The sequence below is a fragment of the Trachurus japonicus genome, unplaced genomic scaffold, assembly GCF_045865225.1.
Source record: "Trachurus japonicus isolate A0001 unplaced genomic scaffold, Traja_1.0 AP030075.1".
Lineage (NCBI taxonomy): Eukaryota > Metazoa > Chordata > Actinopteri > Carangiformes > Carangidae > Trachurus > Trachurus japonicus.
In genome coordinates this window covers 1-59,959 of record NW_028220208.1, presented here as the reverse complement: position 1 = coordinate 59,959, position 59,959 = coordinate 1, and the positions used below count along the sequence as shown (strand labels likewise).

Genomic DNA, 59,959 nt, shown 5'->3' with positions numbered 1-59,959 from the left:
GACCTCCGCAAAGGTACAAATAGACCTCCACAAAGGTACGGACACTCCGCAAAAGGCACTAGACCTCCACAAAGACCTCCGCAAAGGTACTAGACCTCCACAAAGACCTCCGCAAAGGTACTAGACCTCCACAAAGGTACTAGACCTCCGCAAAGGTACTAGACCTCCACAAAGACCTCCGCAAAGGCACTAGACCTCCACAAAGACCTCCGCAAAGGTACGACACCTCCACAAAGGCACTAGACCTCCACAAAGACCTCCGCAAAGGTACTAGACCTCCGCAAAGGTACGACACCTCCACAAAGACCTCCACAAAGGTACTAGACCTCCACAAAGGTACTAGACCTCCACAAAGACCTCCGCAAAGGTACTAGACCTCCACAAAGGTAATAGACCTCCACAAAGGTACTAGACCTCCACAAAGGTACTAGACCTCCACAAAGACCTCCGCAAAGGTACTAGACCTCCACAAAGGTACTGGACCTCCACAAAGGTACGAATAGACCTCCACAAAGGTACTAGACCTCCACAAAGACCTCCACAAAGGTACGACACCTCCACAAAGGTACTAGACCTCCGCAAAGGTACTAGACCTCCACAAAGGTACGACACCTCCACAAAGGTACTAGACCTCCACAAAGACCTCCACAAAGGTACTAGACCTCCACAAAGGTACTAGACCTCCACAAAGACCTCCGCAAAGGTAATAGACCTCCACAAAGGTACTAGACCTCCACAAAGGTACTAGACCTCCACAAAGGTACTAGACCTCCGCAAAGGTACTAGACCTCCGCAAAGGTACTAGACCTCCACAAAGGTAATAGACCTCCACAAAGGTACTAGACCTCCGCAAAGGTAATAGACCTCCACAAAGGTACTAGACCTCCACAAAGGTACTAGACCTCCACAAAGGTACTAGACCTCCACAAAGGTACTAGACCTCCACAAAGGTACTAGACCTCCGCAAAGGTACAAATAGACCTCCACAAAGGTACTAGACCTCCACAAAGGTACTAGACCTCCACAAAGGTACTAGACCTCCACAAAGGTACTAGACCTCCACAAAGGTACTAGACCTCCACAAAGGTACTAGACCTCCACAAAGGTACTAGACCTCCGCAAAGGTAATAGACCTCCACAAAGGTACTAGACCTCCACAAAGGTACTAGACCTCCACAAAGACCTCCGCAAAGGTACTAGACCTCCACAAAGGTACTGGACCTCCACAAAGGTACGAATAGACCTCCACAAAGGTACTAGACCTCCACAAAGGTAATAGACCTCCACAAAGGTACTAGACCTCCACAAAGACCTCCGCAAAGGTAATAGACCTCCACAAAGGTACTAGACCTCCACAAAGGTACTAGACCTCCACAAAGACCTCCGCAAAGGTACTAGACCTCCACAAAGGTACGACACCTCCACAAAGGTACGACACCTCCACAAAGGTACTAGACCTCCACAAAGGTACTAGACCTCCACAAAGGTACTAGACCTCCGCAAAGGTACAAATAGACCTCCACAAAGGTACGACACCTCCACAAAGGTACTAGACCTCCACAAAGACCTCCGCAAAGGTACTAGACCTCCACAAAGGTACTAGACCTCCACAAAGGTACGACACCTCCACAAAGGTACTAGACCTCCACAAAGGTAATAGACCTCCACAAAGGTACTAGACCTCCACAAAGGTACTAGACCTCCACAAAGGTACGACACCTCCACAAAGGTACTAGACCTCCACAAAGGTAATAGACCTCCACAAAGGTACTAGACCTCCACAAAGGTACTAGACCTCCACAAAGGTACGACACCTCCACAAAGGTACTAGACCTCCACAAAGGTAATAGACCTCCACAAAGGTACTAGACCTCCACAAAGACCTCCGCAAAGGTACTAGACCTCCACAAAGGTACTAGACCTCCACAAAGGTACGACACCTCCACAAAGGTACTAGACCTCCACAAAGGTACGACCGTAAGACAGGAAATAACTGCAGCACTGTGGACACGGCTGTGGAGGAACTCAGAGTTGATACATTAGAATGTGTAAATCTTCCACAGATGAACCGATATACAGCTGACAGAGGTTGATTCACACTAACTGTTGGGATGGCAGCGTGGCTGGCTGACCCGTGTTCAGACTAAAACACTGAGTTTGGGTTCAAATCAAATGATCAAAATCTTGATCTACACACAATTTGCACATTCAGCTTGAAGACACATCTGCCACACTAAGACAATAGTCATTACTACACTCATCACATCACAGGTCGACTGTGCAGAGCCGATACCAGTTAGACTTTATTCTTTGACGAGACAAACGGGGGAATGTCTGCAGTTTGCTGTGAAGTTACTGTTTGTCTAGTGAGTTACACACCAGAGTGTCAGTCAGAGCAGGAAGTGAAGACAGAGACTCACACAGAGACACAGAGACACAGAGACACGGAGACACAGAGACAGACAAATTTCTATGGCTAACAAATAAACATAGAAAAAAAGGGGATAAAGTGCATACATAATCAATGTTATATGAGCAAAATGAACAGAAATGAGAAAAAGATAAAGAGATAAAGTGCAAAGTGATTCAGTAACAAATAAAGACAATAGAGATAAGGTACAAAAAATTCATTAATTAAACTCATAAAGAGACAAAGTAAGGATGTGGGATATGGAGAGAGCGAAAGAGAGAGAGGAAAGAGCGGGAAATTCAAGAGAAGTTGAGATGTATTTTTAACTGCTTTTTAAAAAGTGAATAAGAAGAAATGGATCTTAGTGAAGGAGGTAGTCCATTCCAAAACATAGGACCTCTGTAAGTCATATCAAACTGATGGTGTGATGTGCGGGTGAAGGGTAAATATAGAGTAAGATTATTACTGTGTCTAGTGCGGTGACAATGTACATTATAAGTGAAGGTAAAGAAATGTTGAAATGTTGGTTTGTCTTCCTGACAGGAGAACCGGAACATCGAGGAGGCGGCTCGCTGCCTGGTGGAACACATCCTCAACAACGAGGAGAGTCCGGTTCTGGAGCGAGAGCCCGGATCGCTGGTCCTGTCCGGATTCACTCAGTCCGCCAAGGATCAGCTCCACTGCTCCTCATGCGCCAAGTGGTGACGGTCGACGGTCGACCCGGAGTTCACAGCTGCAGAGACGAGTTCGGCTCAGGGACAGTTTGTTACAACAACAGCACTGCAGCGCAACGGGACACCTGCACTGCAAAAACTCCAAATCTTACCAAGAATATTTGTCTTATTTCTTGTCAAAACAAATCTAATTAACTTAACTTAACTACTTAAAATAAGACTCATCACATTAAAAAGCAGCTTGTTTTTAGACACTTTTTACTACTTTCAAGCAGATTTTCACTAAGTAGAAAAATCTGATAGCGGAGTTTTTCTTTCTTATTACAAACACAAAAAACTTGCTTTGACTGGCAGATTTTTCTACTTAACACAATTGAAATTTTGTTTGAAACAAGTGAAAATGATCTAAAAACAAGTTAATTTTTAGGCGATGAGTCTAATTTTAAGTGGAAAGAGCTTAGTTTTGACTAGAAATGAGACATTTTGACGAGAAATAAGACAAATATTCTTGGAAAGATTTAGAGTTTTTGCAGTGTGGCTTCACATGACGCTTCAAAAAGCCTTATATTTTGTTTGTTTTTTATTTAAATTAAAGCAACAACAAAGAACTTTGAACTGGATGTGCTGGATGTAACTGGTTTCTGCTGATGTCTCTGTTTGACCTACAACAGCAAACGAGGCCGTCGGTGGAAGACAAGGGGAGCGTGCCTATGTTCCCACTGGACTCTCTCTACCTATGTGGACTCTAATCTATCTGGCCTGTCTGGCCTCTACCTGGTCTTTTTACCTTTCTTCATTGCCTAAACCCAACCAATGGAGGTACCAAAGGGCTGTGGGAACATAGGGCCTAATTTTCAGTGACAACAAAAGTTAGAAATGTGGGAACATAGGAATGACCCCAAGACAAGCTGTTTCTAAATAGTCTAAGTCTTTAAGTTTGTACGTTACGTCACTCGGCCCAGAGGAGACGACTCCACCGGACCGGACCGGACCGGACTGTAAACCAGCACTGAGCCTTCTTCAGTAACAACAGGCTCAGTTTTATGGTTTTATCTCCGTCGTCGTGGCCGATGCTGAGACAGGATCAGCAGAGAGAAACTCCTGCTTCTGTCCACGGGGGGGCGCCAACACCAACACCACAGAATTAAAGTTCTCTGTCGTTGCTTTAAGTCTGAAACATGTGTCAACTTCTTAGTTTTCTTTTACCTCCACATTACAATTAATATTTCACAGCTATGGAAAAACAAAGGTTTGTTTGTTTGATCCATTGAACTTGTACAGACTTACATTTTCTTTTAAAGGTATTAAACATGCAAGGTAAAACAGCTCACACTCCCAGGACTTAATGTGTAGCGTCTCTGCACGACTCTCTTGTTTGCTCTGAACGTGTCCAACATCAAGACCTTGACATTTGAACTGACAGCTCTCACTGGTCACATGGGTTTTTCCAACTCTTCCATAACGTGTGGGAAAAGTCCAGATTTTCTCTGCAGTGTGGACACAGACGTGAACGGCGTCTCTCCTCAGCCACCTCCACGTCACTACTAAGGCCTTAGAGAAATCTGTACAGAAAATGAACACAGATGAAACAGCAGTTTGGAAAATGTCTCTTGACTTTGACCGTAGCTCCGGAGTGTTTCTTATTATTTCAATCCAAACTGAATCTTTGCATCTTAGGGACAACTTTCAGACAGAGCAGCAGTCACCTGCTTGTGGAGAGTTCACAGAGAAGCTTCACGGTTCATATGTTCATGCTGGAGCTGTGAGAAGCTGAACCATGTCATTTCATATCAGACGAGTCCGTGTCCACACAGATTCCCACGTTTTGAACGTGACCGTCACAGATTTCACAAATTACCTCGACAGAATCAGTTCACTGGCTCAATGTGCAGGATTTCACTGTGATTAGTCCACATTTATCTGCTCATTCTTGACATTTGAAACACTTTGACTTTTTATTTTTAATGCACCAATGAGATATGAAGTATCGATAACTCTAACGCTAACCTGAAGTGTAGCAGAACAACTGAGCAAACTCTACAGGGTGGAAACTATGTTCATGTAATTGAGATCTCGTGAAAACAGGCTAGAAAGCAGACAGTGTCCCGTCCCCCCCATTCACTTTACATTTTAAACTAAATGAATATATTTTTATTTCCATCTTTTCCATGTTCAAACTGACAGAAAAGGAAACGCCCCCCCCCCCCCTGCATAGTTAGTAGCTAGTACCCCCCTTTGTAAACTATCCCAGTGTGTAAATAGTAAATATCTTGTCTGATTCCTTGGTCAAAGTTCTCTGAGAGCTCAAGTCTCCTGGGTTTCCCATTCTGTTGCTGCTGCTGCGTTGTTTCCCTTTTTCACTCTGAAACTGTAGAAAACTACAATAATACACTGATATTAATTAAAATATTGAAGAAGAGTGTTTCATGTTTAACTTTATGTCTTTTGGAGATCATTTCATCTTCCACTGGATGAACTGTTTAACACATTAACACAGGTTTTAAACCGGAGGGTGCCACTTTATTCCAACCTGTTCCCTCGGAGCAGATTTCATCTTAAACTGATAACATAACATTTTTATGGCTGTGAAGTGACTGACTTTCTAACAAGGAATGCTGCCAACAAGAGACATCAACAACTCAGTTTGACTGCAAAGAGACAGAGTGTCTCCAAAGAATAACAACAGACTCACAAAGACACAAGAACCAGGTTTCAAATTCAAGTCAGACACATTTTTATTAAATAAACACAAATGTTTCAGAGATAACGGAGGAGAGTAATTTAGCAGATATGTCCATTAAATGGACTGAGTTGGTTGATACATCCTAAAGGTTATTAGTGAATGTAGAATTCCCTCTAGTGGTGAAGTGTAAACTGCTTTATGAAGCCTGAGCTTCTTCCATTCAGCTCATGTAGCACCATGTAGCACCATGTAGCACCATGTAGCACCATGTAGCATCATGTAGCACCATGTAGCACCATATAGCATCATGTAGCATCATGTAGCACCATGTAGCATCATGTAGCATCATGTAGCATCATGTAGCACCATGAAGCATCATGTAGCATCATGTAGCATCATGTGTCTGTCTGGTTACTCTGCTCCTCAAAAGGTGAATATTTCAGTGCAGATATGAATATTGATTTACTGTCAAACTGCTGGCTCCATGTTGTTGGTACAGCATGTTCTTTAAAAACCCTAAAATCAAAAGTGTGAATGCTGAAAGCATACTATTACTACTTTTACTTATTTTAAGCTAAACACTCCATTTAACTTGTAAAATGTTCACAAGACTTTCAGCTAGTATGCAAACAGCTTTGATTTATGGCGGTATAGAACTCATGTGATTCTATTCTCTCAGAGTAAAGGCTTACTGATCATGAGCTCATGGGTTCGATTCGATTTCTGACAAATTTCACACTTTTCAATGAGTGTGTATGGCGTTTAGTCAGAGTGGAGTGGTGACATCATCATCAGAGTGCAGGAGATCCAAAAAAGCGACTGGAACTTTTCTTCTTAAACTGCCAGCAAAGCTACAAATGACACTCTACACACAAGAATTGGCCACAGTTTGTAGCCACACTTGTCTTCTGGCTAAAAATCTGGTCAAAAACGCAAAGAGACTTAGAGAATAATTTTATTATTAATAGTTTTTTAAATGCAGTCTGGGTCTCTGCCATTCACCCCAGTACAATTTTTTAACAGCAGAGCAGAAGGAGTTCAACTTTGTTATTCGCTGGAAAGGGCATTATACTTTGTTTGTATTCACCAAAAAATAGTCACATGTCACAAGAAAGTCCTCTACTTCCTTGGTTTGTTTAATCTACTCTGTGGTTGAGAGGTTAGTTTGCCAGGTTGCCGATCATTCCATCATGCCATTCCTGTCATTTCTACTGCTAATTTAGCATTGCTTCAGCAATGGCTTTCAGCATTCACACGCATTTTCCGTTAGGAAATGCTCTTTCTAGTTTGATATTTCATGTTTTCAAATGGGGATTATATTGGACCACGCTGCCTCTTTTCTCTGTTTTATATCACTTTAGACTGAAAATCCTTTTGTTCTGGACTCTTGGTCAGACTAAACAAGACTTGGTGCTGTGAGGAACGTTGACTGGCAGTGACTCTAACCAGCAGCTCGACCATCAGTCCCTGTGGAGACTTTTAGCCGTTAGAGTTATCGTTCCAGTTTAGGAGAATATTTTCAAGTAGGAAATGTCCCTTTTAATGTAAATGTAATGAATCCAACAGCACCAGATCAGATTATTGAACATCCCTTTAACAGTATAACACTGTGAAGTTTCAGGTTCACCTTTAGATGCTTAGAAGCAGGAACCATCAATTAACCGTGTCCTGTCATGTAGACACATGGGCTTATTGGGTGTTACAGTCACTGTGAAGTAGGAATGTTGTAATATAATAATAAACTAGAAAATTTCCTCTGGGAAATTTTGAATGGGCCACGGCTACGGCCGGTTTTGCCATCTCTGTCAACATGGGAATCAAACCCACGATCTTAAGGTCAAGACAGAGCTGATCAGACACATGATCATCTTTCGATAAGCACTGATATGGAGGAGCTGTAACCACATTAGGTTGTTTGTGTTTTGATGAATTATGAAGAATGATTATGAAGTTTACAAGCTCTGGCCTGAGAATCACAGAGGTTACCACGGCGATAGGGGCCCCCCAGGCTGAGACAGACAGAAACGTTGAGAAAAAGAGTGATTTTCTGCCTCTGCACTGGTCTGGCAAAAGGGTTACGGTGACAAAACGGTAACTCCTATCAGAACAAAACACAGATCAACGGTGCTCTAAGGACTTCCTGAAAAATGTGGTACGATTTGGTGTTTCTACAGTAAATATTTTGGAGACACTGGCAATTTTAAAACATCAGGCCGTTCTGCTTCTCTCAGAAAATCTTTGTATTGGAGTCAATGAGGAGCAGAGACAGACGTGGCCGCACTCAGAGGCTGATTCTGTAAGTTCTGTAAGTCTCTCTGATATTTTGAGCACATGGTGAGAGACAGAACAAGTTTGTCTACAATTTTCTGAAAAAAATTATGTGTGTAGAGTGTAAATTGTGGCCGTTTGGAGTGTGGAAAGAGAAAAAATCTGGAGTTTTTCTGGCCTCTCTCCCACTCTAACCGATGATGTCACCCACTCTGACACGAACATTCCGTGCAATACACAACCATTATGTAAGGGATAATGTATAGTTCGGAGGTTGTTATGGAGAAATAAACCCCGACAGGTTGTATGGAACCCCGACGCGAAGCGTCCCGCTTATTACACGGTTTACGAGTGAAATAATTAATTTGAAACATAATTCTGATCAAAATACGACTTTCATCGATTTAAAATTGCATTTAGCGAATCTGCAAGACCGGTCACTTCCGCTGTTTTGCTGAGCCTCCTCCCGTTCGTGCATGTGAAGCCTTTGATAATCAATCAGTGGATCGATGGATTACCATACACGTGTTACGATGTGTGTATTGTGTGTAGTCGTATCTGTCATAAACAAGAGATTAACTTTACTGTTTACGGGGTGCGTTTGTGTCGCGGAGTCGCGGTCCGACCGAGACGAGAGGAGAGCTGACACTGGGTCAGAGGCTCTGATCAGCAGGTTTGGTTTCCAGCAGCGATGTGGAAGGAGCCTCCACTCTACTTGTAACAAGTTACAAATCATTTATCTAACATCACTATTAGTCCGACGCTGTTTAATGACGGTAAAAATGAAACACAAGGTAAATATCCTGCAGTTTCTCTTTTCTGTACTGCGCTGATCAGAGCGCTGTCCCTAGCAACGGTCTGTTATACTTGACGACGGTCCGTTATACAGAAATAACAGACCGCAGAACGCAGCGCTGGACCAATCAGAGAGCAGCATTCAATAGAGCCGTGTAATAAAATCTCATAAATGATCATGGTCATTGATCAGGGATTGATCAAAAACTATATGACCTATCAAAACGTGGAGTAATACGCCAATACACAAGACTTGTGTCTACTGTTTAAAGTTTAAATGGAGTCTCTAGGTGAAAGTATGCCTGAGCAGTAGACGTTTGTTAAACTCCAATAATTGGTCTTTTTCTCTCTTTTTTTTCGCCCGTCCCATTGACTTACATGCTTTTTCATAGCTGCAGGGGCCAGTGCCCGGGTGTGACGGCCCGTGGCCCTAATAACACAACGTTCCTCCTGTAACACAGAGGTGACAGTGAAGGCAGCACAAGACCAACATGTTGTGTTGTGTCATCTCAGGGTTTTCCTCTCTATGTGTCTCCATCTCATTGGACAGCAGGTGTTCACAGTTCTACACACACACACACACACACACACACACACACACACACACCGAGGTGGTGAACCAGCTGATGCCTTCTGCTTTAAGACGCCCTCCCCGGACTGAGCAGTCACCTGATCCTCGTGCTGCCATTTTACATTTTACTACAACTTTGACTGACGGGAGGAAGAAGAGGAGACTGAGCTCAGAAACACAGAAACACAGAAACAGAATCCGCCTCTGTGAGCGGATCGCTGAAGGCAGCTGAAGCCAGGCTGTGGAGCAGCAGCGCGGGGGGGGAGAGCAGCATCCGGGTGTCGGAGCTCAGACCCAGAGGAGAGAGAGAGAGAGAGAGAGGCTGAGGAAGAAGAAGGAGGAGAAGAAGGAGAAAGGACGATGCTGTTTTCTACCGTCTCCATCCCGGTCTGATGACACGGAGCTGCTTCTGGTCTGGTCTGGTTCTGATGCAGGCCGCTCCTCCTGCACTGAGGGATTTATTCATTTATTTATTTATTTATTTATTGATGTATTAACGGGTTGATGCATCCGAGCGGTGATAAAGCAGCAGGTCGAGGGGAAGAAGGACGGATGTGATGGATGTGACCGTCTGATGCACGAATTCTCCCACCGGATCCTGGTCTGTGAACGCCGCTGTCCTCTTCCTCCTCTTCTCCTCTTCCTCTTCTCCTCTTCTCCTCTTCTCCTCCTCCTCTCCTCCTCCTCCTCCTCCTCCTCCTCCCCCCGCTCAGACGGATTCTCGCAGAGGGCGCTCCCCTCCTCTCCGCCGATAGAGACATTTTGATCCTCCGCGTTTCCCCCATCGCTCCGCCGGCCTGCTGCTCCTCTTCCTCTTCTTCCTCCTCCTCCTCCTCCTCCTCCTCCTCCTCCTCCTCCTCCACCTCCTCTTCCTCCCCCTCCTCCTCCTCTGGACCATGTCGGGCCAGTCTCTGACGGACCGGATCGCCGCGGCGCAGCACAGCATGACCGGGTCCGCGATCAGCAAAGCGGTCTGCAAGGCCACGACGCACGAAGTCAGCGGCCCCAAGAAGAAACACCTTGACTGTAGGTTATAACATCTAACATCCCATAGTCTCACTGTACTGTACATGTGTCGGCTGCATGCATGCATCACGCTACATGTAGCGTCGTTCCTCACAAAGGAAAGGAGGAGAGGAGAGGAGGAGAGGAGGAGAGGAGAGGAAAAGCTTTTACACACAGCAGCCGCTTTAACAGGCTGCGCTACATTCCCTTAGACCGGGATGGACCGGGTTTGGACCGGGTTTACGCAGTAATACAGTCCAGATACTGAGACTGTAGAGCAGCAGTGGATGTGGATGTGTGTGTGTGTGTGGGGGGGGGGGGGGGCTGTGTGTGTGTGTGTGCATGTCATCCAGGGGAAATAGGCCACTCACTCCGGTTCAGGCTAATCACATTGCAAGCAGCTCCAGTGTTCAGGCCTCTTCATTATTAACGCCACTAGCAGCAGCAGCAGCAGCAGCAGCTTCAACAGCAGCAGCAGCAGCAGCAGCAGCAGCTTCAACAGCAGCAGCAGCAGCAGCAGCATCGTCGCTGCAGCTTCACTAACATTTCCTCTGGTTCATGTTCACAGAGATGTGATGCTGCATTAGCATCATTAATGATATAATAATGTGTTGCTGCTGTTGGTTTTACCTCCACATTCTGTTCCTCACATGCAGATTTCTACTAATGATTATTAGGTTCGGTGGCTTTTCTGGCTCAATATAATTACTACTGTGGTCAAAAAGCTCAGCTAATCAATGCTGCTGTCAGTCAGACAGACAGACAGACAGACAGACAGACAGACAGACAGACAGACAGACAGACAGACAGACAGGTAGACAGACAGACAGACAGACAGACAGACAGACAGACAGACAGACAGACAGATAGACAGACAGACAGACAGACAGACAGACAGACAGGTAGACAGACAGACAGACAGACAGACAGACAGACAGATAGACAGACAGACAGACAGACAGACAGACAGACAGGTAGACAGACAGACAGACAGACAGACAGGCAGACAGACAGATAGACAGACAGACAGACAGACAGACAGACAGGTAGACAGACAGACAGACAGACAGACAGACAGGTAGACAGACAGACAGACAGGCAGACAGACAGACAGACAGACAGGTAGACAGACAGACAGACAGACAGACAGACAGACAGACAGACAGACAGACAGACAGACAGACAGACAGACAGACAGACAGACAGACAGACAGACAGACAGACAGACAGACAGACAGACAGGTAGACAGACAGACAGACAGACAGGCAGACAGCAGTAGCATGAGAGCTAATCAACACCAAACCTGGATAAATCAGTGGAAGAGAGAAACATAAAGGTAAAACTGGCTCATTACTGAGCTGCTTTGATTTCTCCTGATCTGAATGGTGGCCACCAACTAAAGGCTCATTCTGTAGGTTTTCACTAGTGTTTGTTTTGGCTCCATCTTCTTCAGCAACAGAGAAGAAAACCACATGAAGCTGCTACAGCTCCGGGTGCTAAAGACAGATAATAATAATAATAATAATAATAATAATAATAATAATAATAATAATAATAATAATCATAATCATGTTCATAGCATCAAGATATTGGCGCCACCACTGGTCCGTCACCGTGCTGCAGATTATTTGACCATATTACTGCTGCAGTTATTAGATGGTAGAAGGTCTGAACCTGGTTCAAGCAGCTGTGAGTCAACGTCACTCAGCTCAACGGCCAGACACAGATTTCTGAACATCTCTGAACACTTACATGAGAAATGTAAATGTGTCCAACTGGTGACATGATGTTATTTACCTCTGCTCTCAAGGACGGTGACGTTTCACTCCTTTATTCTGGCCCAAGTGGTTACACGAGGCTTCTGTTGTTCTTATTCTGGTGGTTTAGTGGAATAAGAAGCAGAAACTGCAGCTCGGCTCAGAACAACAACACACTCTCTACTTCCTCTCCATCCAGCTGCACCTCAGGTTGGGGAAGTTAGTTTGTTATCGGGACAGAGGCTCTAACTGACTGTGGGTCAGTGTCAGGTCTGAGTCCAGATGTGTGTGACCACTGTCGGTGTTTGGCTCTTTTCCTATTCAACGTTAACTAGGCTCATAAAGTAGGAGGGGTGTAAAAGGTGATGGACACTTGGTCTGGGTTTTGAAGGAAAGAAAGAGGAACTGAGCCAGAGAAGAATCCGCATCAGAGGAAAGTGAATCCAAACCCTCTGTGTTGGTTTTATTTCATTTCTGAAAAGAAAAAAACAGGAATATGCTTCATTGTTTCAGAGTTACAGAGGATGGTGGGACATCAGTCAGATAAAACTACAACTCCCATGAAGCTTTGCTGCCAGTTGAAACATTTCTGACTGAAGCATCAGAACCAACAGCTCAGGAAAAACTGAAGAGACCACTTCAAAATGATTCTCTGGTTTTATTATTTATAGGTGTGTGTTGGAGTAAAATGAACATGACAACATTTATTCCAAAATTGAAATGAAAATATTGTCATTTAGAGCATTTATTGGCAGAAAATGACAACTGCTCATAATAACAACAAATACAAGTCTTTTCAGACCTTGAATAATAATAATGCAAAGAAAACATATGACAAATATTTCAACTTAGGAAGAGTTTGTAGGATAATGTCAGTGTTTAATATATAATAACCTCCCTATAAACCCAGATGTGGTTCAGGTGATGACCTCATCATTAAGCAGAAGGAGTTTAAAATGAGAGTCCTACATGTACAGAAGCTTTTTTTTTTTTTTAAGTATATTTTTTGGCTTTTTGCCCTTTTTATTTGATAGCACAGTAGAGATAGACAGGGAAGGGGGAGGCAGAGAGAGGGGGGATGACATGCAGGTCTGCCCGACGCGGGACTCGAACCGGGGACGCCTGTGTTGAGGACTGTAGCCTCTACATGGGACATGCGCCACGCACCGCCCCGTAGAGAAGCTCTTTTAGAAACATTTGTGAAAGTGGTCTCTTCATATGAAGCTGAAGCAACGTGGCCGACTGTTGAGGAAAGAAGAGATGAGCAGTGTGAGGAACAGGAAGAGGTTTGAGGTGATGAATCTGACGCTCTGCTTCTCCCTGACTGCTGTCATGACCTTGACAGACGGTCGGGGACATGAGGGTTAGGGTTGGTGTTGGGGACTTAAAGGGACAACCAGGAGTTTCTCCAGCGGCAGAACGAAAAATTCCGCGACAATAAAAAAGTCTGATATTAATGTGGATGAATCTCCGTTACCACTTGTTAATGGTCCATTTTAGATAAATCTATGGTTTTGTCTCTATGGTTATTTTGTTATTATTAGTGGTGGTGGAAATGCTGGGCGAGCCGACCAGCGTTTCTTTACTTTCGGTTTCGTGGCGAGTCATGAGAATAACGCCGCCGTATGAATCTCCGTTTATGGTGGGAACTACGACGGTATGTGATCGTCTTCCAACCTCTGACTTTAATTCTTGATGAATGAAAACATGAGTCTGTCTTGCACCGGTCAAAGAATTTCACGGTGCGGAGGCTCATAAATGTAGTGTGGAAACACTTCACTTTAACAAAACTCCTGGTTGTCCCTTTAAGGGTTAGGTGAAGTGTTGGGGACTTAAAGGCCAGTGCTGATTATTTACTATCTCCAGTAAATGATGATCATGACACACGGATCACTGGCATCAGACTGTCAGCTCATCTTCTGCTTCTATAGTAACGGTGATCGTGGTCTTAGGAAGGAATCAGATAGAGAACAGTCGTCATGGCCACAGACGACCTTCTGCCCTGTCAGTGCAGTGTTGTGTTGTTCAGCATGTGGTTGCTTCAGTTGTGTTGTGGCTATCACAGCTTTGTGCTATAAGTGTTTGCAATACAATGTATTTACAATAATTACAAGTGTTTTGCTCCTCAGTGGCCATGTCTGACCTTTCAGTCTGCTGAAGTGAGAGAAGATGTAGAGAAGAAGTGAAACAACACATGAATAACCTCCAGATTCCCTCCCTCTGTGTCAGTGTCATCACGTAATCTGGAAATAACATTTCAGGTCCTGAAAATGACTCACTTTGCATAAAACCAAGGTCTGGAATAAAACTGTTACTAGATTTTACAGTTGGTCCCTTTATGAGCAGAAATCCCTTCAGTCACACACTCATCTTTTATTTGAACCCTCACCAGCGTTACACACGTCTTACATTTAACCTGATGACACCATGTTGCCGTTTTATTCTACGTATAAATGTTTCCATACTCGTATCCTAAAGATGATTGTAATTGTGTTACTGATGTTGAAGTGCAGTTGATCAATAATCGCAGCCAGCAGTCACACAGTCAATACCTCATTACATCGCTCAGCTGATCCACACGGTGACACGTCACAGAGAAAAGCCTCAGTGATGTCTGAGGCTACCACACAGAGGAGTAGAGGTGAACAACATGGAGGTGCAGCTGTTTGCAGCTGTTTGTCACAGTCAGAAGGTTCTGGTCTGAAGGTCTGAAGGTCTGGAGTCTAGAGACATGGGAGTCATCTAGTCATCTATGGGATGGCTTTGTTGTACGGGACGGTGAAGACAGACAGGACAGCAGGGAGAGAGACTGAGGGACGACGTGCAGTAAAGATCCTATTGGTGGGGAGTTGAACTGGCGATCAGCTGCTGGAGGAGAGACTACAGCCAATCCAGGTTGTTTCCCAACGTCATCTATGGTCAAAACCAGAAGCCTGTTTTGCCGGTTTGGTGGAATTGTACCTTTACGTTTCCATGGTTTTCAGTCGTTGTCATAGTTGCGGTAAACGCATGGATCTATTAACACTGGCTTTTAGTCTGTGTGGTATCTATTGTTAAAAGCTGCTGTGATGATCCATGCCTTTTACAGATTTTCATTGAAAAAACAAAAAAACAAAACCATGCATTTACCGCGACTACCGAAACCATGGAAACGTAAACATAAAATTCCACCAGAAGAGCAAAACCAGCAAAACCAGCAAAACAGACTACGTTTTTTTCAAAGGAGGTTAAATGGAAAGCAATTGGACTTAGTTATTTGTCTAGGAAGACGTTTCACCTTCATCAGTTCATGTAGCATCTGACCAGGCTGGGACTGGTCCAACTATCTGGTGTGGAGACTCACTATTTAACCTCTTGTGTGGGCGTTACCAAGGGTGATGATGTCACTGGTTCCCTTTTGTGCTCCAAGTGCCAACGACAGTCGTTTAAATGACTGTCTTTGATGGAAAGTTGGTTTTGTTAACGACAGTCGTTTAAGTGACTGTCTTTGATGATGGAAAAGTTGGTTTGGACTTCGTTAGTGCCCTATGTTGTTATAACGACAGTCGTTGGAGTCACTTGCCACTTGTGAACAGTGGTTGTTCTTTGAGGCTAGATTGTTGAATCTCCTGGGAAGGGATGAAAGGGCAGCATTGTAAATTGGAGATAGGTGGTGTCTCAGGCCACCTCCCCTGTTGAGGGATGGTTTCTCTACTTTTACAAAAATAGCTTCTTTGACTCCTCTTTCAAACCATCTGTCCTCTCTGTCTAGGATTTGGACATTGCTGTCCTCAAAGGAGTGGGCTTTCTCCTTGAGATGTAAATGGACAGCAGAGTCCAGTCCTGAGGAGTTTGCTCTCCTGTGTTGGGCCATGCGTTTATGCAGTGGTTGTTTTGTTTCTCCAATGTAGAGGTCTTTGCATTCCTCGTTGCATTGGACTGCATACACCAGATTGCTTTTGTGGGTGTGTGGTGTTCTGTCCTTGGGATGTACCAGTCTCTGTCTGAGTGTGTTGCTGGGTTTGAAATACACAGGGATTCGGTGTTTGTTAAAGATCCTCCTGAGTTTTTCTGATACTCCAGACACATATGGAATGACTATGTTGTTTCTCTTGTTTTGTCTTTCTTTCTCAACCACTTTGCTGGTTTTCTTTCTGGAAGCAGCTGCAGTTTTCACAAAGGTCCAGCTAGGGTAACCACAAGTTGTGAGGGCGCCTCTCAGGTGCTTGTGTTCTGCCCCTTGGGCCTGTGAGCTGGTGGGCACGTTATCAGCTCTGTGTTGCAAGGTTCTGATAACACCAAGCTTATGTTCCAGAGGGTGGTGAGAGTCGAAAAGTAGATATTGGTCTGTATGTGTGGGTTTTCTGTATACCCCAATGTGGAGGCTCCTGTCCTTTTTCATATGGACGTCACAATCTAAGAAAGGCAGACTATTGTCCTTGACATCCTCTCTGGTGAACTTGATGTTTTTGCCCACTGAGTTAATGTGTTCGGTAAAAGCTTGCACCTCTTTGGTTTTGATTTTAACCCATGTGTCGGTGTTGTTCCTTCAAAGGAGTTCAAAGCCTTTTTCTCTACCTCCTCCATGTATAGATTTGCCACAATAGGGGATACTGGTGAACCCATGGCACAGCCGTGTTTTTGTCTGTAAAATTTGCCGTTGAACTGGAAGTATGTGGTGTTCAGGCACAAATCCAGAAGCTGGCAAATATGTTCGGGTTTGAGTTTTGTTCGGTTTTGCAGGGAGTTGTCTTGTGTGAGTCGTTCTCTTACTGTGGCCGAAGCCTCCATAGTTGGAATACAGGTAAAAAGAGAAGTCACATCATAGGATACCATAGTGCCATCTGGTTCCATTTTTATGTCCCAGACTTTACCCACAAAGTCCATAGAGTTTTGGATGTGGTGTGGGGTGTTTCCCACCAAAGGAGCCAAGTTGGACCAGTCCCAGCCTGGTCAGATGCTACATGAACTGATGAAGCCTCTTGGATGAAGGTGAAACGTCTTCCTAGACAAATAACTAAGTCCAGTTGCTTTCCATTTAACCTCCTTTGAAATACTATGACCTGGACAAATGAGAATATGCACCGGCTTAGGCTATGTTTTAGACGTTGGGAAAAAGGTGGATACATGGGACATGCAGTTGTTCCTGAGCAGCTGGTCAACATGGTCAGTAGTTGGAGCTCTGCTTTCACTCTCAACATGGACACAACTTTCATCAGTGAGTTGTTGACTTTGTCTGGTTGTGTGCAGGTTGTCTGCAGGTTGTGTGCAGTTGTTGTTGGACAGTCTGCTGAGACTGGTGTTGTTATGAGAGAGTAGAGTGAACCACAGAAACAGAGATAGAGAGATGTTAGGATCATAAATCTCAGTATTTTAACCCTGTCACTTTCATCTGTCACTAACATTGTGTTTTTTAAACATTGTCATTCGATAAATGATCATAGAACTGTGATTACACACATGTTAGCCGTGCTGATGACACTGAGGACTACACAACGTGGTTGTGACATCAGCATATACGTTCAGTATCATCTTAGTTCATTAGTGAGAAGTGAAACAACTAAAACGATCTGTCATTGTTCTTGTTTCTGTCAGTAGCTGCTTTGTTATTTCAACTGACCAAACTTCAAATGTTGCATCAGAAATGTCAGGCATGTCAATCTCATCGCCATGGTAGCGTTCAATAAGCTTAACTAAGGCATCCCATAGTTCTTCATAAAATAAACCCAAACCACTAGAGTGAAGGTTAAAGGATGATTCATCCTCCGTCCACTTGTTCCACTAGTGTGTGTGTGTGTGTGTGTGTGTGTGTGTGTGTGTGTGTGTTTGCTTTGACAGGGAACATTAATTAGTTCGAATCAATATGTTCCATTAATTATGGAGCCGGAGGGAAACAAACACACAAACACACAAACTAAGCATTAACAATGTTAAAGCCTGAAGTGACTGAACCTCGTCACCATTACAACACAATCGTAACATCAGAGCTCTGAGGTTTAATTAGACGAAGGGAAATGTCCTCAGAATAAAGAATAGAGCCGATTCCTCTGTTTATACTGGTGTAAATATACTTTATACTGGTGTAAATATGCTTTATACTGGTGTAAGTATGCTTTATACTGGTGTAAATATACTTTATACTGGTGTAAATATGCTTTATACTGGTGTAAATATGCTTTATACTGGTGTAAATATGCTTTATACTGGTGTAAATATTATACTGGTGTAAATATGTTTTATGCTGGTGTAAGTATGCTTTATACTGGTGTAAATATGTTTTACTGGTGTAAATATGCTTTATACTGGTGTAAATATGTTTTATACTGGTGTAAATATACTTTATACTGGTGTATGCTTTATACTGGTGTAAATATGCTTTATACTGGTGTAAATATGCTTTATACTGGTGTAAATATACTTTATACTGGTGTAAGTATGTTTTATACTGGTGTAAATATGCTTTATACTGGTGTAAATATGTTTTATACTGGTGTAAATATGCTTTATACTGGTGTAAATATACTTTATACTGGTGTAAATATGTTTTATACTGGTGTAAATATGCTTTATACTGGTGTAAATATACTTTATACTGGTGTAAATATACTTTATACTGGTGTAAATGAGCTTTGACTCTACTGGTACATCTGATCAGGTTGTGTTTGGGAAACGTTTCGGTGGCTTTGCACATGGTTTCCTACGTTTCCACTTCCTCAGACCTGAACTGATATTTGGCTGTAAATCAAGGGAGCAGATGTCATGATATTAATGTTGTAGCGTGAAACTCTGACAGTCGACTGCAGTGATAATTCATGGCAATCAAAGCTGCGTGAGTCGATGAAGAGTAGAATCAATATTGTTGCAGTTTTTAGCAGCTGTGTGGTTGGCACCGGCATTTTCACACTCAAAAACAACATGGGAGGAAAGACGAGCAGGATTTGAACGTTTGCTGCAGTGAAACGCCTTAGAGAGTTATTACACATCTATACTCTGACGACCTCTGACCTGTGGAGGAAACGTTTCTCTGCTTTAACGCTTCTATCGGAGTCTCCATCATGTTGCTTTTCTTTTCTATTTGTTGTCAAACTTCTCATCTTGGTTTTTACACGATTCACTTATTTTTTTACATTTCAACTTTGAGGTTTTCTATTTTTTTCCTGATATTTCTTCTCTGTTTGACATGCGGCTGATGACCTATATTATATTACTATATTATTATATACTGGTTGGGTTTAAACAGTTCTTGCCAGTACGACTAAGTACACTGTGTTTTCAGAGCAAAGTAAAGAGATACATGTCAATAATTATCCAAGAAAAGAGCTGGGACTTGTTGTACCTTCAATTTTTCAATTATAAGCAGAATTACATTGAAGGATTTGAGTTTGTACAGTACATAAAACCGGCCACATAAGAAGAAGTATTAAAATCTTTTAATGGAACTCAGTAAATCCTTGAGATTAAACAGATGCTGAACAGACTTCACATGATCTGTAGCTGAAAGCCTGAAGGAATTCAGGGCATTGTTCCCACTACAGTTTTATATTTACTGCTGAATCCTAAATCACATATCATCAGTATTTTACTCAAAACTGGAGACTTGTTTCTCTGACTGATCCTGGTTCAGTCAGACTCATCTCTCAGCTCTTTTCCTTTTGGAACGTGTTCCACATTTAACGGGACGTTTACACCGTCGGTGTGGGACTCAGGTCCATCACCAGATTCATTATTCATATCATCAGTTTATTTGATGCTTTCTTTTAGAACCTGACGGTGAGTCGGTCGGTAACGCTGCTGGGCTGACGGTGAGTCGGTAGCGCTGCTGGGCTGACGGTGAGTCGGTCGGCAATGCTGCTGGGCTGACGGTGAGTCGGTCGGTAGCGCTGCTGGGCTGACGGTGAGTCGGTAGCGCTGCTGGGCTGACGGTGAGTCGGTCGGCAACGCTGCTGGGCTGACGGTGAGTCGGTCGGCAACGCTGCTGGGCTGACGGTGAGTCGGTAGCGCTGCTGGGCTGACGGTGAGTCGGTCGGTAGCGCTGCTGGGCTGACGGTGAGTCGGTCGGTAACGCTGCTGGGCTGACGGTGAGTCGGTCGGCAACGCTGCTGGGCTGACGGTGAGTCGGTAGCGCTGCTGGGCTGACGGTGAGTCGGTAGCGCTGCTGGGCTGACGGTGAGTCGGTAGCGCTGCTGGGCTGACGGTGAGTCGGTCGGTAGCGCTGCTGGGCTGACGGTGAGTCGGTCGGTAACGCTGCTGGGCTGACGGTGAGTCGGTAGCGCTGCTGGGCTGACGGTGAGTCGGTCGGCAACGCTGCTGGGCTGACGGTGAGTCGGCAACGCTGCTGGGCTGACGGTGAGTCGGTAGCGCTGCTGGGCTGACGGTGAGTCGGTCGGTAACGCTGCTGGGCTGACGGTGAGTCGGTAGCGCTGCTGGGCTGACGGTGAGTCGGTCGGTAACGCTGCTGGGCTGACGGTGAGTCGGTCGGTAGCGCTGCTGGGCTGATGGTGAGTCGGTCGGTAACACTGCTGGGTCACAGCCAGGATGGAGTTACTGATGTAGTAGCTCTGGTTCTTCTCATCCGTCTTCTCTTCAGTGATTTATCAGCTGATATTGAGTCAAAATAATGCAGCAGTCAATATGGGTTGGAATTCGTTTATTTGGATAAAACCCCTTGAGATGAACCATCTGGTTTTCGAGGGTCCAAACATAAAGACAAACATGTTCTCAACAATATAGAAAAACAAACAGACAAATAAACAAACAACAAAACACAAAAAAAGGCAAAAACAATAGAAAAAACAAAGACAAACCACAGTTAATGTAACTACATTGGGACAAAACAGAACAACCATAATAAGGCCACAATGGTCGACACTGAGACTAAAATGACAGTATGTAATGATTAGTGTCACTTCAACCAATCAGAATGCATCTTCAGTGAAACAGGAAGAGGTCACCATGAGATGAGAAGACAGAGCTGGAAAATACCAAGAGAGGAAGTGGATGTGATATTAGCAGGAAGGTTGTTCCAATCTGCTGGAATATGAATGAAGTGTTCTCAGGGTATAAAGGTTTTGGCGTGTGGACCGACACGGTGGTGAAACCTGCAGATCTCTAACCATCTGGTCTGGTTGATCTGGTCCCAGTCTTCTCTCCAGTCCAGCTTCATCCCTCTGTTTCTCTCTCCGTCCTCCAGACCTGATCCACTGCACCAACGAGGTGAACGTCAGCGTCCCCCACCTGGCCGACACGCTGCTGGAGCGCACCGCCAGCAACAGCTGGATCGTGGTCTTCAAAGCGCTCATCACCACACACCACCTCATGATGTACGGCAACGAGGTGAGACACGACTGACACACAACAGACTCACTAACTAACGCAGCTTCATGTCTGTGTCTGTTCTAACTCTGTGTTTTCACCAGATAATCCAGATAAAACAGGTTTATTAGTTTATCAGTTCACTATTAAACAGACTGAAAACTAATCCGCCTCATTTCAGATCATTAATCAATCTTTCAAACATTGATTTGAGGGGCGGTGCGTGGCGCAGTGGTTAAGGCGGCCGCTCCATGTAGAGGCTACAGTCCTCAACGCAGGCGTCCCCGGTTCAAGTCCCGCGTCGGGCAGACCTTTCCTGCATGTCATCCCCCCTCTCTCTGCCTGCCCCTTTCCTGTCTATCTCACTATGAGCTATCCAATAAAGGCAAAAAGGCCCAAAAAAAACATTGATTTGAAGCAGCGTCTTAGACTGGAGGATCAGCTGCTTCCTCACATGCTCAACTGATATTTAAACAGTGCAAACTTTAAAATGGGCTCAAGGAGTGGACCAAAAATATACATTTCCTGGACAACCATTTACTGAACGACACACACACCAGAGCTTTACTGAACGACACACACACCAGAGCTTTACTGAACGACACACACACCAGAGCTTTACTGAACGACACACACACCAGAGGCTTCTGCATTTTTAACCCATCAAACTGACCTTGACATGACATTGACCTTTGTTTCCTGATGAGGAAATACAAGTCTGATAAAATAAAGGTTTACTACTACTACTATTTCCTTCTGAAGCGGCGCTGGGATGGGATTAGTAACTAGAGTAACTAGAGTAACTAGAGTAACTAGAAAGACTAACAGGGGCATATTGTAACTTTATTGTGTGTGTGAAGTCCACGTGGTGATAAAGTACTGAGTCTTGAATCCTATTGGTCCGTGCTGCAGAGTGAGATGAGCAGAACCGGGACAGCAGCAGCCGGTGTGTGTGTGTGTGTGTGTGTGTGTGTGGTTCCAGTCAAATGGAGCTGCTGCTTTATCACTACTGGACATTTGGTTTTCTGCAAGCGTCTGGTTGTCATGGAGACGTGATGTGCTGTGTTAGCAGCTATCTGGTTGTCATGGAGACGTGATGTGCTGTGTTAGCAGCTAACTCTGTTTATGCAACCGGCACCAGGCCCAGTTTCCCTTTCAGCCTCCATTTCATTACTTTCTGTCAACGAGGCTCTGACAAACACTAAACACTAAAACACTAAAACACTAAAACACTAAAACACTAAAACACTAACACACTAACTAAAGATGCAAATAAACTCTTCTTCTGTCGTCTTTCCAGAGATTGATGCAGTACCTCGCCTCCAGAAACACGCTCTTCAACCTCAACAACTTCCTGGATAAAGCTGCACTACAAGGTAATCTACCCCTAACACACTACAAGGTAATCTACCCCTAACACACTACAAGGTAATCTACCCCTAACACACTACAAGGTAATCTACCCCTAACACACTACAAGGTAATCTACCCCTAACACACTACAAGGTAATCTACCTCTAACACACTACAAGGTAATCTACCCCTAACACACTACAAGGTAATCTACCCCTAACACACTACAAGGTAATCTACCCCTAACACACTACAAGGTAATCTACCCCTAACACACTACAAGGTAATCTACCTCTAACACACTACAAGGTAGTTTAACTCTAACACACTACAAGGTAGTTTACCCCTAACACACTACAAGGTAATCTACCTCTAACACACTACAAGGTAATCTACCCCTAACACACTACAAGGTAATCTACCCCTAACACACTACAAGGTAATCTACCCCTAACACACTACAAGGTAATCTACCCCTAACACACTACAAGGTAGTTTACCCCTAACACACTACAAGGTAATCTACCCCTAACACACTACAAGGTAATCTACCCCTAACACACTACAAGGTAATCTACCCCTAACACACTACAAGGTAATCTACCTCTAACACACTACAAGGTAATCTACCCCTAACACACTACAAGGTAATCTACCCCTAACACACTACAAGGTAGTTTACCCCTAACACACTACAAGGTAATCTACCTCTAACACACTACAAGGTAATCTACCCCTAACACACTACAAGGTAGTTTACCCCTAACACACTACAAGGTAATCTACCTCTAACACACTACAAGGTAATCTACCTCTAACACACTACAAGGTAATCTACCCCTAACACACTACAAGGTAATCTACCCCTAACACACTACAAGGTAATCTACCCCTAACACACTACAAGGTAATCTACCCCTAACACACTACAAGGTAGTTTAACTCTAACACACTACAAGGTAGTTTACCCCTAACACACTACAAGGTAATCTACCCCCAACACACTACAAGGTAATCTACCCCCAACACACTACAAGGTAGTTTAACTCTAACACACTACAAGGTAGTTTACCCCTAACACACTACAAGGTAATCTACCCCCAACACACTACAAGGTAATCTACCCCCAACACACTACAAGGTAATCTACCCCTAACACACTACAAGGTAATCTACCTCTAACACACTACAAGGTAGTTTACCCCTAACACACTACAAGGTAGTTTACCCCTAACACACTACAAGGTAGTTTAACTCTAACACACTACAAGGTAGTTTAACTCTAACACATTACAAGGTAATCTACCTCTAACACACTACAAGGTAATCTACCCCTAACACACTACAAGGTAATCTACCCCTAACACACTACAAGGTAATCTACCCCTAACACACTACAAGGTAATCTACCCCTAACACACTACAAGGTAGTTTAACTCTAACACACTACAAGGTAGTTTACCCCTAACACACTACAAGGTAATCTACCTCTAACACACTACAAGGTAATCTACCCCTAACACACTACAAGGTAATCTACCTCTAACACACTACAAGGTAGTTTACCCCTAACACACTACAAGGTAATCTACCTCTAACACACTACAAGGTAATCTACCCCTAACACACTACAAGGTAATCTACCCCTAACACACTACAAGGTAATCTACCCCTAACACACTACAAGGTAATCTACCTCTAACACACTACAAGGTAATCTACCCCTAACACACTACAAGGTAATCTACCCCTAACACACTACAAGGTAATCTACCCCTAACACACTACAAGGTAGTTTACCCCTAACACACTACAAGGTAGTTTAACTCTAAAGGGCCTTTCACACCGAACGCGGCAGGCGGCGGAAGGCGGCAGCAAACCCATTCATTGTGTACGTGCTACCGCGGCGCACCGGCGAACGGCTCTGCGCTGAGCTGAGCGGCACGCCCGAATTAAAAAATGTTTAATCCGGGCGCAGCGCGCTGTGACGACATCTCGGCGCGTCCAATAGGAGAGGATGTAGTGGAGTCTGAAAAAAAATCAGCCGCTTGCAGAGAGAAAACAAACGACCAGACGTTCAGTTAAAGTGACGGGATGCATGAAGTGAGTTGTCATCCTCCTGAGGATCAGACCAACTCTCTCTAACAGGCTGTTAAACTGCTCCCTGCTCAGCCTGACGCTAAAGTTCACCTGGAAGCGGTCATTTTGTAGCTCCTGGCGAACATATCTTTGCATATACCCCCCCAAATCCTGTCTTGTTTGTTCGGTTGCTCAGCAACTCGCGCCATATGTGTACGCGCTGCCGCCCTGCTCTGCGCCTGTCTGCGCTGTACCTCGCGGTGGGCGCAGCGCATACCGCGTTCGGTGTGAAAGGCCCTTAACACACTACAAGGTAATCTACCTCTAACACACTACAAGGTAGTTTAACTCTAACACACTACAAGGTAGTTTAACTCTAACACACTACAAGGTAGTTTAACTCTAACACACTACAAGGTAATCTACCCCTAACACACTACAAGGTAATCTACCCCTAACCCACTACAAGGTAGTTTAACTCTAACACACTACAAGGTAGTTTACCCCTAACACACTACAAGGTAATCTACCCCTAACACACTACAAGCTAGTTTAACTCTAATACACTACAAGGTAGTTTAACTCTAACACACTACAAGGTAGTTTAACCATAACACACTACAAGGTAGTTTAACTCTAATACACTACAAGGTAGTTTAACTCTAACACACTACAAGGTAGTTTAACCATAACACACTACAAGGTGGTTTAACTCTAACACATTTAACACCGGTTGTCTGTTTGTGAGCTCAGCTGCTGTACGTAGAACAGAATGACTTCATATAAACTCTGTAACAGCATCAATGAGCCACTTCCAGAGGCCGACACACAAACACTCTCTTTGTTTGTTACAAGCTGCTGAAAACAACTCAGTGACTTTGTAATTAAATGTTTTCAAAGGGGAGAAATGAAAATGAGACATAATAAATCTTAAGGTAGGGCCGTGCCGGGTCGGGGAAGCAGATTGCTGATAAAGACGTTAGTACACTTCATATGAAAAGGATTATGGATTATGAAAATAGGACAAAGTGATCAGTGTCTAACTGCCCCCCCCCCCCGTCCCTCCTGCCCCCCTCAGGGTACAACATGTCCACGTTCATCAGACGCTACAGCCGCTACCTGAATGAAAAAGCCATGTCCTACAGACTAGCAGCAGTGGACTTCACCAAGATGAAGAGAGGGTAACACACACACACACCATGAGCCTGTGTTTATTACAGTGTTTACATGATAATAACATGTGGTTTTGTGTTTTTAGTTACTTTAATGACGTCACATGTTTTATAATTAAACCTTTGAAAAACAAACATCAATGTAAAACAAGTTTTATTTTAAACAAATGAAACGTGTACCCTTGATTTTGTGATTGATTGTGATTATTTATGGACACTCGTGTAATTAAACATTACAAACATGTGTGTGTGTGTGTGTGTGTGTGTGTGTGTGTGTCTCCAGGGCCGACGGTGTGATGCGCACCATGAACATAGAGAAGTTGATCAAGACTCTTCCTGTTATTCAGACGCAGCTGGACGCACTGCTGGACTTCCAGGTAAACACCTTACTGCTCTGGTCTGAAACATCTGGATCTAACCTAAACATCTGGGTCTAACCTAAACATCTGGGTCTAACCTAAACATCTGGGTCTAACCTAAACATCTGGGTTTAACCTAAACATCTGGGTCTAACCTAAACATCTGGATCTACCCTAAACATCTGGATCTACCCTAAACATCTGGGTCTACCCTAAACATCTGGGTCTAACCTAAACATCTGGATCTACCCTAAACATCTGGGTCTACCCTAAACATCTGGGTCTAATCTAAACATCTGGATCTAACCTAAACATCTGGATCTAAACTAAAACATCTGGGTCTAACCTTTTTTTTTCTTTTTTTTTAACCTTTATTTACCCAGGCAAGCAAATTAAGAACAAAATTCTTATTTTAAGTGCAGCTTGAAAAGAGCTAGAAGCTCTTTAAGGGGAAGGGGGAGGGGAGTGCTAAAAGTGAAAACAAGGTTATATAAATTACACTTAGAAAAATACAATACAATACAATACAATACAATACAATACAATAAAACAGTTCATGAGTTTTGTAGGGTGTTCCAGTCGAAGGCTGCAGCGAGCCGGAAGGCACTGCGTCCGAAGACGGTGCGGACTTTGGGGATGGAGAGGTTGATGAAAGCACTGGACCTTAGATTGCGGGCAGGGTGAGAGAGGTGCAGAAGAGAAGAGAGGTAGAGAGGTGAAATGCCAAGAATGGTTTTTTAAATGAGCAGAAACCAGTGATGCAGCCGTCTGGTGTGAAGGGAAGTCCAGTCTACCAGGTTATAAAGGTCTCAGTGGTGAGTGGTGAATGGAGCCCCGGTGGCAAAACGGATGGCAGAATGGTGGAGTGGGTCCAGTTTACTGAGAGTGGAGTGAGGTGCCGTTCTGTAGATGGAGTCGCCATAGTCGAATATGGGCAGGATGGTCATTTTGACGAGTGTATGTTTGGCTGCACGGGTGAAGGAGGCCTTGTTCCGATAAAGGAAGCTCAGACGAGCTTTGACTTTAGACTGTAGGTGTTTGATGTGGGTGGTGAAGGAGAGGGACGAATCCAAACAGAGGCCAAGGTATTTGTAACAGGACACAAACTCTAGTTCAGAGCCGTCGGCACAGAGAATTTCTGGGACAGAGGTGGGAGCGTGTTTCCGGTCAAATATGACGCATTTGGTTTTTTTGGTGTTGAGGAGAAGATGAAGGCTATGGAAATGCTGTTCAACAGAAGTGAGACTGTGTTGTAGAGTGGCCGCAGCAGCGTGGGGAGAAGTAGAGGATGGTGTCATCAGCGTAGAGGTGGATCTTGGCGTTGCCGGCATTCCTGGTTATGTCATTAATGTAGATGGAGAATAGTGTTGGGCCTAGAATAGAACCCCCTGGCACCCCTTTGGTGATGGTGAGAGGAGCTGATTTGATGTTTTCAGATTTGACTTGCTGGACTCGGTGGTTTAGGTAGCTGCCGAACCAGTTGCAGGAGTGTGGTGACAGACCGATGCTGGAGAGCCTCTGTAGGAGGATGGTGTGGATGACGGAGTCAAAGGCCTTAGAGAGGTCAATGAAGGCAGCGATGCAGGTCTGCTTGGAGTCCAGATAGGAAACAATATCATCCAAGACCTTCAGCGTAGCTGTGGTGCACCCGTGGCCTGGCTGGAACCCAGACTGGAGGTTGGACAGGATGTTGTTGGAGGTTAAAAAGCTGAGCTGGTTATGAACCAGTTTCTCTAAGACCTTGGCCAGGGTTAGGGTTACGGCAGGATGGAAATAGGCCTATAACAGTTGGGATCAGAGCTGAAGCCTTTGAAGAGGGGGAAGACAAGAGCAGATTTAGAGTCTGAGGGAAAGATGGACAGTTCCAGAGACATGTTGAAAAGCCGTGAGATGGGGACAGCAATGACAGAAGCAGCAGCTTTTAAAAACATGGGGTCAAGCCCGTCACAGCCAACCTAAACATCTGGGTCCAACCTAAACATCTGGGTCCAACCTAAACATCTGGGTCTAACCTAAACATGTGGATCTAACCTAAACATCTGGATCTAACCTAAACATCAGGGTCTAACCTAAACATCTGGGTCTAACCTAAACATCTGGGTCCAACCTAAACATCTGGGTCTAACCTAAACATCTGGGTCCAACCTAAACATCTGGGTCTAACCTAAACATCTGGGTCCAATCTAAACATCTGGAGATCTAAACATCTTGGTCTAACCTAAACATGGGGATCTAAACATCTTGGTCTAACCTAAACATGTGGGTCTAACCCTAAACATCTGGATCTAACCTAAACACGTGGGTCTAACCTAAACATGTGGGTCTAACCCTAAACATCTGGATCTAACCTAAACATCTGGTTCTAACCTAAACATCTGGATCTAAACATCTGGGTCTAACCTAAACATCTGGATCTAACCTAAACATCTGGATCTAAACATCTGGATCTAACCATGTGTCATTGCCCCTCCAGCCGAACTCCAACGAGCTGACCAATGGCGTGATCAACACGGCGTTCATGCTGCTCTTCAAAGACTCCATCCGGCTGTTTGCTGCGTACAACGAGGGCGTCATCAACATGCTGGGTAAGTTCATCTCAATCCTTCTTTATGGGGAAATCAATTTTTACTTCCACTATCTCTCAGAGTTCAATTACAGACCATAAAGAACATTCATTATTTCATTATGGAGCCAGTGAGGAGGAACAGCTGTGAAGTTCATTAAATGATTCATTACTTAATTATCTGGATTCATACAGTGACTTGGAGTCTATGAACTATTTCATCACTGGAGGGGCCGGCCTATCAGGATGAACCAATACTAAACACGTTTGATCATTTTACATCTCTATTTGATAAGTCGCAGCAGATCAACAAACTTCAACCTGTGTTTCCATATTTTTTGTGAATAAATACAGTGTCATGCAAAACCCCGTCCAAATGTCGAGAGGGGACCTCCACTGTGGGGACGGAAGCTGATTTGAAGCTTTTCAAAATAAAAGCGAATAAACCGGAAGCACGTATTTGTGAAGTGTGGAAACTACGAGTTGAGTAAAAGTCAAGTGACAACTTTTTGTCATATGAAGAAATAGAATACGTCCTACAGTATAGCCCTGTCAAGTTATATTCATTTGAAAGAATCGAGTTTTGGACTTTTGGGTAGTTTTTAGCATTGTTATTTTGGTTAGGCTAACGGTGGCTAGCCCTAACTAGGTTAACTTTAGCCTCTAAAGGCACTCTAGGGATATATTACCGTATTTAGGTATGTCTATGGGATAAGCTTGACATCAGGGGTCCGTTTCAGAAAGTATAGATGTATGGGTGTAGTGTAATGTAAAGTGTATTTATTTACATGGGGAACGAAAAATACGAGCTTTGAATCAACTTCCGCCCCCACAGTGGAGCTGGCCTCACAGTGCAGGTCTGCAGCCAGACTGTCTTGCAAATGTCTGTTAATGTGAACAGTTCATCCAGTGGAAGATGAAATGATCCAAAAGACATAAAGTTACAGACGATACATTCACTTTACATTTTAAACTATATCATTTAGTTTTTATTTCCATCTTTTCCATGTTCAAACTGCCAGAAAAGGAAAAGGTCCCTCAGCAAAGGTCTGCCCCCCCTGCATAGTTAGTAGCTAGTAGCCCCCCCACCCCCCCCCCTTGTAAACTCTCCCAGTGTGTAAATAGTAAATCTCTTGTCTGATTCCTTGGTCAAAGTTCTCTGAGAGCTCAAGTCTCCTGGGTTTCCCATTCTGTTGCTGCTGCTGCTTTGTTTCCCTTTTTCACTCTGAAACTGTAGAAAACTAAAATAATACACTGATGTTGATGAAAATATTGAAGAAGAGTGTTTCATGTTTAACTTGATGTCTTTAGGAGATCATTTCATCTTCCACTGGATGAACTGAGGGGGGGGGGTAGTGATGCTCTTGTGTTGATTGTGATCTTCTGATACACAGAGAAATACTTTGACATGAAGAAGAACCAGTGTAAAGAAGCGTTGGAGATCTACAAGACGTTCCTCAACAGAATGACCAAACTGTCCGAGTTCCTCAAAGTTGCAGAGGTAATGTCTGTCCGTCCTGCTGGTCCTCGTCCTCGTCCTCGTCCTCGGAGGAGACTCCGTTAAACGCCACTCCGTTAAACGCCACAGGAGAGGGTGGCTTTGATCCGTCTGGAGCAAAACTCAACAGCTCCTCTTGTTCTCTAGTTTTATACAGAAACTTTTAATGGTTTTCTAACTGAACCGGCAGCAAAGCTTCACCTGAACCTGTTGAGAGTTGCTCCAGACGTCTGGACCAGGATCTGGTCTACGGTCGACTCCTCCAGACCTCCTCCAGCCTGGAACTGACCGTAGATCTGGGTTGTGTCCGAAACCCCTCCCTCATTCCCTCATTCCCTCCTCCCTACTCACTATATAGTGAATTCAATATAGTGACTATATAGTGGACTCAGTGGTCAAATAAAAAAACACTTTCGGACACGACTCCGCCGCACAGTTAATGACGTATTACGTCGCGTAATTGAAACGTTCCGACCGCGATCGTAACGGCCGGTGTAGTTACCATGGATACAACCATGGTAACGGCCGGTGTAGCATAGACCTACGGGTGTATAGGTACCAACATAAAAAGAGGAGTAAAGCAATATATTAAGCGGTAATATATATATTTAAGCATCAAAGATGTTCAATCAAACCCACATAGTTTGAAACAACGTTCAAAACACACACAGCCAGGGGCGGTGCGTGGCGCAGTGGGTAGAGCGGCCGCCCCATGTAGAGGCTACAGTCCTCGCCGCAGGCGTCCCCGGTTCGAATCCCGCGTCGGGCAAACCTTTCCTGCGTGTCATTCCCCCTCTCTCTGCCTCCCCATTTCCTGTCTATCTCTACTGTCATCACTATCAAATAAAGGCAAAAAGCCGAAAAATATACTTTAAAAAAAAACAAAAAAACACACACAGCCAGTCACAACTAAGCATAAAGTCCACTAGCTTAATGCTAACGTATAATGTAAAACACCATAGACGGGCTAACAGAAATTAGCCTCGCTATCCAGAGTCTGTGGTCAGTTTATAACGCTTGTTAGGAAATTTGCTCCGACGTTTGTTGTGGGAGTCTGTGGAAGCTGCAACCGGACAACTCTGGCAGCTGGACACATTTATTGAGGCTGCTGCACTACTGCATTTATTTGGTAGCTACACCGGTCACTACTGCATTTATTTGGTAGCTACACCGGTCACTACTTCATTTATTTGGTAGCTACACCGGTCACTACTTCATTTATTTGGTAGCTACACCGGTCACTACTGCATTTATTTGGTAGCTACACCGGTCACTACTTCATTTATTTGGTAGCCACACCGGTCACTACTGCATTTATTTGGTAGCCACACCGGTCACTACTGCATTTATTTGGTAGCTACACCGGTCACTACTGCATTTATTAGGTAGCTACACCGGTCACTACTTCATTTATTCGGTAGCTACACCGGTCACTACTGCATTTATTCGGTAGCTACACCGGTCACTACTGCATTTATTCGGTAGCTACACCGGTCACTACTGCATTTATTCGGTAGCTACACCGGTCACTACTGCATTTATTCGGTAGCTACACCGGTCACTACTGCATTTATTCGGTAGCTACACCGGTCACTACTGCATTTATTCGGTAGCTACACCGGTCACTACTGCATTTATTCGGTAGCTACACCGGTCACTACTGCATTTATTCGGTAGCTACACCGGTCGCTACTGCATTTATTCGGTAGCTACACCGTTCACTACTTCATTTACTAGCTACACGGTCACTACTGCATTTATTCGGTAGCTACACCGGTCACTACTGCATTTATTTGGTAGCTACACCGGTCACTACTGCATTTATTTGGTAGCTACACCGGTCACTACTTCATTTATTTGGTAGCTACACCGGTCACTACTTCATTTATTTGGTAGCTACACCGGTCACTACTGCATTTATTTGGTAGCTACACCGGTCACTACTGCATTTATTTGGTAGCTACACCGGTCACTACTGCATTTATTTGGTAGCTACACCGGTCACTACTTCATTTATTTGGTAGCTACACCGGTCACTACTGGATGCATGATGGGATATCTTGCTCCGGTTAGTGACCATGGGATGTTCACTACATTTGGCGGTGAATTGTTGGATAGATTCAGTCACTATATAGTGAACATTAATAATCACTAAACATTCGGACACCACTACAACAACTGGTCACTATATAGTGAGTAGGGGGGGATTTCGGACACAGCCCTGGTCTACGGTCGCCCCCCTAGAACCTGGAACTGACCGTAGACCAGCATCCGGCCGGTTCTTCTCCTTAACCTTCCAAGTTCTTTCTGCATCTAGATTTTCCTCCTGTTTCTGTCTCTTCATCCCTGACCTGGGGAGGGGGTTCAAGTCTCTGGTGTAGAGCGGTCCGGTTGGGTCCAGTTGGGTCCAGTTGGGTCCGGTTGGGTCCAGTTGGGTCCAGTTGGGTCCGGTTGGGTCCGGTTGGGTTCAGTTGGGTCCAGTTGGGTCCAGTTGACTCCGGTTGGGTCCGGTTGGGTCCGGTTGGGTCCGGTTGGGTCCAGTTGGGTCCAGTTGACTCTGGTTGGGTCCGGTTGGGTCCGGTTGGGTCCGGTTGGACCCGATTGGGTCCGGTTGGGTCCAGTTGGACCCGGTTGGGTCCGGTTGGGTCCAGTTGGGTCCGGTTGGACCCGGTGTAGAACCTGGTGCTGCCTGTTCACCTGCCTGCACTGCATGCCACAGCAAGCTCCTCTCCTCTATCTCTGTCTCTGTCTTATGCTTTATTTCCTCCCTTTTCTTGAAGAAGTGGTATTTTCTTTCTAATGGCTGTTATCCAGTAAACGAGGCTTCACAGTGAATATCAACACTTTATCCACTGCGCCATCTTCAAAGGCTTTCTCACTGCTTGGTTTCGCTCCCATTTGGAAGAAGGTTTGGGGATCTCCATCCAAAGAAAAGAAAAAAGAAAAGAAAAAAAACCAGAGACTAACGTTGACTTTAAAGACCCATTCATTTACCTGTCTAACAAAATGTGTGTTTGTGTGTTTGTGTGTCATTGTGTCCCTCCCTCCTCGTTGTGTTCAAAGTCAACATTAGTTGAGTGTTTCTTCCTTTTGGATGTTTGTACCTGGCTCAGTCATGTGACCTGTTGTTGCCCTTTGACCTTTGCCCTTTGCCCTCAGCATTTCATTTCAATCCAGTCTCCAGATCTCAGTGTGTGTGTGTGTGTGTGTGTGTGTACTTATAAGTGTGTGTGTGCGTACATATACTGTATATATAGGTGTTTGTGTGTGTGTGTGCATGTCCCTCCTCCCTCCTCCTCTGTTGTCTTTTCTTTGTTTTCTTTTCCAGTCACTGCATGAAGTAATGAATGCTTGGGTTTGATTCTTCTTTCTCCCTCCTCCTCCTCCTCTTCCTCCTCTTCTTTCTCCTTCACACACCTCTTCCCTTTTTTTACTCTGTGGTCTGTTGGGTTTTTTGGTTTTTCTCCTTGTTTTATTATTACATTGGGTTTATTTTTATTTTGCCTCCCTCCTCCCTCCCCCACCCCTCCCTCCTTTTTTGTGACACAGCGAGTTGGGATAGATCAGGGCGACAGCCCCGATCTCACACAGGTCAGTCTACATCTCATCTCAATCAGTCAATCAACAGTCAGTCAACCAGTTTATAAACCGTCAAGTCAATCCCATAATGCTTCATTCTAAAAGCTCCCGTTCCCTACTCACCCTACAGACCTGCCGCGTCCTCCTCCTCTTCACTCTCCTTAACTCCTTCGCTTTGTCTCCTTTTCTGTCTGAACAGAATCTAGAATAGAGAGGAAACTATAATAATGAAGACATAAACATTAGTGCAGGAATTTAATTTTTTTCTCCTATCTGAATCTTTGCAGAGCAAATTTTACTCTGAGGTAAGACTCTGGAAGAATTCTGAAAGCAGCATTTCTGCAGCCAACTAAAGCTTTTTATAGCCTCTCTTTTTTTGCACATTTCTATTTTAAATGTCCATTACCAGGGCTTCTTCAGCATCTGTCTGAATTTTACCCCCAATATCAAAGCTTGTCTCTTGATTCAAAGACTTATGGTACTAATAAGTCAGCACAGCCTCATGAAGTAGGTGTTCTGCCCTTTATTATAAGCAGTGTTCAAATCATTCTCCTGAAAAGACAACGTCCCTTTGCATCAGCTGTGGGGAGAGCAGCGAATGGTTTCTACTAAGTAGGTTTCTGCTAATATGACTTGGATAGGTGTACATAATGCCATCATAAGTACTGCACATCATGCTACAGGCTTCAGACGCATCGAGTCTTCTTTTTGGTGGAAGCATAATTGGATGTTTGCAATATCACTAAGCATGTAAAAGGGGTAGAAGAGCTGACGAATGATGAAGAAGATCATGTGTGTAGTACTTATGAAGACCTTATATGCCCTTATTCAACCACATAGTGCCCCATGCCTATACTGAGCTCTAGATATGTGTCTGTTTTACTTTTAAACTTTTAGCATATTCTAGATTTCTCTGAAGAAGGATATCCAGAATTCGCATTTTACTCTCTTTCCCCTTAAAATAAGTATATGAGAAATCTTTTCTTTGCTTGTTGTGTTTGCACCGTGGTCTCTGGCGCTGAAATGTGAGGCTCTGGGTGAAAACCGTGGTATCACATGTTGTCAAAACGAACCCATCCATCCCTTTTTGTTTCCCAGAGAAGAGTGCTGGCCAGCTGCTCGATGTGCATACCGGGTTTTTCACCAGACGTTTCCATTTCACAGAGTTAACGTCCTTGGCTTCCAGTAGGGAAAAGTGACGGATCTTTAGTCGCTGCTTAACCACCAAACTAAATCAGACGACTTTTAACCTAAAGTGGAATCCACGGGTTAACTCTTTAATAGTTGGATTGTGATTTTCTTTATGTGTAAACGTGTGTGTTATGAGAGCGTCCGTGCACTGCTGGTGTCTGCATGGGCTCATCGGACGGCTCAGAGGTGTGTGTGTGTTGCTGTGTCACTCCTCTGGAGCCCCGCGGTCTGCCCTGACCTTTGACCTGTGACCTCTCGGTCCTGCTGTGGACTGGCTTGCATGCTCTGGGGCTGGTGTGTGCAGAGTTGCATGCTGGTCGACCAAACCCGATGAAACCAAATGCAAAACAAACCAGAACAGAAAGCGGCGGCCGGTCCAGAGAGAGGATGAGTCTGAAGGTGACGTCGTCATGTTGCTGCTGCTTTGTGTGTTCGCATTTACAAACTGTGTGAGATGAAGTGAAGTGAGGGGAGACGAGAGGACCATGTTCTCATTTCCCTCCTCGCCCCCCCACAGGCCCCCAGCTCCCTCCTGGAGGCTCTGGAGCAGCACCTCGCCTCTCTGGACGGGAGGAAGCTCAAGGAGCTGTCTGCAGCCAGCAGGTACAGATACTACTACATATACATATACACGTATACATATACATATACATATACATATACACGTATACATATACATATACATATACATATACACGTATACATATTAGGGCTGCCACGATTAGTCGACTAGTCACGACTACGTGGTGTTCTCTCTCTTTTCTCTCTCTACCTCTCTTGTCCGTCATCAAGCGGCACCGGTGTAGACGATTGTCTCAAACTATTCGATTTTTTTTTTTAACAGAACGACTATTATTTACACTGAGCACAAAATGTAGGCTACTTTTGTTATATTTGAGTGAGACCAAAACATTTTATTGTGAATAATTCCTTAGTTTCAGGTGTCTACCTCATTTTATTCATATATGTTTGATGCCAGAGACAAATGAAGGAAAGAAAAACCTAAAAAACTTAATTTATTTTGGTGTTGTTTAGGCCAGTGCCTTATCCTTATTTTACTCAGCTCTTTGCACTTTATGCTACAGTTAAAGCTGCATATTTCATTAAAAGTTTAATGAACTATCATCTAAATTGTCTCTATTTTTAGTTAGCATATACCTTAAACACTTCAAGCTGAAAGCTAGTGATGGTTACAGTATATAAGAGCAGCTGCATGCTGGTGCGATAAGCTGTATGTTTTACATTCAATTTACGTATGATCCGATTAGTCGACTAATCGAAAAAAATAGTCTGTGACTAGTCGACTATCAAAATGATCGTTTGTGGCAGCCCTAATACATATAAGCCTCTCTGGACGGGAGGAAGCTCAAGGAGCTGTCTGCAGCCAGCAGGTACGCATCACACAGATAGTACTACTACGTATACATATACATATACAATACGTATACATATACATATACATATACATATACAATACATTCAGTTTAAACCTGAAGATGTGTTACAGGGGGGGGGGCTGTCTCAGAGAGGGGGGGGGGGGGCTGTCTCAGCTTCATCATCTGGTGGAAACTGCTCAGGATTTAAAGGAATTGAATATCGAAGTGTAAATCAAGGGATGGACAAAGTGTTGTTCTGTGTTCTTCTCTTTGTGTTGATACAAAACTACGTTGTGTTACAAAGGACTATAAAGTAACACAATAGATAAACAATACAGTACAAACGTGTGTGTGTGTGTGTGTGTGTGTGTGTGTGTGTGTGTGTGTGTGTGTGTGTGTGTGTGTGTGTGTGACCCTCAGATCCAGCACTTTGTCCAGTGCAGTGTCGACTCTCTCCAGCACTGGGATCTCTCTGAGCCGAATGGACGACAAGACGGACGACAACAGACTGCAGCAACACAAGGTGAAGACACACACACACACACACACACACACACACACACACACACACACTCAAACAGCTAATACAACATGTACTTACTGCTGCACTGGAAGAACACACACTCTGAATATAATAATAATAATAATAGACACAGAGATGTTTCTTTGTCGTTCTCCGACACTTTGTTGTTAGAGTCGACTGAACAAATGATTGAATTAATTAGTGATTGAAAGTATTGAATGAAACTCTGAATATATTGAATGAAACTATGAATATATCGAATGAAACTCTGAATATATTGAGTTAACCTTGAATATATTGAATGAAACTCTGAATTAAACTCTGAATATATGGAATGAATCTCTGAATGTATGGAATGAAACTCTGAGTATATTGAATGAAACTATGAATATATTGAATGAATCTCTGAATATATTGAATGAAATTATGAATATATTGAATGAAACTCTGAATATATGGAATGAATCTCTGAATGTATGGAATGAAACTCTGAATATATTGAATGAAACTGATTATATTGAATGAATCTCTGAATATATGGAATGAAACTCTGAATATATGGAATGAAACTCTGAATATATTGAATGAACTCTGAATATATGGAATGAAACTGAATATATTGAGTTAACCTTGAATATATTGAATAAAACTATGAATATATTGAATGAAACTCTGAATAAATGGAATGAAACTGAATATATGGAATGAAACTCTGAATATATTGAATGAAACTATGAATATATGGAATAAAACTCTGAATATATTGAATGAATGAATCTCTGAATATATTGAATGAAACTCTGAATATATGGAATGAAACTCTGAATATATTGAATGAAACTCTATGTTATGGCGCCAATGTAGCTGATGTCAATCTGGCCCTCTGCGTTGTGTTTCTCTCTGCGTTGTGTTTCTCTCTGCGTTGTGTTTCTCGGTACGGACCGCCCCAGGTGGGGTTCGAACCCTGGTCTCCTGCACGGCAGTGACGATGCTAACCGCTTTGCCAAGAGCTTGTGAGCTCATGAGCGCTTGGCAGCTAGTTACACCGTCACACCGACACCCCGGCGCCACAACCGGACTGTGTCCTTCTCTCACTGCTAGACACACAAACAGCCTATGGTTAAATCTTAGCTTTAGCAATTTCACAAATAAAATAAAAGTTTCAATTCAATAGTGGGTGTCAGTTTATGTAGCCTAATAGGCTAATGCCTTGATGACGTCAGTCAAGTTTCATTCAATATATTCAGAGTTTAACTCAATATATTCAGAGTTTCATTCAATATATTCAGAGTTTCATTCAATATATTCAGAGTTCATTCCATTTATTCAGAGTTTCATTCAATATATTCAGAGTTTAATTCGATATATTCAGAGTTTCATTCAATATATTCAGAGTTTCATTCAATATATTCAGAGTTTAACTCAATGTATTCAGAGTTTCATTCAATATATTCAGTTTCATTCCATATATTCAGAGTTTCATTCAATATATTCATAGTTTCATTCAATATATTCAGAGTTCATTCCATTTATTCAGAGTTTCATTCGATATATTCAGAGTTTCATTCAATATATTCAGAGTTTCATTCAATATATTCAGAGTTTCATTCAATATATTCAGAGTTTCATTCAATATATTCAGAGTTTCATTCAATATATTCAGAGTTTCATTCAATGTATTCAGAGTTTCATTCAATATATTCAGAGTTCAGAGATATATACTGTATATATATACACAGTATATATATATATGAAGAGCTGAAGTGTTTGAGACTCAGAGTCGTATCTTGATCGTATCTTGATCGTATCTTTGTCGTCTCTTGATCGTATCTTTGTCGTATCTTTGTCGTCTCTTGATCGTATCTTTGTCGTCTCTTGATCGTATCTTGGTCGTATCTTTGTCGTATCTTGATCGTATCTTTGTCGTATCTTGATCGTATCTTTGTCGTATCTTTGTCGTATCTTTGTCGTATCTTTGTCGTATCTTCATCGTATCTTCATCGTATCTTCGTCGTATCTTTGTCGTATCTTTGTCGTATCTTGATCGTATCTTTGTCGTATCTTGATCGTATCTTTGTCGTATCTTGATCGTATCTTTGTCGTATCTTTGTCGTATCTTTGTCGTATCTTGATCGTATCTTTGTCGTATCTTGATCGTATCTTTGTCGTATCTTTGTCGTATCTTTGTCGTATCTTGATCGTATCTTCATCGTATCTTCGTCGTATCTTTGTCGTATCTTTGTCGTATCTTGATCGTATCTTTGTCGTATCTTGATCGTATCTTTGTCGTATCTTTGTCGTATCTTTGTCGTATCTTGATCGTATCTTGATCGTATCTTTGTCGTATCTTTGTCGTCTCTCAGGACGACGGCCACAAGGCTCTGGAGCTGCAGACGCCCGACGTGTCGCCGTCGGCCGGCAGCGCCACCAGCAGCGGGGGGGCCACCGACCTCTTCTCCAACTCGCCCGTCGCCCCCGGCAACAACCAGTGAGTGTGCGCTCGTCTCGACAACGTGTTGTTATCACTTTATACGTTTATAACAAAGTGTTTGTGTGTTTCCTTCCTGCAGCAGCGAGTTGTTCACGCTGCAGCCGTCGTTCCCCCTGCAGACGCTGCAGACGCACACACTGCAACACAACAACAACGCCTGGGGAGGTGGGACGCACACACACACACACACACAGACACACACACACAGACCAACACACACACAGACCAACACACACACACACACACACACACACACACACACACACCAAGGCAAGGCATCTTTATTTCTACAGCGCATTTCATACCAAGGCAACTCAATGTGCTTTACATAAAGACAAAACATTAAAAAAAGAAGCATAAGACAAAATAAAAACAAACAAAACACTAAAAACAGAGTTAAAAGCAAGAGCAAATAAAAGTAAAATAAAAGAAAATAGATAAAGTTTTAAGAAAATAGATAAAGTAGATAAAGGGGCAGGTCGGGGCACGTCGGGGCACGTCTTGGTGGATGATGTTACCCATGTGACCACGTTGAGCCAGGTCATTTCATCGAGGCTACATAAATTATTATTATCATTTGTTAAATGTTATTCTTGAAGGGCTACTGACAGGCCTTCACACACACACACACACACACACACACCATCTTGACTCACTTCCCTCCTCTCTCCATCCTTCATGTTGCCATGGTAACCCCTGGTTGTCAGGTGAGCTGCTGAAGGCCACTCACATCCACGGCCCCGGAGCCCCGTTGCATTCTGGGAAGATGCTGCCCAGCGACTTGGACTCGTCGTTAGCCAACCTGGTGGGAAGTGAGTTCCTTCACTTCCTCTCAGAGGAGTTTATCTTCTTTTCATCCTTTTATCCTTTTATCTTTTCATCCTTTTATCCTTTTATCCTTTTATCGTTTCATCCTTTTATCCTTTTATCGTTTCATCCTTTTATCCTTTTATCCTTTTATCGTTTCATCCTTTTATCCTTTTATCTTTTCATCCTTTTATCCTTTTATCCTTTTATCGTTTCATCCTTTTATCCTTTTATCCTTTTATCGTTTCATCGTTTTATCCTTTTATCCTTTTATCGTTTCATCATTTTATCGTTCTATCATTTTATCGTTTTATCTTTTCATCCTTTTATCGTTTTATTGTTTCATCCTTTTATCCTTTTATCGTTTCATCGTTTCATCCTTTTATCCTTTCATAATTTTATCGTTTTATCGTTCTATCCTTTTATCGTTTCATCGTTTTATCTTTTTATCCTTTTATCGTTTTATCCTTTCATCGTTTTATCGTTTTATCCTTTCATCGTTTTATCCTTTCATCGTTTCATCGTTTTATCCTTTCATCGTTTTATCGTTTCGTTTTATCCTTTCATCGTTTTATCCTTTTATCGTTCTATCGTTTTATAGTTTCATCGTTTTATCCTTTTATCCTTTTATCGTTCTATCATTTTATCGTTTCATCGTTTTATAGTTTCATCGTTTCATCGTTTTATCCTTTTATAGTTTTATCGTTTCATTGTTTTATCCTTTTATAGTTTTATAGTTTCATCGTTTTATCCTTTTATCGTTTTATCGTTGTGATCGTTTTATCGTTTCATCGTTTTATCCTTTTATAGTTTTATAGTTTTATCGTTTTATGCTTTTATCGTTTTATCGTTTCATCGTTTCATCGTTTTATCGTTGTGATCGTTTTATCCTTTTATCGTTTTATCATTGTGATCGTTTTATAGTTTCATCGTTTTATCGTTGTGATCGTTTTATCCTTTTATAGTTTTATAGTTTTATCGTTTTATCATTGTGATCGTTTTATAGTTTCATCGTTTTATCGTTGTGATCGTTTTATCCTTTTATAGTTTTATAGTTTCATCGTTTTATCATTGTGATCGTTTTATCCTTTTATCGTTTTATCATTGTGATCGTTTTATAGTTTCATCGTTTTATCGTTTCATCGTTTTATCCTTTTATAGTTTTATAGTTTCATCGTTGTGGTCGATCGTTGTTTTCATGTTTGTTTCTGTTTTTCTCGTCGTCAGATCTGCAGTTCGGAGGAACGACGGCCAAGAAGTGAGAGACTCGTTCTGATGTCAACAAACACCGTCGTCTTTGTATCGTGTGTAAATCAACTAAATGCTGTGTGTGTGTGTGTCTCTGTGTGTGTCTGTGTGTGTGTGTGGTTGTGTGTGTGTGTGTGTGGTTGTGCGTGTCCGTGGTTGTGTGTGTGTGTGTGTGTCTCTCTGTGTGTGTGTGTGGTCGTGTGTGTGTATGTGTGTGTGGTTGTGTGTGTGTGTGTGTGTGCGTCAGGCCGGAGCTGCAGTGGACTCAGCTGGTGGAGAAGAAGCCGACAGGAAGCAGCTGGCAGTCCAAGGCCGTGTGCAGCTCCAACTGGACTCACACCGCTCACCCCATGGCCCCGGCACCGATGCCCGTCCCTCAGATGGTACAGAAGGAGTTAACAAGAGTTTAATATATATAAAATAAGAGTTAATAAGAGTATAATAATATAATAATAAGAGTTAATAAGAGTATAATTATATAATAAAGCACACTAAAGAGCACAGGCTGCTCATGTTGTGCAGAGTCAATAACTATTGTGTATATTAACAGAAACTAAAAAAAAAACACAAATTTGCCAACTCATGAAGCTCTGAAAGATGAATAAAGGTTTTAATCACTGCCTCTGTCACATTGATTATTGGATTTAAATTAAATAAACAGACAGTTTTTATATTTGCCAATACTCCAAAACCATATTTATCTTTGGTTATCAACAGAGTTCAGTTTTCTAAAATAAAAGATGTGATGTGATGACACTATGATAAAATCCTTTTGAAAATAGAGAAAAGCTGATTACTAATATAGTTGATTTTCTGACAGTTAACTTATCTTATCTTATTTATAGCTCTGATGTTGTGAGAGAGAAACCAGCCGGTTGTTTTACCTCCTTATGGTTCATTATCAGCTGTAATGAAACAACACGTCTTTCTATCAGTATGTTTTTATTTTCTTAGTTTCCTGACAAGTTACAAAATAGAAACTTTAGAACAAAAGCCGTTTCTAGAATAGAGAGGCAGGTTTGTGAGTACAACTGGAACTGTTTGGAAGAATAACTGTCTCTGTGGTTTAGTCGGTCAAGTCAATAACTAGAAATAATAAATCTCTCAGCATTAAACTCCTTCTCCGTCTGAAGAAGAGAAGAGTTGGAGCGTTTGAAGGAGCCTCTGTCCTTCGGTGCTTCGCTCTAATTATCTTCACGTCTCTTCTGTTCAATCTGGTTTCATCTTTTAATTTTCAACTGACTGACCCTAACCCTCGACTCAAACCACTCCTTTACTGAGCAAACGGCTCAGAAAGCTGTTTGCACGGCTTGAATAGAGAGTAGAAGTGAGTGAGCATGTGCAGGTTTTCACTGTTGCATGCAGACATGAATTAAAGACTAGTTCTTCCTCTCTTCCTTTCCTCTAACTCTCCACAGAACGGGATGATCTATACCGGCTATGTGAGTACTCGGCTCCACCGCCTCTTCTCTCTGCACCTGTTTTCACCGTGCACCTTTACTTTGTTCCACCGTCTCTTCTCTCTGCATCTGTTTTCACCGTGCACCTTTACTTTGTTCCACCATCTCTTCTCTCTGCACCTTCGTCTTCAACTACTTTGCATGTTGAACCGTCTTGGGATCGGTGTTTAGTCGCTGGTGGTTCGAGTTAAAGGAGACGTATTATTACATAAACATCACGGTCTGAGGCTCTTTGACATTTATCTGCTGGTTGTCTTCAGCTCCAGAATGTGAGACCTGACCAGTAACTCAGAGATGTTCAGGCTCATCTGGTTTCACCAGCTGTTCCCTCAGCTGTCTGACTATGATGTCATTAGGTTTCTAATTAGCATAACCCCGCCCCTACCTGTGAGTCCAGGTAGAGCACTGTAGAAGAGAGTAAGGACACCACCATGGACTCCCGTGGTAAGGGTTTAAGGGTTTAAGGGTTTAAGGGTTTAAGGGTTTAAGGGTTTTGCCCCCTAGTGGCAGGATATGGGTATTGCAAAAGTGTCCAGAAAACCCATTCACTCCAATGTATGTGTGTTGCCCACTGGCTGGTAAATTGATGAAAACGGCCGTGTTTTTGTTTTTAGGTGTCTTGGTCATATCAGATTATACTTAGAATTTGTTTATTATAAAATGTAGATTGAAACATTCATGTAGACAACCTTTTTTTTTGTTGTTGTTTTTTTTACTGACTTTTTTTAAGTGTTAATGTTTATCTGTAAAGGATCCTCAATGATGCTATTAACGTGGGTGATCTATAAATGTCCTTAAATGATTGAAAACACCACACTGCTCATTCACCAACAATGCAGAGATGTCAGTTCTTTTGTAAAACCCATATTCCTCCACCAGGAGGCGCTGCCATTGGACCGATGCTGTCACTACTCTCTTTTACAGTGATCTAAGGTTCCTGTAGAGGGGGCGGGGCCTGGTGGCTCATTAGCATTTAAAGGGACAGTGACACTGAAACCAGAGAGCTGTGATGTTTGATCCTTGGAGGATTTGGACCGAAGCAGAACAGACACGACTTTAAGAACCTGGGGACTGGTTTAATCTGGTTTAATCTGTGGAGAAGAGACAGAATATTACATCTCCTTTAAAGTTCAAGGATTAGGATTTTGTGTATTTCTGTCTCCATTTGTTGGGAATCTGTATCAGACATGAGGCGACAGCATCAGGATGTGTTACTAGTCTGTGGGTAAAAACAGAGTCTATAGAGTCTATAGAAGCTGTTGTGTTGAGTTTATAGAGTCTATAGATGTGTTGTGTTGTGTTGTGTTGTGTTCAGGCTCCAGCTCCAGTGGCTTTTCCTATGACGACACCGCAAGTGCCTGTGTACGGAATGGTAAAGAACAGCAGTCACACTCACAATTCATTCATTAATACTCTGTTGGCAACTGTCTAAGGCCACACTATAACCCCCCCTCATTGACCTCTGACCTCTGACCCCTCTGCAGCTCCCCCCCCAGATGAGTCATCAGATGGGGGGAGTTCCCATGATGCCACCTCAGCCCGTCATGTACAACCAGCCGGTCCTCAGACCCACAAACCCCTTCGGCCCCATGCCGGGCACACAGGTAACACACACACACACACACACACACACGCACACATATACACGACTAGTTTTACATTTTGGAGAATACGGCCAAGTGAAACCTGACTGAATTCTGTCGTATGTAGCTTTCAGGACCAGTTTGACATTCTGCTCAGTGATAAACTCTAAGGTTTCTAAAGACAGACTGTCAGGCTTTGATGTAAAACGATAGGAGCTTTTTCCAGTTATTAGCTGATATTAGCTAAAGCAGAAACAAACAAGACGCAGAAGAAAGAAACAAATTAAACTAAAGCAATTCTTTCAATCTGAAGATGAAAGGTGTGTTGCCCTTCCTTAACTACCGTACTTTCTGGACTATAGAGCCACATGAGTATCAGCTGCACCAGTTAAATGTTAAAAGAAAATACATATATAGGCCGCACTTGAATCTAAGCGTCAGGTTTTCATGATGTAACATGAGGGTTAGTCCAGAAAGTACAGTAGTATAAAATACCACGGTTTTGCATCTATACATCACATCTGTGCGTCCCCTGGAATAATTGATGATTGATTCTCTGATATTCAGAATTACTGATTCTTAAAGAGCGTTCCAGAAGCAGCGTCAATCATGTCAGACAATTTTGAAATTGAGCAGCTAGTGTGGAAAAAGGAGAGTGTTTTTTTCCTGTCAGTAATCACCAGTTGGAGCGAGTCTCTCAGTAAACAAGTGGATTTTGACCAATTATTCCAAACATAAATAACAGAGTAATATAATTGCTGACTGAGAAGCTGCTTCTCGGCCGTGCAGCAGTAATGTGACTGATGGTGCAGACGCACGTCAAGTCGACGGATCCCATTCATTGTCTCTGCAGAGCAGCAGCTGCGGCCGCACGGTGCATCATGGACCCGACACGTCCAGTTGACGGTCCAGTCACCATATGTGAATTTCCATAATCACGACTCCACTTCTACTTTATGCAAATTGGGTCGGTCTGACGGATGCAGCCGGCTCCAGAAACTCTGTTCAAACTATCAAACTAGGCCGTGTTGATCAGATATGAATCAAGATTCTGTTGCTGCTCTACACATCCCGCCTCAAATGTTTTCAGAAACAGACTTTAGTGTTTAGTGTGTTGTTTAACTGTAAAATGAGATCGTTTGTGACCCGGCCGCCATGTTGGAAACGGCAGAGCGAGACTCATGCTCCGCACCACGTCATACAGAACCGCCCACTCGCCGGTGGCTCGACGATTAGCTGCATCGGGATCCGTCGCCGCCGGAGTTGGTGTGTCTGCACCATGAGAAGCTGCTTCTCAGCGACGCAGCAGTAACGTGACTGAGAAGCTGCTTGTTGGCGATGCTGCAGTAATGTGCTCGTCAATAGATGCCTGATGGCTTGATGAGGTGTTTTGTTGAACTAAATGACTCTCCATTCTCTCCCCGTCCTCTGCAGATGCACTTCATGTAGGGATGATGTCGTAACCATGGCAGCAAAGCTGAGAGAGAGAAGGCGAGAGGAAAGAGATGAAGAGAAAGAGTCAAAGAAAACAAATTCAGAACCAAATCCAGTGCAAGAAGCAGCAGCAGGAAGAGGAGGACAGAGAGAGGACGGGAGGGGAGAGAGGACAGAAGGGGAGAGGACCAGAGGACAGATGAAGTCCCCTCTGGTCTCCTCTCCTCTCCCCACGTGGTGACTGATCTCATCTCTCTGTCTTTCAACCCGTGACGCCGGAGCGCCAGCCGCTCCACGTCGCTCCCACTCACCTTCTGATTGGCCGTTGAGACGGCGGCTACGACCTGTGATGACGCTACGACGACCGACAGCTCCGTGGGAGTGCAGAAGCTCTTCTGCCGCTTCCTGACCGACTCATCCGGTTTCTCTCCTGTACAGAAACTTCCCTCCTCCATCCCAGAACTGAATCAAACTGTGGACGCACGTCTCTTTTCTCTGATTGGATCGTTTGCTGGCACTTTACTCAATGTGAACTTTGCCAAGGGTGTATGTCTTATGTCTGTGTAGGTTTTAGCGTCTCGTTCAGATTGGTTCCAAGTTGAGTTTCATCCATCACATGATGTCAGAGTTGATCTGAATGCGTCCGAGTGCGTGTTTCCCTTTTTTCTACATCTCAGCTACGTCGATATTTCCATTTCAGTCTTTTTATGAACTTGATTTGTTCTGAATTGCCAACTTCACTTCAAGAATCTGACATGGGATGATAATTATTGGGCACGCTCGTGTGTGTGTGTGTGTGTGTGTACTGTATGCTTCTCTCTGGTATCTGATGTCATTACTGTGTTCCCAGGTACCATTGTGTTACTGCACTGGAACTAACTGATGAAAGCACTGAGCCACAACCCGGGCGTTGCATTTGGATGTAAACAAACCTCTTACACTAACTTTGCTACTTGGGGATGTGCTGTAACACACTCTATTTGTTTCCTCCTCTTCAGCTGTGCAATATCATGCAACCCCGTCCCTGTCTGTAGCCGTTTAGAAGCCGTTTCCTGCTGTAGTCTTGTACCTCGTGTCCACATCACATTCTTTTGGTCCTTTTTAACTTGTTCTTTTATACTGGTACTGCTCTAAAAGTAGTGAAAAATGCACTGAGAGTCCGATAAAGATGCGACTGGATATTAGTAAGGAGGCGATTCTCACTCTTGCCAATCAGAAACGGTCAAACTCCCATTGGTCGAACTGATGTCCTCCCTGTTCTGAGCATCTGTCCTGTCCAAAACGAGTCTCTTGTGAGTCCTAAATAAGGGTCATTACCACAGAAGATGTCTCACTTCCACTTGACGGAATACAAGACATCGCTGACAGAGTGATAGGTTTGTTCATGTAGTGTTAACATTTGTGGTCAGGGAAGCTAAAGGTCAAAGGAACACCAGACTGTTGGAAAGTTAATGTGGCTTTCCTTGCAGAACCAACTTAGACCCACAAACAGACTATATATATGTGTATATATATACATATATATATATATATCTATATATATACACATGTATATATATATGCACCTATGTATGTATAGCACAAGCCTCCTGAGAGGGGACAATGCTCTGCTGCACAAAAACCTAAAATCTTTGCTGGGATGTACAGTTGAAAGGGGCAATAATCGATTGGGGATGAAGCCGTTTTCTATTGATTGTGTCTGTTCTATGTACATGTAGTGTACGTGTGTTTGTGTGCACATGCCTTCCCATAGAGATAAACAGGGTCATGTTCCTCGGTTAGAGATGAAAGGTCTCTAGCGAGCCGGTAGTGTGTACTAACTTAGCAGTGAGTGTTATTGTGACGGTGTGTCAGTCTGTACAATGCAACATCAACTTAAGGTGGCTCTAGGATCACTCGTTTGCAAAAAGCCCGACCTGCAATCTGCAATCTGCAATCTGAGAGTGAGTGTGAGGTGAAGCTCTGCAGACAGCTGGACCGTGGTTCTGATTGGACCGTGGTTCTGATTGGACCGTGGTTCTGATTGGACCACCAGCTCTGTATCTGCAGCGACGACGACTCCACGGCCAGCGGAGCGACTTCACCGAGCAGACAGATGTTCTCCAGCTGACGTTTGGGTATATCTCCTTTGGAAAGTTGTCGTTCCACTCTCGCCCGTTTGACCTAGTTCCAGTGGTTTGTCTTTTCTTCGTCGAGCTGAATTCTCTTTTCATTGTGCGCTTCATTCCCACGACGCAGCTGGATCGGCCCCGGGCCAACCTCTGACTGTTACTGTGTCCTCTGTATATAGGTAATGCCGTTCATGTGTTTCTAGACGTAAAGCTCTCTGTAAAGTGGTTGAAGCCCCATTGGATGACGTTACGTTACTGTACGTGGGACAATTTATTGCTGTATCTGTGTTTGAATGGTTGTGTTTTTGAAGATGTCTTCATCCAGGGATGGGAGGGGGTGGGGGGGTTGATGTCTGTGATGTTTGTGTCCATCTTGAGGAGGAAGGGGGTGGGGTTTTGGGATGGGGTGGGGGGTGTCAGGGGTAAACTATCACAACTGGTCTATACCAAGAGTGTCTTCATCAAGGGAGTGGACAGGACAGGGTCTGTCCTCTTCGAAACAGGAACATTTTTTTGCACCAAAGTCATCATCAAAGCGCAGCTTCTTCTTATTCAAGGTCATAACGGATGGATGATATCAGAACTCAAAAGGATTGTTTTCTTTTATTTTTTAGAGACAAAGAAACTGTCTTTTTTTGCATGATTAAGTGTCGTCTTTTTATTGGCTTGTGTGCCCGGTAAAAGCATGACCATTGTGTGAACTCTCACTTACCGGTGTGTTTGGAAAACGTTAAGGAAATTTCTCCATGAGATTTTTTACTTACCTCTTGACATGAACGTTCATTGACATTCATAATCAGTTGTTTTACAATGAAGGGTGTGGAACTGTTTGAAGGCCGCCTCGCATGCAGAGGCGCAACTTGCAAACTAACCCATCAAACTTCAAACCCAGTTACCATAACGACGTCTTTGTAAAACACCATGGATGTCAATGCCAGTGATCACCTAGCTAGCTAGACATTGCAGTCTTGTAAAATCGCTCTTTATTAAAGCGTTGCTATTTTCAATACATGTGTTTGAATGCTCGCTCCTTTTTCATACTATGCCAGCAGCATCATGGGAGATCGTGATTGGAAGTCAAAGTACTGTAATATGTGTTTGGTCTGGTCCACATGGTGTGGTGCTTTTAAATGTGTTTGCCGAGTCTTGTCTTGTCTGTTGCCATCAACTGGACTTACTAGTTCCCAGTCGTTCTTTAAAGCACAGAACTGGTTTTACTGAAACCAGGTTTTGATTCATTAGAAGCTTCATCTTTATTTTGAGACCGTTTCAACAAACCAGGCCAGAATGTGTACAAACCTGAAGAGGAAGTATTGAGATCAGCTATATATTGTTTCCACCCAGAATGAGTGCAGATTTCTATCTGTCATGTCTATGTACACTAATATATATTTTATAGCCATTTAATTATCAAAAATATACCTTTGGTTATGTTTCCTTTATCCTGCTTAATCAATGTAAGAGGCAACAAAACCACTTACAGGCAAACTAATGATAATATTTAATCTGGGGTGGGATTTAGTATTAGCAGATTGGGAAGAGCTGATTCAATAGATTAACTTATTATAGAACACGATGATCTCTAATATTCAGTTCATCTAGCCACAGAAGAGAAGTCCTTTAACATATTTTTTCAAAGTATCAACACAAAAAGTCAGCACTCTCAATACTTTGTACACAAATCGTTGAGAGTGCTGCTCTCTAACGTTACAACAACAGAATGAACAGGAGGTGAACATGAGTCAAGGTACTTACGAGTTGTTTGTAGTCTTGTGCTTTTCATAATGGAAGACTCCCAACTTAAGACATCGCCATCTACTAACTCAAGTGTCTGCAAATATTCAACAGGGATCCTCACTAAATAGAAAAACCTCTGTATTCATCACTGAAGCTACTTCATGGACTTATCTGGCAGCTGCAAACCAGATGTGCATGTGACCAGAGCAGAAACTGCATTTTCATGTTGAGAAGTCAGTGAACGCCGGTGAATGTCTATGCAGTTTCATGCTCCACCCTTTGTCCATTGAAATACATTCTGTAGGTCTACTCACCATAATACCTCGGTATACTCACTACTGTGTATACTGTATACTCACTACTGTGTATACTGTATCCTCCACTCATCATCTCTAGTGTCCATCTGTAAACTTCATCGTTGCTGAGGCTACAAAACTTAGCAGAAGTCTTGTTAGCAGGGAGGGAGGTTTCACATTTGGTTTTTTTGTATATCAAAGTGATTGAAATATCAACAGGTTTGGATTGTTATCAAATTACTGGTTTTTATTTGAAAAGCATAGGTTGATGTTTTTGGAAGAAAATGGAATAAAATGTCATCTGATGCTGAGCTCTATTCATTCCTTGATGCTTCGCTTCCTTCACAGAAATGTTAGAATGAGTGGTGACGGTTGTTTAATTGTCTTTAATTATTCACACAGAAAAAAAAGAAAAAAAGCTAAAGTTCAGTTGAAATTCATTTATTGATAATTAAACATTTCAAAGAGAACATAGAACAAAATGCAATTTAAAACAAAATGATAATATTTGTGTTCAATGTCATTCATACAAGTTGAATGTGGCATCAAAAATCGTTGTTTTGGGGGGTCGAGGGGGGAGTCGAGTCGAGCGTTGAACCAGCAACCGATCCTGAGCCAGGTTTTTCAACTCTGAAATGGAGGGCCTATCGATGTGCTCTTAAGCAAGGCACTTATCCCCAACATTAACAAAACTAAGAGAAGGCATCCTACCTAGATGTCCACGTGGCCTCGTACTGGTGAGTTAGATACGGGTCGACTACCAACAAACCGTCTCACTTTTACACTAAAGGATGGTTTACACGTCCTCAAAAGATGGCGAGCAGTCGGTGTGTCGGTGTGTCGGGGCTGGAATGTATGAGCAGAGTGTACTTGGGGGGGGGGGGGGTTGGGAGGGTGAAAAAGCAACAGGAAAACCGGTCATCTCCCATTAAAAAGTAGGAGAGAGCCGTTTCCCCAAAAATCTGAGATCAGGATCAGAAGTATGGCCACATACGTGTGTTTGTGTTTGTGTGTTTGTGTTTGTAGATGCGTGTTTTCGGGGGGGGGCAGGAGTGTGTGGTCTGAGTGTTTACCTTAGTGGGGGGCCACCCCATCGTCCACAGCAGTTTCAGGCCTAACGCTGCTGTTTTCCCCGTCCCACGGCACGCTACAGCTGCGTGTGGCGTGCGTCCCGGGCAAAGGGCTCAGTGCGGCTGCCTCCAACTCACGCTGCAATAATCAGCAAGAGGAAGAAGGTGGCTGGAGCAGCAGCAACAACAAGGCATGCAACTAACAGATCACATGGAGAAGGTGGAGAAATGTGGAAAGTAGAGAGACTATGTGTCAATTAAAAACCTGCAGCACTACCAATTCAATTCAGGTGGCAGATAAGAAGAAAAATAGGATGAGTTTGTGTGTGGAACAATCACAAAGGAACAACTACTGTAAGTCATGAAACAGGTGCACTAGTGTCATCTGTGTTTCATCTGTGTCTGAGTAAAAAAGGCAATGAACCGAGTTACTACATGTGGAGTCGACCAGCTGTCTAGGTGTCGTATGGATCAGAGCCAGTGATCGTAGCCGTGTGTTGAAAGAAAAGGGAAAAGCAAAATGTCACCACTGCTGCTCGGAAAAATAAAGATCAGCGGCTTTTACAAAATCCAAAACAACCTTCATGTTCACCTCACGTCCACTCAGCCAAACCACCAGTAACCCTACAGCTACGCTCCGTCGGGAAGATGCCACTGCAACGCATTTAGAAAAGAAAGACACACACGTCCTACAATCTGCACTTCAGCCTGTTTCTGCAGCACTTCATACGCCTTAAACACGAGCTACACGCCAACAGCTCGGCGGCTTCACCTTCAGCTGTTCATGAAGAAACACTCACTTCCTCATATTAACAGTCTGTATCTTTGACAAATGTTGGTTGACATTACTTTGTTTTTGTTCAAAATAAAGTCTCAAACATTAACAGAATCTTATACTATGAAAAATTTACTCAAATTTCAGTCAAAGTGGTTTCCACCGTGAGCTGAAGCAGCTGCTGAAACCAACCAGACTCTAGTGACAGAAAAAAAAACTGTTCAAAATTTGAGTAAAAGGAGATTTCAGTCTTGGTAAAGGTCACATTCCTTTAACATCTTTAACCCAAATGAAGCTGCTTTTTCTTATAAATTCGAACATGTTCAGACAAAACCAACAAAAACACGACTCTGCTTCCTGGTTTCCATCTTTAACAATCAGACGCCGCACTTCGATCTAAAAGCAATCCAACACAAACTGGAATTTAACAGAAATAAATGAACAAACGACAAAATTGCTTTGATTGTTGTTCTTGTGTTTGAGAAGCAAAGACTGACCTTGGACCAAAACCTCTGACAGGACAAATTTAACTCCTCAGAGGAGCCGGGCAAGAAAGAACAAAGAAGGAGAATTATGGCAAGAACTGCTCCAAGAGAAAAAACATTCTTTACAATTTAACTACTGAAAATATCCACTCAGTGTTGTTTTACCCTGTTCTTATCAAAGTCATGTCAAAAGTTTTCTTCAACTATAAAACTTCAAGCATGCGCAGTCTAATAATACCTGTCATACGCCAAACTAACTCTGCAGACCCAACACAACGGTCTGTGGGAATTAGAGATTGAATATGGAGGAATTCTTCACTCAGGCTCCAGAAAAACCTCTTTTCAAAACGACTTTCTGACAGCGCCGAGCGGCCGCAACGTGATCCGATCAACCGACAACCCAAAAGCTGAAAGAGTCAAAAAAATAAATTACACAACACGGCTGAAGAGTGAAGTGCTTCATCAGCTTTAAAGACCTGAAACGTCCTCACTGACACAATCTGGTCGATTCAAACACATTCTCTCTCTCATTCCCTTCAGTCACAAGGCAACAGCATCTGGACCTCAACATCTGGAACTCAACATCTGCTGTTCAACATCTGGACCAACACTGAGGGCCAAACATCTCCGCCTGCTCCATTCTCCACAAAGGCTGAACCCTTTTCTCAGCTCATTGATTTCATTCTGCCACTCTAAAATGTGATGATATAAATTTAGTGTCATAACTGTTGCATTAAACATTTTTACGATGCAAAATCACCAGAAATTTCTTCTCTTTTTTTTTGTTTGTTAATGTGGAGCAGACGAGGCCAAATAAAAAGCTTCTCTGTCTGATGAGACGTTTCAGCTTCTTTAACATTCAACAGATAGAAAGAAAGACGCTCCACGTTCCGGTTACAGCCTTGTTCCCTCTCTGATTCCACGTTAAACTGTCCCTCATGTAAACGCACATACATGCACCCGTACACACACGCACACACACACACTCTCACACACACACACACACACACATCTGCAGTGGAAGGAGTGTGTGGCCTATCGGTAAGGGGGCTCTGGCGTGTGGTAAGGGTAATCATTGCGGTGGGGCAGTGGTTGCCCGTGTGTCTGCTCATACGGTGTGGATGTGGAGTAGCTTCTTCCCCCCGCGGCCGCTGCTGCTGCTGCTGCGGCGGCGTAAGCGCCCGATGAATCATACGCTCCGTAACCTCCGGACGCGTCATAGCTTCCCGCCGAGGCGTCGTATCTTCCCGCCGCCGCCGAGGCGTCGTAGTTCCCGGACGAAGCGTCGTAGCCGCCGGACGAAGCGGCGTCGTAGCCTCCTCCCGCGGCGCCGTACGTCCCCGGTGGCGGCGCGTAGCCCCCGGGCGTGGCGGCGTACGCCCCCGGTGGGGGGGCGGAGTACGTCCCCGGGGGGGCGGGGTTTGTGTTGTTGGAGGCCGGATCCTGTGGTGGAGGGGGGGGAGGGGGGGGGTTGGTGTAGGCGTACTGCAGGTACTGGTACTGCTGTTGGTACTGCTGATACTGCTGTTGGTATTGGTGCATTTGCTGGTAGTACTCTGTGTAAGACCTGGGGGGGGGGAGGGGGGGGGCAGAGAAAATAAAACAAAGTAAATATCATGTGAAACACACGTTGCAGCAGATTAATGGCAAAAAGGCGCTGGTCACTCAAGATATTCAATATGGAGGCCATTTTTAAAGATGGCTTCCAGGTATTGTACCAATGTCTGATATCAGCACTTCATTATCAAAATCAATTCATTTTGGTCTTATAAGTATTTTATGGGTGTCACATTTCATCATTATCAGTGTTATTTGTTATAACAGTTATATGAAATGTGTTGAAGATGGCCGCCATGACACTAGTTGGAATAACACAGGTTTTGTGGGTTTTGGATTCTGTGGAGTGTCTCTGTACACCCAGCAGGTCCAGCTAGGTGACAAAACTGAGCTACAAAAAGTTGTCCAAGAGTTATGTGGGAAGTTTGCTAAAGAGGCGGCGGCTCCGTGGGCGCCATGAGATGTGCTCACCAAGCTAATGTCGAAGATGACGTTGACACCTAACCTGGAGGAGCTGGGCTCAGTGGGCTGGCACAGGTGGTAGATGGAGAGGAACACGCAACTACGCTGCAGTCGAAAAAGAATGCTTCGCCATCAGATGGGCCGTGCAACACCTGCGGTTCTACCTATGGGGCCGGACTTCCTGTTGGTGACTGACCACGACTGAAGAGGAACAAACAGGGAGAAGAACCAGGTGGTTCTTGGAGCTGCAGAGTTACAGGTTCAGGGTTGAACACCGGCCGGGGAAAGCTATTCTACCACCGACGCCACGTCAAGGATGTCTGAAGAGGAGTCAGAAGCTCCGGTCCGGCGGTGAGCTTAGGGGTGATCACCCTCAGGTGCAGCCCGGGAGGAGCTTAGGGGTGTTCACCCTCAGGTGCAGCCTGGGAGGAGCTTAGGGGTGATCACCCTCAGGTGCAGCCCGGGAGGAGCTTAGGGGTGATCACCCTCAGGTGCAGCCCGGGAGGAGCTTAGGGGCGATCACCCTCAGGTGCAGCCCGGGAGGAGCTTAGGGGCGATCACCCTCAGGTGCAGCCCGGGAGGAGCTTAGGGGTGATCACCCGCAGGTGCAGCCCGCTTAGGGGCGATCACCCTCAGGTGCAGCCCGCTTAGGGGCGTTCACCCTCAGGTGCAGCCCGGGAGGAGCTTAGGGGTGTTCACCCTCAGGTGCAGCCCGGGAGGAGCTTAGGGGTGATCACCCTCAGGTGCAGCCCGGGAGGAGCTTAGGGGTGATCACCCTCAGGTGCAGCCCGGGAGGAGCTTAGGGGCGATCACCCTCAGGTGCAGCCCGGGAGGAGCTTAGGGGCGATCACCCTCAGGTGCAGCCCGGGAGGAGCTTAGGGGTGATCACCCGCAGGTGCAGCCCGCTTAGGGGCGATCACCCTCAGGTGCAGCCCACCTAGGGGTGATCACCCTCAGGTGCAGCCTGCTTAGGGGTGTTCACCCTCAGGTGCAGCCTGCTTAGGGGTGTTCACCCTCAGGTGCAGCCTGCTTAGGGGTGTTCACCCTCAGGTGCAGCTCGGGAGGAGCTTAGGGGCGTTCACCCTCAGGTGCAGCCCGCTTAGGGGCGATCATTCTCAGGTGCAGCCCGGGAGGAGCTTAGGGGTGATCACCCTCAGGTGCAGCCCGCTTAGGGGTGTTCACCCTCAGGTGCAGCCTGGGAGGAGCTTAGGGGTGTTCACCCTCAGGTGCAGCCTGGGAGGAGCTTAGGGGTGTTCACCCTCAGGTGCAGCCCGCTTAGGGGCGATCACCCTCAGGTGCAGCCCGCTTAGGGGCGTTCACCCTCAGGTGCAGCCCGCTTAGGGGTGATCACCCTCAGGTGCAGCCCGGGAGGAGCTTAGGGGTGTTCACCCTCAGGTGCAGCCCGCTTAGGGGGGATCACCCTCAGGTGCAGCCCGCTTAGGGGTGTTCACCCTCAGGTGCAGCCTGGGAGGAGCTTAGGGGTGTTCACCCTCAGGTGCAGCCCGCTTAGGGGTGTTCACCCTCAGGTGCAGCCTGGGAGGAGCTTAGGGGTGATCACCCTCAGGTGCAGCCTGGGAGGAGCTTAGGGGCGATCACCCTCAGGTGCAGCCTGGGAGGAGCTTAGGGGTGTTCACCCTCAGGTCCAGCCTGGGAGGAGCTTAGGGGTGTTCACCCTCAGGTGCAGCCTGGGAGGAGCTTAGGGGTGTTCACCCTCAGGTGCAGCCCGCTTAGGGGCGATCACCCTCAGGTGCAGCCCGCTTAGGGGCGTTCACCCTCAGGTGCAGCCCGCTTAGGGGCGATCATTCTCAGGTGCAGCCCGGGAGGAGCTTAGGGGTGATCACCCTCAGGTGCAGCCCGGTGCCGGCGAGGAGCGAGCCGACAGGACGGCGGCTGGAACGCCAGCACCCGGGATAACGACGAGCGCGCCGGGCCGACTCATTCAGGGCCGGTATGAGCCAATCAGTGTGCTGCACCAACACAAATGGTTTTCACCTGTGGCTGATAGCACAGCCGGCCCGGGGCTACAAAGAGCCTCAGAGCGGCTCACTCTTTCCCTCGGGACCGGCGCCGTCGGGCGGTGAGTATGGACACGCCACTTTTCTCCCCGTGATGAACTTACCTGTGAACTGACCTGTGACCTCTGTGTTTCGTAGGCCAAGGGAGGAGAGCACACCTAGAGGAGGAGGAACTACCCCGGACCGGGATCAGACCTTGAAGTTCACCCCGCCTCGTCTTAGAGAGGAACAGCCCCATTAAAGATCATATTTTTTCCTGGCACTCTGGGTCTCCACCTCATACGGTCACAGTTCCTACAGACCTTTTAGTTTTCTTGTCAGAGCAGAACTCAGTAGTTGGAGGAGCTGATAATGATGAAATGTGAGACCCATAAATACTTTAGACCCAAATTAACTGAATTTGATAATTACATGTTGACATCAGACATGTTGGTACAACACCTGGAAGCCATCTTGAAAAACAGCCTCCATATTGAATATTTTGAGTGGCAGGCGCCTTTTCCTGTATCTGTACCAAATCTCATGCTTCTATCACCAAGTGAACAATTCTTGCTATAATATATAATCTATAATCTATAATATATAATATGTAATATATATAATATATAATATATAATCTATATCTATAATCTATATGTAAATAAAACAGGACAAGTGGATGTTTTTCAGTGCTGTGGTGAATGAACTGTGACTGTTGTTGTTATGTAACAGTCAAGTGTTAAAGTGGAGGGAGGAATAAAATGGTGTTTATGTGTCTATCTTCCTCCATCCCATAATCTGCCCTACACTACTCTGTGTTAAAGTGTACCTAGCAACAGGATCTGACCCTTCAGGTGTGGTGGTTGCCGTGGCGGCGGCCGGTTCCTCCGGGGCTCCGGGCGGCGTGGGCAGCAGCGCGCGGCGTTTGGGTCGGACCTGAGCGAAGGAGCCGGGGACGGGGTCGGGCAGCAGCGGCGCTCGGTTCCCTCGGATCGGAGAGCGGTCGCGCTCGTTCTCCGAGCCGGCCGCCGCCTTACGGCCCTGCTGCTGCTCGGCCAGGACCTGTAGCAACACAACAACACAACACAACAACACCGTTAACAACACAAACAACACAACACCGTTAACAACACACAGCCGCCTTACGGCCCTGCTGCTGCTCGGCCAGGACCTGTAGCAACAACACAACACCGTTAGCAACACAAACACAAACACAAACACTGAGAAGCATGGGTGCAGATCCTGGGGAGGACGGGGAGGACGGGGGGGTCATGCCCCCCCCCCCCCCCAATTTCTGAAAAACATGAATAGTCCCCCCCAATAAAAATACCCTAAATTATTCAAAACTTAACAAATGTATTCTCAGACTTCACATTCTTCACATTTTAGATTCACATCTAAAAAGAAATGGTGTAACATAATGTTTGACAAATGTATTTCTGACTCCACATCCCATCTCTGGTCTCTGGTCTCTAGTCTCCTTCGATGCAAATGAACGGGTAGTTTCTTACTCAGACGCTGATGACATCAGCAGGCTTTAAAGAAACAACCCCCTCAATCTTAAGGCTTCATATTTTGATTTTCATCCATATCACTTATTCATGCATAGAGTAGTCCCATACACTGGGAGAAAAGGAAGATGGGGAGAAGAACTGGGGATCTGGGAGGGTCGGTGGGAGGCGAGAGATAAGAACGTGAGCAGATATTACATGTCTGAGACCCTTAAAATTATAATTTACTAGTGATACGCGCTGTTGGCTGTTTAGGACAAGAAGAAAGGTAAGCACAATAAATAATTCCCTGTGCAGTACTTTATGAATGATATGCCGAGCCTCTACCAAGTTGTGATTTATGGTCGCATGGTATGAGCTGCATACGGGCAAAAAAAATAAAAATCACTTTTGTGCCCCCCCCCCAATCCCGACATTGGATCTGCACCCCTGCTGAGAAGACGTTGAGACGTGTTGACTCATACGAACCTTCTGTCCTTCCTGGAAGAACTTGGCCCTCGCGGCCTCGAACAGCGTGGTGGGGTCGGGCCCGCTGGGCGGCTCCACCTCCTCCGGGGCCACGCTGACGGTGGCGGCCGTCGTGTGCGTGGCCAGGTCGTTGTACACCTGGTCGGCCACGGTGCCGTACACCTGGCTGGCCAGGGCGCCGTAGATCACGCCGTCCGCGCCCTTCGCACTGGTGATGCCCTTCAGCGCCGCGTACGTGGGGTCGAACGACGTCGTGTTGTAGAACGAGTTGTGGACGCTCTGTTGAACCTGGAACGACATGAAAACACGACGTGGTCGATAGCAACACCAGAGAGCTGTTGAACAAGCAGGAATCATCTTGTTCTGCTCATTTATCGACATCCATACATCTAAATAAATTAATAAAGTTATTATTATCACATACCGCCTGGAGAGCTGGGAAATGCATCTAAGACTCATGAACTCAGTCTTTATTTTATAAAACAGAGCCTTACGAGTCATCACAAGGTCCCAGTACAGACAACACGCTACTGGTTCAGTTGTAACATTAAGGGTGAGGGTCACCTAACCAGGATTTAGTGGACTACAAGACTGCACAGGTAATGTAATGTATAAAGTAAATAACAACGTGTTGCCGGGCAAAGCTGTAAACATGTTTGAAAAGAGAGAGTAAAAATATGAACTGAATTTAAGTTTGTTAGTTATTTAGTTATTGACCCGTTGTGCTGCTGCTCATGGTCATGGACTTTGTGTTTATGTCTTTTACCTTAATCTTTTTATGTCCCAATGTAAAGCACTTTGGCTTCCCCTGTGGTGTTTTATATGTGCTATATAAATAAAGTTGATTGATTGATCAATAGTTCAGTTCAGACCGACTCACCTGTATGGGGAGTCCTGCTGCAGCTGCAGCCGCTGCCGCCAACACGGCAGCTTGACTCTGGTGATGCTCCAGGGACGGTGGCGGTCGGGGGAGGAGCCCCTCTCTGCCACCTGGTGGGGGGGGGGGCAGAGAAACACGGTGAGACACGGTGAGAACACGACGACTCGGCCTCAGACTGTAAAACACTTTAAACTGTTTCTGTCTCTAAAACACGAAGTTAAACGCGGCGAAGGCTGCAGAGGAGATGGATGAATAAAAGAAAAATGTCATAAAAGGGCTCTCACACCATCCCAACAAATAATCAGTACACTGGACTTCTGCTCTCTGTCGATTGGACCATTCTGTGACTTTGTGACATGTCAAGCTACAAGATGAGACTGTTGTTCACTCCTGACGGACAAATATGGACACGTACAGACACACACGTAATCTGTATGTACTG

General features: G+C 44.4%; 2 protein-coding genes across 2 annotated transcripts; one reads left to right on the top strand and one right to left on the bottom strand.

Moving 5' to 3' along the window:
- The first annotated feature begins 10,236 nt into the window (after positions 1-10,236).
- Positions 10,237-46,364, top strand: LOC146960721 (phosphatidylinositol-binding clathrin assembly protein-like). Its single transcript, XM_085772121.1, has 19 exons — positions 10,237-10,427; positions 21,334-21,476; positions 22,756-22,831; positions 25,966-26,068; positions 26,343-26,436; positions 28,892-29,003; positions 30,376-30,482; positions 34,029-34,070; positions 35,767-35,852; positions 37,046-37,148; positions 39,512-39,636; positions 39,695-39,804; positions 40,347-40,451; positions 41,674-41,704; positions 41,942-42,077; positions 43,113-43,136; positions 44,470-44,526; positions 44,639-44,758; positions 46,172-46,364. The coding sequence occupies exons 1-19, from the start codon at positions 10,298-10,300 to the stop codon at positions 46,184-46,186; spliced, it is 1,719 nt and encodes a 572-aa protein (XP_085628247.1). The 5' UTR covers positions 10,237-10,297; the 3' UTR covers positions 46,187-46,364.
- Positions 46,365-50,740: 4,376 nt separating this feature from the next.
- LOC146960720 (uncharacterized) lies at positions 50,741-59,721 on the bottom strand (the record flags this gene model as incomplete). Its single annotated transcript, XM_085772120.1, has 4 exons — positions 50,741-54,212; positions 57,488-57,720; positions 58,638-58,925; positions 59,518-59,721. Coding segments are annotated over 4 exons (1,257 nt in total), but the record flags the coding sequence as incomplete, so codon positions are not given.
- Between the last annotated feature and the right edge of the window lie 238 nt (positions 59,722-59,959).

Bases quoted from the DNA above. Each gene is read 5' to 3' on its own strand.
- LOC146960721 (XM_085772121.1), top strand. From the start codon at position 10,298: ATGTCGGGCCAGTCTCTGACGGACCGGATCGCCGCGGCGCAGCACAGC. The intron at 10,428-21,333 runs GTAGGTTATAAC...TCCGTCCTCCAG, and splicing joins CAAGAAGAAACACCTTGACT to ACCTGATCCACTGCACCAAC. The intron at 44,527-44,638 runs GTAAAGAACAGC...ACCCCTCTGCAG, and splicing joins AAGTGCCTGTGTACGGAATG to CTCCCCCCCCAGATGAGTCA.